At 41.4% G+C, this 72,089-nt stretch overlaps 1 protein-coding gene across 1 annotated transcript; it reads right to left on the bottom strand.

Annotated features, from left to right (window-relative positions):
- Positions 1 to 24,016: 24,016 nt before the first annotated feature.
- On the bottom strand, positions 24,017 to 34,666 carry LOC124601365 (succinate dehydrogenase [ubiquinone] cytochrome b small subunit, mitochondrial). Its single transcript, XM_047136239.1, has 3 exons — positions 34,512 to 34,666; positions 31,356 to 31,707; positions 24,017 to 24,325 (listed from the first exon to the last, which is right to left on the bottom strand). Exons 1-3 carry the CDS (start codon positions 34,555 to 34,557, stop codon positions 24,148 to 24,150), a joined length of 576 nt encoding a protein of 191 aa, XP_046992195.1. The 5' UTR covers positions 34,558 to 34,666; the 3' UTR covers positions 24,017 to 24,147.
- Between the last annotated feature and the right edge of the window lie 37,423 nt (positions 34,667 to 72,089).

Genomic DNA, 72,089 nt, shown 5'->3' with positions numbered 1-72,089 from the left:
TCATATCCCCCTGTGAACCCATTTTTTAGCTCTGAAACTTGATTACTAAGTCGGTCCATATGATCTTCTACTTTGTCTAATTTGCTATTGTTGTCTGTCTTTTTTTCCTCTATTTTTTCCAAAATTAACTGTAAAATATCAGTTTTTACTGTTTCTTTATTGGCTGTGATTTCACTCAGTTTGGAAATGTTCTGACTGGAGCCTACAGACTTCATTTCTACGTCACTCCTACCCTCGTCCCTATTCATTTTGTTAACAAGCACACGAGTCCACAAACAAATTAACTTCACAAATATTATATATAAAAACAAAGATGAGGTGACTTACCGAACAAAAGCGCTGGCAGGTCGATAGACACACAAACAAACACAAACATACACACAAAATTCAAGCTTTCGCAACAAACTGTTGCCTCATCAGGAAAGAGGGAAGGAGAGGGGAAGACGAAAGGAAGTGGGTTTTAAGGGAGAGGGTAAGGAGTCATTCCAATCCCGGGAGCGGAAAGACTTACCTTAGGGGGAAAAAAGGACAGGTATACACTCGCACACACGCACATATCCATCCACACATACAGACACAAGCAGACATATTTAAATATGTCTGCTTGTGTCTGTATGTGTGGATGGATATGTGCGTGTGTGCGAGTGTATACCTGTCCTTTTTTTCCCCTAAGGTAAGTCTTTCCGCTCCCGGGATTGGAATGACTCCTTACCCTCTCCCTTAAAACCCACTTCCTTTCGTCTTCCCCTCTCCTTCCCTCTTTCCTGATGAGGCGACAGTTTGTTGCGAAAGCTTGAATTTTGTGTGTATGTTTGTGTTTGTTTGTGTGTCTATCGACCTGCCAGCGCTTTCGTTCGGTAAGTCACCTCATCTTTGTTTTTATATATAATTTTTCCCACGTGGAATGTTTCCTTCTATTATATTAACTTCACAAATACTTGTACTTATGTTTTCTTTTTGATGTCCCTAGTTGTAGTTGTAAAGTCCTCTTTCATACAATCCGGTCTGTCATTACTGATAGTACATTGTCTCTGTTGGTATGATTTACTTTGTTGGAGAGGCTTTGGTTTTTTTGTTTCATGTGATCAGAAATGTATTCATACACAAATTGTCAATTAAATAAATCACTATCTGTTCTTTTCTGCAACAGACAAAAGTTTGTTATTAGTCAATTAATCCTGGACAGCGCCCACGCTTGTAATCCACCCCTCCCTTCTTTGTTGTCACTACTGTCCTCTATGGTAAAGTTTTTTCAGAAGGTTTGAGAGGAGTAAGCTTTACATTAAACTTTTTACTTATCTTTTCTCACATAGTTATCTAGGTGTCTAATTCTTGAAGCTGAAATTCTCACATTTTAGGCTCTCATAGTTCAATTGATCTAAATAATTTCGAAGAATTTCTTTGCAGAATTTTTGTTTTCACAATAATGTATTGTCTCACATTTTACTATATCACACTGTCTTTTGAATTTTCACACTAATATAGCTGATATCACGTTGTTCATCCAAAATACAAAAATAGGTCCGATCACATCAGAGGCATGCTTACTGCTACTGCACTCTGCGGTAATAACAGTATTCCTAAGGGTTTACAGTTTTTCTTGACAAATGAATTTCTGTTAGTTTAGATTATTATTTTATAAATTAATCCAGAAATAAACATAATAAACAGTACTACACTGTGTAATTAAAAATTTAAGTGTGCCAAATATTTTGTAATTTAAAATATTTCTAAAGAAAAAAAATTAACTGTACATTCAGAGCTAGTACATATTGATTGTAACAATAAAAATAAAGTAACTCATTTTCATAAATTGCAGTTTGAAATATAACATATTCTGAATAAAATTATATGAAATTTTTCAGAAGAACAGCTGAGATAATACTGACCTGTCCAAAATTTGAAAAATATTTGATTACTACTGTGAAGAAAAGTAATGCTAGATGAGGATGCCCCTTAACATAGGCTTGAACACTCTGTATGAATGTTATACTGTGCACTCTTACCTAGTGAAATGGGGTGCATAAGGAAAGTGGATACATCTACAAATCAGCGACGTGTAAATAATCTTGAAAAACAGGGAAATTTATACTCAAATCTCCTTGGAAGAGCTGTGGGGTTGCTGGCAAAAGAGTATCACTGTGTGTACAACAAGACTGGTCTGGACTGACACAAAGGCATGTGACGTGAAGTTGTTTCTGGGGAAATCTGAAGCAACAGTGTGTCGGACAGAAGTGCTCACGCTGTATCCACATTTTCAGAGAAAGGGTGCACATTGGGTTTATTAGGGATTCACTCTGTAGGCTACAATTCTGAATTGTTACAAGAAGGGGAAGCTGCAGTGAATGATTAAAATGGAGCTAAGGGAGAGTGGCATCCTTCCAGCTGCAATTATTTGTATGACAATGTCTGAATTGACACACCCTTTGCCAGTTTGGCTAGAGAAGCTGATGGAGATATTTCCAGTTCAGAACTTGACCCTTTGGACAATATCTTACATCTGATGCAGCAGTTCTGATTGCTATTTGTGTAATTTGCATTTTTTGTAAGCAAAAGACTAAACAGCGCCCAGAATTACCTGTGCATCAGTTACCTGTTGCCTGGTTTAGTAATGTGACAGGAAGTAATACTGAATAAGCAAGTTGAATCAAAGGTCTATGCGTTAGTAAATAAAGGGCAAAAAGTCATCTGGGAATTCGTCTAATAGATTAAGGAATTATGTGTAAGAGATTATGCTTTGTGGAATTAACTTTAATTAGAGGAAAGAGATACCCAACAATGGGCAAATTAATTATAAAGATGCGAAAATGTGCATTAGTTAGTAAGAGGGAGGATCTGAGTGCAAAAATTCAGAATGAATTTTATAAAGAATGTGGGAATGCTGCACACCAAAATACACACATCAAAAAAAGTAGATCCCTCAGAGTGGTAGCTGGGCCAGTCGTCCACGAACAGCTCTTTTCAGTCCATCCCAGGCATGTTCGATGGGGTTCATGTCCGGATAAGACACTGGCTAGTCTAGTTGAGTGATGTCGTTATCCTGAAGGAAATCATTCACAAGATGTGCATGAGGGGGGCGCGAATTGTCATCCCTAAAGACAAATGTCGCCAATATGCTGCCGATATGGTTGCACTATCGGTCGGAGGATGGCATTCACATATTGTACAGCCATTATGGTTCCTTCCATGACAACCAGCGGCATATGTTGGCACCACATAATGCCACCCCAAAACATCAGGGAGCCTCCACCTTGCTGCACTCGCTGGACAGCGTGTCTAAGGTGTTCAGCCTGACTGGGTTGCCTCCAAACACATTTCCGAAGATTGTCTTTTTGAAGGCGTTATGTGACACTCATTGGTGAAGAGAGCATGATGCCAATCCTGATCGGTCCATTCGGCATGTTGTTAGGCCCATCTGTACCGTGCTGCATGGTATCATGTCATTGCAAAGATGGACCTCGCCATGGACGTCGGGAGTGAAGTTGCACATCATGCAGCCTATTGTGCACAGTTTGAGTCGTAACACGACGTCCTGTGGCTGCATGAAAAGCATTATTCAACATGATGGCATTGCTGTCAGGGTTACTCTGAGCCATAGTTTGTAGGTAGCGGTCATCCACTGCAGTAGTAGCCCTTGGGCAGCTTGAGCGAGGCATGTCATCAACAGTTCCTGTCTCTCTGTATCTCCACCACGTCCAAACAACATTGCTTTGGTTCACTCTGGGACGCGTGAACACTTGCCTTGTTGAGAGCCCTTCCTGGCACAAAGTAACAATGCACACACTATCAAACCACAGAACTGACTGTCTAGGCATGGTTGGATTACCTCCTTCCTGGTGGAATGACTGGAACTGATCAGCTGTCGGACCCCTTCCATCTAATAGGCGCTGCTCATGCATGGTTGTTTCCATCTTTGGGCAGGTTTAGTGACTTCTCTGAACAGTCAAAGGGACTGTGTCTGTGATACAATATCCACAGTCAATGTCTATCTTCGGGATTTCTGGGAACCGGGCTGATGCAAAAATTTTTTTTATGTGTGTAGTATTAGAGTGAAGAATGAAATTTTTGGGCTGTCTGGAAAGATGTCCAGGTGTAGTGTGCTTGTCTAGTACACAGCAGTTGCATAATGAGTATAAACACTTAGGGGTACCAGAACACAAACAAGCAAGGAGCGCATTGCCTCAGACTGTGTGTGTTTGTGTGTGTGTGTGTGTGTGTGTGTGTGTGTGTGTGTGTGAGAGTGTGTGTGTGTGAGTGAGAAAGAAAGAAAGAGAGAGAGAGAGAGAGAGAGAGAGAGAGAGCATCAGGAACAATGATTCAGCCTGCTTGGTGCCTGAGTGTCGTGTTCTCATCACCACTAATGCACAAGTTGCCAAAGTGGAATCAAATAAAAAGCCTTGTATTAGGCATGAACAATCCCAGATGGTTCTGCCACCCCAATAATGCCATTTCATTGGAGCACCATGACATCGTTGCAAAGGAGACATAACAATGTTCTGTAAATGCGGCGGCATGGAGTAACTACACCTAAAGACTATGCAAGAACACCTTTCAGGCTGCAAACCATGCATGAAAACCACTCTGAAGCTCTGAAACGGAACATCAGTCCAATGGAGAATATTGTGACAGGCTCGAATATTGGAGCACATTTGGTCAACCATACAGGGGGTGTGGGGGGGGGAGGGGGAGGGGAGGGAGAACACATAATTGGCTATTATAAACCATCCCTTTCCTTCCACTCAATGTTCAGAATCTTGTCATTCCATCTGCGCCACTGAGACAAATGGAAGGCCAGCTCCAAAGTTGCTGAATGACATGTTGACATACGACAAAGTGTTGGCAGCTGCTATCAGTCTGGGTCTACTTCTACGAGTTTGCATCCTTCCATCTGTGGCAGAGAAACTTCAGTTCTGTGAGCTGCCGTTCCTGGCAATCACAATAGTGACTTCGTGAAGGTGAGGGGTGGGCAGATCTTCTGTGGATGAAGAAGTGATTTGTTCAAATGCAAGCTACTCGACTTGGGAGCAGGGTGCCTTGTGCCACCACTCCTTGGCTGTGTGTGTACCAACTTACTAGCTGAACAATGGGACTGCCCCTTAAGCTATTCTCTACCTCACTGGTAGGACTTCGCCTTCCCACCATCATGACAACTGCATCAGGGGTCAGATTTCTGAAGGCAAGCCTAAGCACAACTGCACTCATTGAGTGTGCTGAGGCTTTGGCAGACGTCCGTAGTCATGGTAGGCTGTGGGGACAAGTCAACCACCATTCCAAAGACTGCAGATTCCACTATGAGCAGTGATGTGCCACTCAGCACATTCCTGTAAAGTGGATGCAGAATGGCTGCAACGAGGCCATGCTGAGGAGTAGACTGAACCACTGTAAAACTTTCAGCAATAAAAATATATATATTGTAGAACCAGTTGCTGGTACCTCCAAAAATGCTGTTAAACCTGGTAAAACCATTTTTATCAACAAAAGTATAGTTTCACAGAGAACACTTGGGTTTTGACAATATATTTCAGGCAAGTGCCATAAGAATGGCTGGTGTGGGGAGGAATGGAAGGAGAGGTAGACAAAGGCCCACAATATTCACAGTTTTTTTTTTTTTTTTTTTTTTTTTTTTGAGACATTGTGATCAGTGAGAGACATTGTGTTGTTACCTATAACCGAACTAAATTGCAGTTCTGTCTGATTATTAATTACAGAGAAATTAAAAATTGAGCAAAGAAAATTGAAGGGTTTTATCCCAAAAAAGGGGGTAAAGCCCCATAGTGTGGGTCAGTGCCCCATTTGATAGAAATGTAGATGAAAAAGGATGACTGGATAATAAAAATACTTGAAGTAACCATTTGCAACATTGTATTGTTGCTGTTGTTGTCTTCAGTCCTGAGACTGGTTTGATGCAGCTCTCCATGCTACTCTATCCTGTGCAAGCTTCTTCATCTCCCAGTACCTACTGCAACCTACATCCTTCTGAATCTGCTTAGTGTATTCATCTCTTGGTCTCCCTCTACGATTTTTACCCTCCATGCTGCCCTCCAATGCTAAATTTGTGATCCCTTGATGCCTCAAAACATGTCCTACCAACCGATCCCTTCTTCTAGTCAAGTTGTGCCACAAACTTCTCTTCTCCCCAATCCTATTCAATACCTCCTCATTAGTTACGTGATCTACCCACCTTATCTTCAGCATTCTTCTGTAGCACCATATTTCGAAAGCTTCTATTCTCTTCTTGTCCAAACTAGTTATCGTCCATGTTTCACTTCCATACATGGCTACACTCCATACAAATACTTTCAGAGACGACTTCCTTACACTTAAATCTATACTCGATGTTAACAAATTTCCCTTCCTCAGAAACGATTTCCTTGCCATTGCCAGTCTACATATTATATCCTCTCTACTTCGACCATCATCAGTTATTTTACACCCTAAATAGCAAAACTCCTTTACTACTTTAAGTGTCTCATTTCCTAATCTAATTCCCTCAGCATCACCCGATTTAATTTGACTACATTCCATTATCCTCGTTTTGCTTTTGTTGATGTTCATCTTATATCCTCCTTTCAAGACACTGTCCATTCTGTTCAACTGCTCTTCCAAGTCCTTTGCTGACTCTGACAGAATTACAATGACATCGGCGAACCTCAAAGTTTTTACTTCTTTTCCATGAATTTTAATACCTACACCGAATTTTTCTTTTGTTTCCTTTACTGCTCGCGCAATATACTGATTGAATAACATCGGGGAGAGGCTACAACCCTGTCTCACTCCTTTCCCAACCACTGCTTCCCTTTCATGCCCCTCGACTCTTATAACTGCCATCTGGTTTCTGTACAAATTGTAAATAGCCTTTCGCTCCCTGTATTTTACCCCTGCCACTTTAAGAATTTGAAAGAGAGTATTCCAGTTAACATTGTCAAAAGCTTTCTCTAAGTCTACAAATGCTAGAAACGTAGGTTTGCCTTTTCTTAATCTAGCTTCTAAGATAAGTCGTAAGGTTAGTATTGCCTCACGTGTTCCAACATTTCTACGGAATCCAAACTGATCTTCCCCGAGGTCTGTTTCTACCAGTTTTTCCATTCGTCTGTAAAGAATTCGCGTTAGTATTTTGCAGCTGTGACTTATTAAACTGATAGTTCGGTAATTTTCACATCTGTCAACACCTGCTTTCTTTGGGATTGGAATTATTATATTCTTCTTGAAGTCTGAGGGTATTTCGCCTGTTTCATACATCTTGCTCACCAGATGGTAGAGTTTTGTCATGACTGGCTCTCCCAAGGCCATCAGTAGTTCTAATGGAATGTTGTCTACTCCCGGGGCCTTGTATCGACTCAGGTCTTTCAGTGCTCTGTCAAACTCTTCACGCAGTATCTTATCTCCCATTTCGTCTTCATCTACATCCTCTTCCATTTCCGTAATATTGTCCTCAAGTACATCGCCCTTGTATAAACCCTCTATATACTCCTTCCACCTTTCTGCCTTCCCTTCTTTGCTTAGAACTGGGTTGCCATCTGAGCTCTTGATATTCATACAAGTGGTTCTCTTCTCTCCAAAGGTCTCTTTAATTTTCCTGTAGGCAGTATCTATCCTACCCCTAGTGAGACAAGCTTCTACATCCTTACATTTGTCCTCTAGCCATCCCTGCTTAGCCATTTTACACTTCCTGTCGATCTCATTTTTGAGATGTTTGTATTCCTTTTTGCCTGCTTCATTTACTGCATTTTTATATTTTCTCCTTTCATCAATTAAATTCAATATTTCTTCTGTTACCCAAGGATTTCTATTAGCCTTCGTCTTTTTACCTACTTGATTGTCTGCTGCCTTCACTACTTCATCCCTCAGAGCTACCCATTCTTCTTCTACTGTATTTCTTTCCCCCATTCCTGTCAATTGTTCCCTTATGCTCTGCCTGAAACACTCTACAACCTCTGGTTCTTTCAGTTTATCCAGGTCCCATCTCCTTAAATTCCCACCTTTTTGCAGTTTCTTCAGTTTCAATCTGCAGTTCATAACCAATAGATTGTGGTCAGAGTCCACATCTGCCCCTGGAAATGTCTTACAATTTAAAACCTGGTTCCTAAATCTCTGTCTTACCATTATATAATCTATCTGATACCTTTTAGTATTGTATTATTGTAGCCAAATTAACCAACACAATATTTAACTTAAGTATCTCATGCATTTGAACATTAGCCTTAAAAATACTTGTACAAAAATAATACTTTCTTCTGCAAGAGAGGACTAGTAGGTTAATCTGAAAGACAATAGATAGCCTAACTATAAAGAAAGAGTTCAATGAATGAGGCCAAGCTATGAACTAGTAAATAGCGTTCTTTATTGGGTCATCTGTGGAAGTTTTTTAACATGCCTTCACAGGCTGCTTCTTGGTATAGAGAAATTATCTTGACCACAGAGAGCTGGAATGAGTTTTTGGTGTTTCCCTGCACTTTTACTACAGCAAAATCATTGACTGATATGGGCACCTGATTCTTCCTTGAAGTCCCAGGCTCTTTTTCCTTGTCTTTGGGTACTTCTTCACTGAATGGTAAGTCCATATCTATATCTGAGCTACTGTCATGAACTGAGAAATCTGAATCTGACTGGCTGTTTTCTTCCTTTTTTTGATATTGATGCAGTGAAATCTAGCATACATCATTTTGTTTCTATGGCACACACTTTTTTTCTTTCTTTGGCATGCCTTTCCATCTCAGTAACAAGCTTTTCTTTTCTCTTCGATTCTTCTTCCGTTTGTTCTTTATTGGATATCAACATTAGAAGCACAAATTTCAATGCTTTGTCAGAATTTTCCCTCTTAGTCTTCATTTTAGGTAGTGAAATTATATCTTCAGGTGAGATATTCTCATACAGTTGAATGTCATTTTTTGTGTGGGTTATCACTGAAGAACTGTTATTGCACTGTTGTAATTTGTTCTCTTGTGCTGTTATGATAACAGGAGAAGTGGCTGGTCCCAGATCAGGAGAAATTTCCTCCAAAACTGCTCACTCAGTCACATTGTTTTCAGCATCAGGATCATATGCGTTATCAAATATGGTTATTAGATCATTTCTGTTGCAACCATCTTCTAGCAGCTCTGGTCAGTAACCTCTGTACAGATTTTTGGGGGTCAAAGGGGATAGTGCCTGTGATTTGAAACCTTGAGCATCATTTGGAATGGCCCTGGCTTTTTCTAAAGCAATTTTGGAAGTTGCGACAGTTCTGTAAATGTCAAAGGTCTGACCTGGATTAGAAACATCCCACGAATAAATAGCAGCATCATAATAGTCCTGGGAGTGGATCTAGTTGTTTTTTGTGACTGTTGTGATGTGACAACATGAGTAGATAGACATACTTTGATTTTGGTAAAGCAATTACCTCTAGGCTTTTATGGGAAACATGATGGTCAAGAATAAGTAGGACTGAGTTTTCAGTATTTGGGCTGGCGAGCATGATGAAATGTTCCAACTATTTGATGATGAAGTAGGATAGAATGTAGTGTCCAAATGGACCTACAGTACACATGTTGATGACAGTTTGGCCCTGCTCAGCTGCAACAATTTTGGCCATTTATCCTCTTGCTTTGGGAGCAACGTGTAAAGGAAGTTTGTTCGGAACCATCTGGATACCAGGTTTGTCCATATTATATATTCACTTGGAGTGAACTTAATTTTTTTCAAATAAGACCCCAACTTGTCAAAATAAGCTGAGCCCTATTGAAACCCCTGGTTCTGGTGATGCTGGCTTTTCATGGGACTTGCAGAGACAACCTGTTCCTCTTCATAAATTTATGGGTAAAATCCTTGCGAGAGAGTTGGGATTGAAAACAAATTTGAGAATTTATTTTGCTTTTCTCTAGACATTTAAAAAGAAGAAACCTTAGAGATTTCAAAGCGAGGCCATCAAAATCTCTGGTCGAGTGCAACACTATGACTCATTAACTCTTCTCTTGACCTGTAGTAAAAATTGGTCAGAATCGGCCGAGTTTGACATCTCTCCTTTCTTCAGTCTGTCCCTCAGTGTGCTCTTGTGGAAATCAGTTTGAAAGGCTGCCTTATGAATTGAAGAGCCTATTGTAATTACGTTGCGAACCTCATTGAGCTTGAGCTCCATCGTAGTTCTAAATTCTGTTTCTCTTTTGTAGATCCTAAACCATAAAATTAAATATAAATGTATAAAAATTATAATTATTATAAATTAAAAGTTTTTAATTGAAATAATTATAAAATATAAATAAAAAATATAAAATTCTTCCCGGAATTAAAACTTCATGAGTAGGTAACCACTACCAAATAACTTTTAAAAGAGAGTAAACTGCATGAAGTACACTTTAAATGTAAATGTTAATAAAACAGTGAAAAATGACAATTTTAGGATGAGTGGGGGAAATCTTTGCAGCTCCATTAATTCATGCAGGGATTTGCACCATTTCATCATATTCGGAAAAATGAGCCATGCTGATTTTGGCGACCAACTGGAACAATTATTTCCAGGCGGAAGTGAAACTTAAATGCACTAGTGTCAATGAGTAACTTGTGTTTTCTTTATGTCAAATCTTACATTATACAGTGTTCAAGTGAAATATCAGGAGAGTTATACATAAATAGAGTAAAACATATTTACCTTGTTTTCCCACCTGTGGAGCGACCTGTCAGGTTGAACTTCCATGGAACAATAAGTTACAATAAGACGAACTGCCACCTGGTGTTGCTTGACCCCCAGCTACCTTATGCTTTACAAATACATAAACTCTGTCTTCATGAACATCATGCTTACAATATTGACACTTATACTGGAAAAATACAACAACAATTGGGAAAACACATTTGCGTGATGCAATGAGATTAGTTAAAGGATTAATATTTGAGGGCTGTAGATTATATCTATATCTCAGTTACATGGATATCTCTTGGTGCCCAAAGAATTTTTGCAAAAACATTGTGATACTTTCAAAATAAATAACAAATTTCTACCTCCACAAGCAAAACAAAATGGAGAAACAAGATACTTGAAAATCACAGTGGCATTAAATTCTTGAAATTGACTGACGAAGGACCAATGCAGCAAACTACTTTCGAGAGTCACATGTGTGTAACTATTTAAGGGACAAAATATAAACTGAAGCCTGATGCTGCTTTTGTTTATAATAAGGGTAAATGGGGTGTTGATATCTCCAATCAACTGATCTACATCTACATCTACATTTATACTCCGCAAGCCACCCAACGGTGTGTGGCGGAGGGCACTTTACGTGCCACTGTCATTACCTCCCTCTCCTGTTCCAGTCGCGTATGGTTCGCGGGAAGAACGACTGTCTGAAAGCCTCCGTGCGCGCTCTAATCGCTCTAATTTTACATTCGTGATCTCCTCAGGAGGTATAAGTAGGGGGAAGCAATATATTCGATACCTCATCGAGAAACACACCCTCTCGAAACCTGGCGAGCAAGCTACACCGCGATGCAGAGCGCCTCTCTTGCAGAGTCTGCCACTTGAGTTTGTTAAACATCTCCGTAACGCTATCACAGTTACCAAATAACCCTGTGACGAAACGCGCCGCTCTTCTTTGGATCTTCTCTATCTCCTCCATCAACCCGATCTGGTACGGATCCCACACTGATGAGCAATATTCAAGTATAGGTCGAATGAGTGTTTTGTAAGCCACCTCCTTTGTTGATGGACTACATTTTCTAAGGACTCTCCCAATGAATCTCAACCTGGTACCCGCCTTACCAACAATTAATTTTATATGATCATTCCACTTCAAATCGTTCTGCACGCATACTCCCAGATATTTTACAGAAGTAACTGCTACCAGTGTTTGTTCCGCTATCATATAATCATACAATAAAGGATCCTTCTTTTTGTGTATTCGCAAATACATTACATTTGTCTATGTTAAGGGTCAGTTGCCACTCCCTGCACCAAGTGCCTATCCGCTGCAGACCTTCCTGCATTTTGCTACAATTTTCTAATGCTGCAACTTCTCTGTATACTACAGCATCATCCGCGAAAAGCCGCATGGAACTTCCAACACTATCTACTAGGTCATTTATATATATTGTGAAAAGCAATGGTCCCATAACACTCCCCTGTGGCACGCCAGAGGTTACTTTAACGTCTGTAGACGTCTCTCCATTGATAACAACATGCTGTGTTCTGTTTGCTAAAAACTCTTCAATCCAGCCACACAGCTGGTCTGATATTCCGTAGGCTCTTACTTTGTTTATAAGGCGACATTGCGGAACTGTATCAAACGCCTTCCGGAAGTCAAGGAAAATAGCATCTACCTGGGAGCCTGTATCTAATATTTTCTGGGTCTCATGGACAAATAAAGCGAGTTAGGTCTCACATGATCGCTGTTTCCGGAATCCATGTTGATTCCTACATAGTAGATTCTGGGTTTCCAAAAACGACATGATACTCGAGCAAAAAACATGTTCTAAAATTCTACATCAGATCGACGTCAGAGATATAGGTCTATAGTTTTGCGCATCTGCTCGATGACCCTTCTTGAAGACTGGGACTACCTGTGCTCTTTTCCAATCATTTGGAACCTTCCGTTCCTCTAGAGACTTGCGGTACACGGCCGTTAGAAGGGGGGCAAGTTCTTTCGTGTACTCTGTGTAGAATCGAATTGGTATCCCGTCAGGTCCAGTGAACTTCCCTCTGTTGAGTGATTCCAGTTGCTTTTCTATTCCTTGGACACTTATTTCAATGTCAGCCATTTTTTCGTTTGTGCGAGGATTTAGAGAAGGAACTGCAGTGCGGTCTTCCTCTGTGAAACAGCTTTGGAAAAAGGTGTTTAGTATTTCAGCTTTACGCGTGTCATCCTCTGTTTCAATGCCTTCATCATCCCGGAGTGTCTGGATATGCTGTTTCGAGCCACTTACTGATTTAACGTAAGACCAGAACTTCCTAGGATTTTCTGTCAAGTCGGTACATAGAATTTTACTTTCGAATTCAATGAACGCTTCACGCATAGCCCTCCTTACGCTAACTTTGACATCGTTTAGCTTCTGTTTGTCTGAGAGATTTTGGCTGCGTTTAAACTTGGAGTGAAGCTCTCTTTGCTTTCGCAGTAGTTTCCTAACTTTGTTGTTGTACCATGGCGGGTTTTTCCCGTCCCTCACAGTTTTACTTGGCACGTACCTGTCTAAAATGCATTTTACGATTGCCTTGAACTTTTTCCATAAACACTCAACATTGTCAGTGTCGGAACAGAAAGTTTCATTTTGATCTGTTAGGTAGTCTGAAATCTGCCTTCTATTACTCTTGCTAAACAGATAAACCTTCCTCCCTTTTTTTATATTCCTATTAACTTCCATATTCAGGGATGCTGCAACGGCCTTATGATCACTGATTCCCTGTTCTGCACATACAGAGTCGAAAAGTTCGGGTCTGTTTGTTATCAGTAGGTCCAAGATGTTATCTCCACGAGTCGGTTCTCTGTTTAATTGCTCGAGGTAATTTTCGGATAGTGCACTCAGTATAATGTCACTCGATACTCTGTCCCTACCACACGTCCTAAACATCTGAGTGTCCCAGTCTATATCTGGTAAATAGAAATCTCCACCTAAGACTATAACATGCAGAGAAAATTTATGTGAAATGTATTCCAAATTTTCTCTCAGTTGTTCTGCCACTAATGCTGCTGAGTCGGGAGGTCGGTAAAAGGAGCCGAGCCTAGCTCGGTTGGTCAGTGTAACCTCCACCCATAATAATTCACAGGAACTATCCACTTCTACTTCACTACAGGATAAACTACTACTAACAGCGACGAACACTCCACCACCGGTTGCATGCAATCTATCCTTTCTAAACACCGTCTGTACCTTTGTAAAAATTTCGGCAGAATTTATCTCTGGCTTCAGCCAGCTTTCTGTACCTATAACGATTTCAGCTTCGGTGCTTTCTATCAGCGCTTGAAGTTCCGGTACTTTACCAACGCAGCTTCGACAGTTTACAATTACAATACCGATTGCTGCTTGGTCCCCACATGTCCTGACTTTGCCCCGCACCCGTTGAGGCTGTTGCCCTTTCTGTACTTGCCCAAGGCCATCTAACCTAAAAAACCGCCCAGCCCACGCCACACAACCCCTGCTACCCGTGTAGCCGCTTGTTGCGTGTAGTGGACTCCTGACCTATCCAGCGGAACCTGAAACCCCACCACCCTATGGCGCAAGTTCAGGAATCTGCAGCCCACACGGTCGCAGAACCGTCTCAGCCTCTGATTCAGACCCTCCACTCGGCTCTGTACCAAAGGTCCGCAGTCAGTCCTGTCGACGATGCTGCAGATGGTGAGCTCTGCTTTCATCCCGCTAGCGAGACTGGCAGTCTTCACCAAATCAGATAGCCGCCGGAAGCCAGAGAGGATTTCCTCCGATCCATAGCGACACACATCATTGGTGCCGACATGAGCGACCACCTGCAGATGGGTGCACCCTGTACCCTTCATGGCATCCGGAAGGACCCTTTCCACATCTGGAATGACTCCCCCGGTATGCACACGCACATTGGTTTTCTTCCCCTCTCTTGCTGCCATATCCCTAAGGGGCCCCATTACGCGCCTGATGTTGGAGCTCCCAACTACCAGTAAGCCCACCCTCTGTGACCGCCCGGATCTTGCAGACTGAGGGGCAACCTCTGGAACAGGACAAGCAACCATGTCAGGCCGAAGATCAGTATCAGCCTGAGACAGAGCCTTAAACTGGTTCGTCAGACAAACTGGAGAGGCCTTCCGTTCAGCCCTCCGGAATGTCTTTCGCCCCCTGCCACACCTTGAGACGACCTCCCACTCTACCACAGGTGAGGGATCAGCCTCAATGCGGGCAGTATCCCGGGCAACCACAGTCGTAGTCCGATCGGGGGATGCGTGGGACGAGCTGGCCGTCCCCGACAAACCCCCATCCGGACCCCCACAGTGATGCCCATTGGCAACAGCCTCAAGCTGTGTGACCGAAGCCAACACTGCCTGAAGCTGGGAGGGAAGGGATGCCAACTCAGCCTGCATCCGAACACAGCAGTTGCAGTCCCTATCCATGCTAAAAACTGTTGTGCAAAGAACATCTGAACTAATCTACAGAGAGCGCAAACAAATCGTCACAAAATTTAAATGGTTATTAAAATACAAGATTGCCTAGTAAATGCAGCAATGCTGCTACTTGCGCACTGCTGACACACTGCTCGGCGGCGGAAAGAGACTACGTGATTTTACACTATTCAGGTACTAAAACGCGACGCTACAACTCTCAAATACTATAATACGCCCGAAATTTATGAATTAAACAATGCAAGTACCAAAAACACGCAAAGAAATTAAGAATTAAACTGTGTAACACATGAGTGAGCTAGGAGTATACGACTTGCTGCTGCAGCTGCTTATCCAACGGCGGCAGGGAGCACACTGGTATCTTACTTCAGTTGATAACAGAAAATCGTTAAGTGCCACAGAAAAATTATTACACACTTAATATGTCGTACCTGATTAATAAATGCTTGGTATATAAATCAAAGATGAGGGTAATAAATAAATGTATTAGTTTAAAATTTTGAGGACAAATTATTAATCACCTTTTGACCAATGTTCACTACACAGAACAAGGGGATGCACAAAAATAAATACCCTCAAAAAAAAGTTTTACATGATCCTGAATCACATAAATAGCCTGCATGAAAATCAAGAACAAGATGAAAGGAGTGTTACAAATGATTATATATATATATATATATTTTTTAAAAAAAGTAGAAAAAGTAGATATTATGCTACAAGTAAAGTGAAAAATGATGTATTGCAATCATTTGAAATGCTTTCAGAAATTGAATAGCAAACATTTACAATAAGTTAAGCTTGTAATATTGAATTATTACGTTTTTACAATCAATTTTTGTTAGTTCCATTTAGAATGTTACACTTAAGTTATGTTTATAATATACAGGTGAAATGAAATAACTCTTACTTTTTCAATTTATATATGTTAAAATTCCATTACTCAAATTCTCAATTATATTGCAATTTCTTATAGTTTGGTTTTTCCAATGTTTGATGGAACATTCAAATGTGAGCTACCACTGGTACAAGCTGCCAGGTGGGAGACTTCTGTGTGGTCACTAGTGGTAAGTGCAGCCTGATGGGGTACATCTCAGCAACATAATCAATATTACTGTAAACTGGGGTGATTTGAGACTCAGGTGTGAATAGGGGCAGCAGTTCAGGAAAAAGTTTTATGTGTTACTAACGCAACGAAAAATCATTTGTCTGTAGTGAGATCTGATGTCCGAAACACCTTATGAGTTTGTTTCTCTGAAATACTTGGTTACTATCATCTTTGACTTATTTCAGAAGTTGGCAGCCTTGTTCAAACTCGTCATCTGTTTGTGTTGTGTGGTTTCTATTCTTTTTTTTTTTTTTTTTTTTTTTTTTGCGGTAAAACTTCAGTTGTATGTGCTTCATACTTTTGAGGAATCTTTTCAAAAGTTTCCAGGTAAATACAGTATTATCACTATACACAAGAGACATGCTCAGAGATTTATGATACAATCATGTTTTTGTAGAAACTGTAATATATTTTCTCTTATGCTGCAACTTTTTTTAACTTTCAGGGGTGAATAGTGACAGAATGGTTAGGAAATATTAGCATGATCCTAGAGGTCATCACCACAAACATGTTACACAAGAGGACCTGGAAAGGGCTATAGAAGCCATTAGAAAAGGATGTCACTCCGAAAAGCTTCAGAAAATTTTAAAATTGCGAAATATACATTGCGAAGGTACAGCAAAATGTCTAAGCAGGAAATTGAAAACAGAAATAAGAAGGGAGGACAAACAGATCTTGGTGTGCCAACTGAAGTGAAGATTGTGGAAAGTGTTTTTACTTGTGGAAGATGGGGATATCCACTAAGCATGTTTGACATACAATGTTTTGTAAAGTACTATTTGGACACAGAAGGAAGAATAATGAAGCAATTTAAAAACAATCTTCCAGGTCCAAATTGGGCACAATCTTTAATCGAGACACACAAAGTTATTTCTCCATGAATATATCAAAATATTTACCAAAGCATGGCTAAAGTTACCTCACAGGATATTGTTTATTGTTTCGAAGAGTTGAAAATAACTCTTAATGGTGTTCCCCCAGACCAAATATTAAATTATGATGAGACAAACCTGGCGGACAACCCTGGAAGGAAAAAACTTCTGTGCAAAAGAGGCTGCAAATATATAGACAGGGTTATGAATCAAACAAAATCCAATGTAAGCGTGGTGTTTGCTGCTACAGGCGATGGCACACTGTTGCCACCTTACGTGATATATAAAGCTGAACACCTATACGATCTGTGGAGTTAAGGTGGTCCTGCTGAGGCAAGGTATAACAGAAGTAAATCAAGCTGGATGGACAGCAGTTGTTTCTTAGATTGGTTTAAGCCTATAGTGATGCGTTATTTTCGTTGTTTTGAGGGAAGAAAAGTCATTATTGGTGACAACTTGAGCTCTCATCTGTCTCCAGCTGTCATTGATTTGTGTGAAAAACATGACACTAAGTGTGTTTTCTTACCATCGAACTCAACTCATCTTACACAACCTCTAGATGTCGCAATGTTTAGGCCATTGAAACAGACTTGGCGAAAGGTTCTGGACAACTGGGAAAGCAGAACTAACAACAAGTGTTCAGGAATTGATAAGAAGTACTTTCCTTGACTTTTGAAAGAAACCCTTGACATGTTATCACCAACCATAGAAAGAAACATTTGTTCAGGTTTCAAGAAGACTGGTATTTATCCTTTTAATGAAGACCAAGTTCTTGGAATGTTGCCATCTGAAGAAAGTGGAGAAGGCAGCAATGGCACTGTTAATGGCAGCCTGGTTGAATTCTTAAAGCATCAAAGGTGGCCTCATGATAATTTGCCAAAACCAGATAGAAAAAGGAAACTGAACTGAAGGAAACCTGGCAGGAGTGTTCATGCACAAGACATGTCGAATTCAGTGAATGAATCAGAAGAAGATAGTGATGGTGACAACAGTGATCACAGTTATGAAGAGAGAGAAGACTCCAGACCTATATCTACATCTACGTCTACATCTACACCAAACGGTGCGTGGTGGAGTGTATCTCGTACCACAACTAGCATCTTCTCTCCCTGTTCCACTCCCAAACAAAATGAGGGAAAAATGACTGCCTATATGCCTCTGTATGAGCCCTAATCTCTCTTATCTTATCTTTGTGGTCTTTCTGCGAAATGTAAGTTGGCGGCAGTAAAATTGTACTGCAGTCAGCGTCAAATGCTGGTTCTCTAAATTTCCTCAGTAGCGATTCGTGAAAAGAACACCTCCTTTCCTCTAGAGACTCCCACCCGAGTTCCTGAAGCATTTCCGTAACACTCGCATGATGTTCAAACCTACCAGTAACAAATCTAGCAGCCCCCCCTCTGAATTGCTTCTATATCCTCCCTCAATCCGACCTGATAGGGATCCCAAATGCTCGAGCAGTACTCAAGAATAGGTCGTATTAGTGTTTTATAAATGGTCTCCTTTGCAGATGAACCACATCTTCCCAAAATTCTACCAATGAACCGAAGACGACTATCCGCCTTCCCTACAACTGCCATTACATGCTTGTCCCACTTCACATCGCTCTGCAATGTTACGCCCAAATATTTAATCGATGTGACTGTGTCAAGCACTACACTACTAATGGAATATTCAAACATTACAGGATTCTTTTTCCTATTCCTCTGCATTAGTTTACATTTATCTATATTTAGAGTTAGCTGCCATTCTTTACACCAATCACAAATCCTGTCCAAGTCATCTTGTATCCTCCTACAGTCACTCACTCAACGATGACACCTTCCTGTACACCACAGCATCATCAACAAACAGCCGCACATTGCTATCCACCCTATCCAAAATAACATTCATGTAGATAGAAAACAACAGTGGACCTACCACACTTCCCTGAGATGATACCCTCACCTCCAATGAACACTCACCATCGAGGACAACGCACTGGGTTCTATTACTTAAGAAATCTTCGAGCCACTCACATACTTGGAAACCAATCCCATATGGTCGTTCCTTAGTTAGGAGTCTGCAGTGGGACACCGAGTCAAATGCTTTCCAGAAGTCAAGGAATAAGGCATCCGTCTGATACCTTTCATCCATGGTTCGCAAGATATCATGCGAAAAAAGGGGCGAGTTGCGTTTCTCAGGAGCGATGCTTTCTAAAGCCATGCTGATGCATGGACAGCAACTTCTCTGTCTCAAGGAAATTCATTATATTCGAACTGAGAATATGTTTGAGAATCCTGCAACAAACCGATGTTAAGGATATTGGTCTTTAACTTTGAGGATCCGTCCTTCTACCCTTCTTATATACAGGCGTCACCTGCACTTTTTTTCCAGTCACTCGGGACTTTATGTTGTGCTAGAGATTCGCGATAAACGCAAGCTAAGTAAGGAGCCACTGCAGTAGAGTACTCCCTGTAAAACCGAATTGGAATCCCATCAAGACCTGGCAATTTATTTATTTTCAATCAGTTCAGCTGCTTCACAACCCCAGTGATGTCTTTTTAACTTTCGTAACCATAGTAGTAATGAAATCATGTTCACTAATCCCTGTCTCAACACTGACACCGTCTGAGGTCTGGTCCGTTCGTGGCAATCAGATCTAAAATATTTCCATTACGCGTTGGATATCGATTTAGCTGCTCAAGACAGTTTTCAGATAATGTGTTCAAAAGTAATTCACACAACAGCTTGTCTGTACCACCTGTAATGAATCCATAGACATCCCAGTCTATACTAGATAGGTTTAAGTCGCTCCCGACTAATATAGCATGATACGGGTACTTCTGCGATACAGAATGTAGACTCCCTTTGAACGATTCTAGATCTGTCACGGTGGAACCTGGTGGCCGGTAATAACACCCCACAATTAACTTTATTTCCCCTAGCCCTGTTAAATGTGTCCAGATAACTTCACAATCACACGCTACTTCGACCTCAGTAGACACAATATTTTTGTCAACTGCAACGAAGACACCACCTCCTTCGGTGTCTAATCTGTCTTTCTGATACACGTTCCAACCCTCACTAAATATTTCAGAACTTCCTATCTCAGGGTTCAGCTAGGTCTCAGTCCCGAGAATAAATTGCGCGCCACACGCTTCCTGGACGGCAGTAAATTCAGGAACTTTATTCTGAACACTCTGAAAATTTACTGCAAATATCTTGATAGCTGAAGTGTCTTTACACTGAGCGCGTCCTGATTTCCCTGCCTGCACGTTGACTGGTGAGTGTTCATCAGGACACCTCGCATTACTGCCTAGCCTAAAAAACCCCCATGTGCACGCCACGAGTACTCTGCTACCTGAGTAGCCACTTCCTTTGTGTAGAGCACCCCTGACCTATCTAGGGGCATCCTACAATTCCCCACCCAATAGTGCAAGTCTAGAAATCTGCAGCACAAGACCGTCACAGAGTAGACGAAGCCTCTGGTTCAGACCCTCCACTCGGCTCAAAAACCAAAGGACCCTGATCCACTCTGGGAATGATGCTGCAAATAGAGAGCTCTGCTTGCACCCCGCGTGCGAGGACAGCGGTCTTCACCAAATCCGCCAGCCACCTGTACGAACTAAGGATCCCCTCAGAACCCAAGCGACAGGCATCATTTGTGCCGACGTGAGCAACTACTTGCAGACGACTGCACCCCGTACACTCGATAGCCGCAGGCAAGGCCGCCTCCACATCTTGGATGATGCCCCCCTGGCAGACAAACCGAGTGCACGCTGGATTTCTTTCCAGCCCTGTACGCTATGTCCCTAAGGGACTCCATCACCCGCCTAACGTTGGAGCTCCCAATAACCAGCAAGCCTTTGCCCCCGTGTGCCTGCTCGGGTCCTGCTGAAGGAGCAGCCACCTGCCCACTGACATAATGAAAGAGCGAGGCCAGCCAGCCAGCCTCCACATTGGCCCTCCGCCTCGAGCGTCGCGAACGCGTTGCAGTCCACCACTCACCCTGAGGTGAGTGCGGCCCCAACGTGCCAGGTACACCAGAAGGTGCCTCAGCGGCTGAGTCAGCGTATGCAGCAAGAGACACCTGGGGTGTCTCAAGTGACGCGCCAGACTCTCCGCCATCGCTGCACTTCGAGGCAGCAGCCTGAAGGCGGCTGACCGTGGCCAACAGCATGCTCAGCCACACGGACCGTGACAAGGCACCTCAGACCGCTCAGATACCCCGCGCGGCCTTTATGCTTACGTTCAAAGTATCTGTGATTACATGGCTGATACAAACTATACGGCAGAGTTTATCAAGTTGCCTAAGTGCCATTTTATACGTATATTTCACATTTAATTGATCATATTGTACTAACATTATCTCCTTTATATGTACTCTATATAGCAACTACTGAAATGCGAAAAATCACTAACATTAATATCTATGACTGCTAATGACCAGTGTGTACATGTAGTCTTTCTTCAGGTTATATCTGTCATCAATAATCAGTGTTCTGTTTTTAAATTTAATCTTCATTGTCATGAGCAGCCAGCAAAAAGTGTCAACTGACATAAATGCAAAGTTGTGGACTAAAGCTATGGAAAATTGGAGCTGCAACACAGTGTTAAGTACAGCACGACTTCCACAGATTTCACATTTATATATAAATTGAGGCACTTAAAGTTCTTCCTTTCTTTGGTCATTTTGCTTGCATTGTCAAAAAGGGTACACATACATGCAAAATAATCCTCTCTGAATATCCAGGTTTGGATTAGGGCTAACTATGTAGTTTATTAGTGCCAAAAAACGATAATGCAGTGTTCAAAGGCTATGTTCATTATCTCGTGTTCTGTTCTCTTCCCTTCAGTTTCCTCTGGTTTGAATGCTTGTTCACGCATACAAGTAAAGGGTAGCAAGCCCTAATATACTGACTGAATCAACTGTTGTTAGTGTATGCTTACATTCCCTCTGTTGAAAGGGAACTTAAGGACACCTCTCTAAATGTTAGTTGCTTGCTTGCCAGTCAGTCTCCCAAGACAATGAATGCTGTTTTGCTTCAATAGCTTCAATCAGACTTGGTGCCATGTACAAACAAAAGAATTTAAAATTCAACAATTTGTTTGCATTACACAAGAAACAAAGGGAATCCGAAACTGAAAAAAGAGAACCGTTGAGATAACAAAATGTTGCAAAATCTGAGAAAAAGAAAAAAAGGATAAAACAATGGACCCAGCCAACATTATTTTCACGCACAAACTGACTGACATGCAATCTGTTGCTGCTAGTGCCAAAAATACCTCAAACTTACCTGACTGGTAGATTTTATTTTCACAAGGTGGTTCTTTGGGAAAGATGCGGCACAGCTGTAACGTTTTTTTTATTGTTATGAATTTTCTAACTATAAAATTTGTTATGAAAGTTAGCTAATAATTTGAAATGATTAAAATACGCACATTAGAGCACACTGCAACACTTTTGAGACAATAATACAGAATTACAAACAAAAACATTTTTGATTTTGCAATCAGCCTCAATTTTGTCAGACTGTCACTGAAATACTGCATTCTCATCAATGTATTAAAAATGGGAATGCCAAAAAGATTTGTTTCTACTTAAGATGATCCAAGCATATATTAAACTTGTTACTGTAAATACCCTCATGTGTAAAAGTAAAAGACTGGTGATGCGATCGAGTTTAAGCTTGTTCTGTGAACATACGCCATGCATACTCCGACAGCCAATGAGCATTCAGCAGTGTTCTGAGCACTCTGTTGTGAGTCAGTGCAAACATAAAATGTGATCGTGGTGAGTTATTTAGTGAATTTTTACTCCATTTGTTGCTTGTTGCCTTCAATGATGATAACCAAACCTCATCAGTCCTTTTCCTTCCCTCCTCTTCCTTCCCCTTCTGCCAGAAGAAGGACCCACTGGTTCCAGAAGGTTGCGAACTTTAATACCTTTACATGTGTGTTGTGCCACTGCTTGGAAAGTAGATTTTTTATCCATCCAATTACATTATATAATCTAATGATCTGTAACACTTGTTTTTTACCAACGGGGAGATCCGAAATAATTCTCTCTCTCTCTCTCTCTCTCTCTCTCTCTCTCTCTCTGTCTGTCTGTGTGTGTGTGTGTGTGTGTGTGTGTGTGTGTGTGTGTGTGTGTGTGTGTGTGTGTGTGTGCACGCGCGCGCTCTCTTTCTTACCCTGGTTTACAAAGAGTGACATCTTATATTGGAGCATTGCACTTCTTGAATTCTGGAATATCATTATCCATTTCCCTTTAAATTTAGTTTCAGTAAGCTCAGTTGTAACATCAACTTTTGTAGCCATGTCTTCCTCCATTGTGTGTAATATTACAGTATATTGGTAATTTTTACTTTTGGACTGTCCAACTACAACTGAATGAAACAATTTTCATGCCATACTCGTTTCACCTTTACTATCTGCAAGGCATCTTCAGTGGCAGGTTGTGTGAATGATTTTGTACATGTTATCTTTCTGTTCCATTTTGGTGCTGTTCCTCTTCTTATAATTGCCACTTTGGGTTTTTATTTCCCACATTTCACAGCACTAGGAACTGAAAACTTGTTTTGATGCAATGTTTTGGTTTGTGTTGCTGACTGTCAGATGAAAACAAGTGTTCAGTTCCTAGTGTTGTGAAATGTGGAAAACAAAAACCTCAAGTGGCAATTGTAAGAAGAGGAGCAATACAAAAAAATGGAAACAGAAACATAACATGTAGAAAATTGTCCACACAAACTGCCACTGAAGATGCCTTGCAGAGAGTAAAGGCGAAATGTTTATGGCATGAAAATTGTGTTTCATTCAGTTGTAGTTACACAGTCCAAAAGTAAAAATTATCAATATACCATAAAAGCTCTGTTTTATCTTCTACTGTGGTTTAGTTTTCACTTTGATTTCTAACTTCATCTTCCTAAGGAAACGTCTCTGACAATATTAATGTTTCACAATTACAGTGTATCGCCATTTGTTGAATTCACCAAAGTAATAAGAATGGCTTTTAGTTACCAAGACCATTTAATAAATAATTACTTTACATGATTGTATTGCAGTCAAATTTTATGTACATAATGTTACTTAATTTAAGTACACACTTCATATACTAATTAGTTCTGAAACTGTTTCACAATTACAGTTTCCACAGTAAGTGAATGGCATTGGCAAAGCCACAATCATTGAAAATCAAAAACAGTAAGCCTGTCAATGTTGATATTGAAAGCACATAAACCAAAGCATGTGCAATTACTGGAAAAGTTTTTCCAAAAATTATAGGCCGCACATAGTCCACAACAATTGCTTCAATACCCCTGGAACAAATATGAGATGCATTTTTAGTTCCACAATTACAAGTAATAAATTAACAAAGCAATTTGTTAACTTCTGCAGAAATTTCATACATCGGTAACAAAACCATTATGCGAACAATACATCTCAGCAACATTGTTTCAAATCTGGATATGAAACTATTTCTAGTTTTGTTAACTTACTTATAATAAAAAGTATGAGGATACAAAATGAAGGGGAAAAATGCTAAGTTACATACTTGGCAAGCACATTGTTTGATAACTAAAACCAGAGATGCTTCAATCTTGAGATTTTTACAAAGACTTCTACGTCTACACGCCCATTCCGTGATTCACACTACACTCATGCGTATGGCAGAGGGTTCATAGATTCTATGCACTTTTTTGATATGTCTTCTGTCAACACTATCTGGTAAGGATCCCATACCTTATAGCACTAGCCTAGAAGAAGACTGACAAGTGTAGTGTAGGCAGTCTCTTTAGCAGATTTGTTGCATCCTCTACTTGTTCTGCCTTCCTCACAATATTAGCAATTTAAGTTCATGTTATAAATACAACCATTCTGCCTTGAGCAGAACATATATTTCCTCTTTCTCACTTTTAAAAATTAAAACTACACTGTATGACCAGGCACATTGACAATGAGGTGCCAACAGGCTGCCGTATCATCCTCTGCCACATGGCATCAATTAGATGCATTATTGAGGGTCATGGTGTCAGCACACCAGTCTCCTAGCCACTGTCAGCTTACTGGTTCTGGAAGCTGCTGCTCCTCATTCAAGTAGCTCCTCAGTTGGTATCATAAGGTTGAGTGAGCCCCATTCTAGTCCTCCCACAAAAGAAATATTCCAGACTGTACCAGGAATAGAACCCAGGTTCTGTGCATGGTAGTACGACATGCTGGGCACTCAGTTATGGGGGCAAACTTTTCTCACTTTTATCCATACAATTTCTGAGCCACTACACCATAATCAATGGGTTTCTTTTTTATTTTAATCAAGAAAAGTATATTTCATTGTTTTTAGCCTTGTGCAACACAAGTGAAATTTTTATGCATTTTGTCATCAACATCACTGTCAAACTGCTATTATTATGACTTTTATTATGTTTAGTATTTAATACTAATATAGTAAGAAAGGTTAGTGTTGTTTATACCTGTAAGTAGTTCTGATAATGGGAAAATCAATGCACATTTGTAAATGATTGGAAGACATATGACAAAAAGTAAGCATAACAATAGCTCTTATTTCCCTTTCCATTTTATTACAGAAGTTCAGCAAAAATGTTTCACATGACTGACTTTCCAATCACCTGTACTAAAGCAAGCAACAGCCAAATGAACAGCTAAGGAAAAGAAAATGACATCCACTTACACTGTTGTAATAGCAACAGGACATTTGGGTAAAAATGAGATGAGGCTCTTGCTTTCCATACTTTGGAAAGGCTGTGACTATTACCAATGTGGTCAAATTCTTAAGCGCTGCAAAGTTCTACCAATTCTACTGTCCCCTTCAATACAACTGAAAATATGTATTTTCTGACAATTCTATCTAACACCTATCTGTGAAAACAACGCAAATACGACAAAATCTGTTTTCAGTAATGCTAATGCACTTTATCACGCAAAAAACATTAGAAGGGACTTATTAGCACCTAAAAGTAATGACACAGTTTTGTCCCTCTATGAAATGACTCTTCTCATGAAATTATCGCTGTGTGATGATGCTTATTTTACTGTAATCTAGCGGACTGAAGAGAGACATTGACAAACCTGGCATAGCTTTACTAAGTGGACAGAATTTTCAATGGCAGAAACAAGAAAGTATCTTTAAAACTATCAAAACAAAAATAGTGAATGTTGATTGATGGCCCTTCAGAGCACAAAAGAGAAGTTCAGAGAGACAGAGTTGAGAGTGACGATACAGTCACACTGATTCCCATTTGTTGTAAGCAATGGAAATTGAAACTAATGTGGAGATTGGTAAGACTGCTTTACGCACAGCTAGTTTAAGCCTTCTAGAAGCCCATAAGAGCTGTATTCCATACAAGAAAACCACCATTTCAAGTCACTGCATCCACACTAGCTGACGCCTATTTGAAATACACCAGTCATATCCATGATTCTAAAAACGTTGACTGTAGTCATTTAAATCCGCATGGAAGAATTCCAAATACCTCCAGATGATTCAAATTTGGTAATATATTAATAAAAAATAATTTAATATATCTTTTGGAGTAGCTCTGCCCCTGAGTAATAGTCAGAAAGAAGGAATCGTTCTTGCTGAAAGTACAACTCTCAAAAATATTTCTAAAGTTGCAATCAGTATAGCTGCAACCAAAGTTTTATGTAAACAAATGTGTATTATTGTTGCAACAAACCAGTGTGAAGATTCTCTCACTAACCTCCCCCCCCCCCTCTGCCCTTCCCTTTCAATGCACCACGGACTCACTGCACTGCAAGGTTGCTTTTCAGTCACTAACTATATAAAATTGCTCGTCCAACTGCCAACCTGGATTCGTAGGATGCTGCAACAAAGCATATTCACCCAGTTTTTGTCACAATTTCGTGAATGAAAGTAATACAAATGTCCTGAGAAAAGAATGAGATTTTCACTCTGCAGTGGAGTGTGCACTGGTATGAAACTTCCTGGCAGATTAAAACTGTGTGCCAGGTTGAGACTCAAACTCAGGGACCTTTGCCTTTCGCTGGCAAGTGCTCTACTGACTGAGCTACCCAAGCACGACTCACAACCCATCCTCACAGCTTCAATTCTGCCAGTACCTCATCTTCTACCTTCCGAACTTCACAGAAGCTCTTCTGCGAACCTTGCAGAACAAGCACTCCCTGGAAGAAAGGATATGCGGAGACGTGGCTTAGCCATAGCCTGCAGGATATTTCCAGAATGAGATTTTCACTCTGCAGCAAAGTGGAAGGTAGAAGACGAGGTACTGACAGTACTGAAGCTGTGAGGACAGGTTGTGAGTCATGTATGGATAGCTCAGTCGGTAGAGCACTTTCCCGCGAAAGGCAAAGGTCCCGAGTTCGAGTCTCAACTCGGTCCACAGTTTTAATCTGCCAGGAATTTTCATCCTGAAACAAATTCCACATATAATGCACATTCTTCTGTTTCTGCAGAACAACTCTACCAAGAGGAAATTTGTGAATGTTCTTTACAAATAGACTACTGTCAAGAATTTTGTTCAAGAGTATCTCACTGGTGGTACATGTATGTATCCTGGAAATATCCCTACTGGAGCAAAACAATGATTTAAAAAAAGCCCCTTTTACTACAATAATGATAGCAAAGTCTACATATATCATAATATAAGTATGCAGCAGCAACAACAACAATAATAATAATAACAGCAACAATTTGTCTCACCTCACTCGTTTTGAAGAGGACAAGAAAACATCATATTGTAAAAAAAAAAGTATGGGATGATAGAATTAGAATTTTTTTAAATTTAAAGTAAAATTATTTGTTGTAAGGAGCTTCCATGAGCTTGATGATCAGTTGAAGACTGCATTTAGCAGTACCACAATGAGTTGTTGTTAATGCAGCAGTGTATATTCAGCTAAGAATGTTCCTCTCCTGCTAAATATTCTTGGACAATTGAATGATAATCAGCAGCAGGAAGAAATCAGTTTATGAACTGGTGAATCCCAAGTTTGCATTTGGTGTCAATTTGCTATTTGTGGAAGACTCTTTGAGATTGATAGATGGCTCAGAGGTATGTCGACAAAACTGTTAAGTGAGCAACAGTTATGAAAAATCAGGTTATTATTTATGACTTACAGCACTACTGGAGTAATGACTTATAGCATTACTGGAGTAATTCAGTCAGTCATTAATGGTGATGAATGAAAGTGTAACACTTGCTTTAAGTTCGAACAGCAGGCTCCAAATATGGGAACATGCAGATGTGGTCAAGTAAATATGTATCTGAATACTATCAATGAAACATCTGATGGACTGACTAAGTAACTGTAGCATGTAACTTTGGTAGCATAAGCCACATACGTAGGAAGAATCAACATGATAAAGATGGTGATGCCAATTGCAGTTAGGCCACTATTTCTGTTTTAAACTGGCCCATTTTTGTATTGAATATCATACAAAAAATTAAATCATTCGCCTGTGATAACATGTTTCCGAGGGGTGTTGCACGTTAAGTGGGACCAGGTTGGTTCTAGAATATTTACTGATAATGCCACAACTCAATTCTACAATTTTTTCTTTCATTTATATACTATTCTGAAATTATGAACAACAGAATGTGGGTATCCACATCACATAGAGGAGATACTGAGTTGCTGACAGGCACTACGAAAGACTGCTATACATTTTAGCTTTCAGCCAAAATGCCTCCTCCTGAAGCTGAAAATACATTCACATAAGCACAACTCACACATACAACCACTGTCTCTGGGTGCTGTGGCTGGACTGAGTCGTAACTGCGCAATCAGGTGTGGGTGATGGCCTGGGAGGTGGAGATACCAGGGAGAGGTTGGGAAAGGTGTAGTGCTGCTTGTGGGCGCAAGCACTGACATGGTGGTGACAGGATAAGGCTTCCACAAGCAATTTGAAACTTTTTTTTTTTTGGGGGGGGGGGGGGGGGGGGGTTGGGAAGGGAGCACAAAAGGAGAGAAGGGGGAAAAAGACTAGAGGTTGTGTAAGCAAACTAGAAAGCTGTGTACTGTGTTGTGTTGGATTGGGAGCAGGAAAGGGTATAGTAAGTGGATGACAGGAACTAGCGAAGGCTGACACAAGGGGGTTACGGGGACATAGAAGATATTGCAAGGGGAGTTTCCACCTGTCCAATTCAAAAAAGCTAGTGTTGGCAGGAAGGATCCAGATGATGCAGGCTGTGAAACAGTCATGACGTGAAGCACATTGTGTTGAGCAGTATGTTTGACAACTGGATAGTCCAGCTACCTCTTGGCCACAGTTTCAGTGGCCATTCATGAAGACAGGTACCTTGTTCCCAAAACTGAGATTTTCACTCTGCAACGGAATGTGCGCTGATATGAAACTTCCTGGCAGAGACGAGGTACTGGCAGAAGTAAAGCTGTGAGGATGGGGCGTGAGTCGTGCTTGGGTAGCTCAGTTAGTAGAGCACTTGCCCACGAAAGGCACAGGTCCCGAGTCCGAGTCTTGGTCCGGCACACAGTTTTAATCTGACAGGAAGTTTCAGATACCTTGTTAGTTGCCATGCCCATATCAAAAGCAAAGTAGTTGCAGCTTAGTTTGTAGATCACATGACTGCTTTCACAAATAGCCCTGCCTTTGATGGGATAGGAGATGACCATGATCAGACTGGAGTAGGTGGGAGGATGTATGGGAGATCTTGCATCTAGGCCTATTGCAGGAATATGAGCCACGAGGCAAGGGGTAGGGAGCAGAGGTGGAGTAGAAATGGACAAGGGTATTGCATAGATCTGGAGGGCAGTGGAATACCACTGTGGGAAAATTTGGAAAGATAGTGGGCACGCTGTTTCTCATTTTAGGGCACAGCAGGTAGTCAAATCCTAGGTGGAGAATGTGCTTCGCTTGCTCCAGTCCTGGGTGGTACTGAGTTATGAGGAGAGTGCTACTTCTTGTGGCTAGACTGTGGGTATTTGGGAGGTTAGGTGACTGAAGAAACAAGGCAAGGGAGATTGTTTCTGTACAAAGTTGGGAGGATAATTTCGGCCTCTGAAGGCATCAGTGAGACCCTTGGTATATTTGGAGAGGGAATGCTTTTCACTGCAGATGTGATGTCCACAAGTTACTAGGCTGTATAGAAGGGTCTTCTAGGTATGGAATGGGTGGCAACTGTCGAATTGGAGGTATTGCTGGTGGTTGGTAGGTTCGATTTGAACAGAAGTACTGCTGTACTCACCCTTGAGGTAGAGGTCAACACTGAAAAATGTGGCTTGTTGAGTTGAGGCCAAACAGATGAATTGAATGGGGTAGAAAGTGATTTGATTCTGGTGGAATGTAGTCTCACTGAGGCCTTCACAGACCGAAATTAACCTCCCTATCTTGTACAGAAACAGATTGAGTCTTGTCCTTCCAATCACCTACCAACCCCAAAGATTCACTGCCCAGCCACGAAGGAGGAGTCCCCTCTCGACTCAGTACCACCCAGTAACAGAACAACTGGTTTCACATTCTCTGCGAGGGTTTCAACTACCTCTTGCCATCATGCCCTGAAATGTAGACTATGCCATCCACTAACCTTCCCACCCTTTGGACAGTGGTATTCTGTTGCCCCCAAACCTATGTGATATCCTTCTATATCCCTACTCCAAACCCCTTGCCGCATGGCATTACTGCAATATGACCTAGATGCACGACCTGTCCCATACATCTTCCCACCATCCCACCCCACCCCATGCCACCTCCTTACCCCCAGCAACCACACCTGATTGCTGCTCCCAACATGCACAGCTGCGACTCAGCCTGGCCACAGCAGCCACAGGCAGTGCATATGTGTACACGAGTTGTGCTTGTATGAATGTGTACGTGACTTCTGCTTCAGAAGAATGCCTTTTGACCGAAAGCTGACACATATAGCAGCATTTTTCTTGTATCTGTCAGTGACTCAACGTCCTACATAATGTTGTTGTTATTCCGTCCTAGATTTTCCATTGTTAGAATATTGGTACGCTATTATCACTGTGCCACCACAACCAAGGTGGCAGTTGGTCAAGTGGTTGTTACATACCCACTGATTAGAGAGCCTACATTCAACAAACCCAAAGTGTGGTGAAACGAGGAGTTTCCGAAACTGGCTAGCTGTACATGTGAAACACTCTGAGAAGTTTTAAGCAAATCATATTAATTAAAATATTATGCTTTCTGTAATTCTGTTCATTGCCTTTAAACTTTTTTTTTTTAGAACAAGTGCTGAATAATCCTGAACTACAGGAGGGAAACAGGGGCAGCTGGTTTGTCAGAATCATTTTTCTTTCACATTATAATCTAAAATTTATAAGAAAAAGATACAATAAGGATTACATATCACATTAAAAATAAAATATTCTTACCAGTGACTATGCATCACAAGAGACAAGGCAAGAAGACAGTCCAGTGGTTGCGATGGAAAAATTAATGCTACAGGGACCACACCGAGCAGTCCAGCAGCAAGTATGCGTTCCGCACTCCACAACTTAGTATGGTCCCCTCCATGTGATTTTTCTGCTTCATTTTTCACACTGCTAACAGCAAAATTTCTGGCACAGACCAAATATGTTGCCTGTGTTCTGTTGCTATAGAGATTCGTATAATCACTCCTGCTTGCCTTTGAAAGATTGACAAGCGAAGGATGAAAATCCATCTTTCTCACTGCTGACCCTAATCTGTACAAGGGGCTGCTGCTTGTAGACAACTTCTTACATACTGGAAAATGACAAGGGAGCATTAAGTGATACAATGTAATCTGATGGCACTGTTTATGATATACAAATCTTAAGATTTGATAATTTAATATTTTGATGAACATGCTAATAGTCAGACCCCATTAAATAAAAGCACTTTACCCAGCAAAAAAAATATTACAAAATTATTATCACTTAAATGATGCATCCAACATAACTGTCATAAATCACCACCGTTTCTTGGTAAGAGTCAAGATCAGGGACAACACATTCACTTACTTGTTATACAGAGAAATGTTGGTGGTGTTCACTGTGAGTCCTGACATAAGAGCAAAGCAGTCTGTCAACAGCATGTTCAAAGCAGTAAGCACACATGTTGATCAGCAATGAATTGAAGTAACTCTGCCAAATCCCAACTTGACTATGACCACGGAATGTGTAATCACTTTAGGAAAACTGGTTATAATCCCTGAAGTTCCCAAGACAGTAAGCATAATAAAAATAATAATAATCAGAGGCTCATGATATAAGATGACATCAATACTCTAATTGTTCAGTAACCGTAGTTGAGCCTTTCCTCATAAACCACAACCAAACAATCAGCTTCAGAACACGTTAAGAATATGTTCCAATGATTTCAATTCCAGCACTCAAAACACACGATACTATTCTCGCATTGGCTATGAGAAAGCCAAAATATATACCATAGAGAAAAAGTGCCTTGGTTGATACTACCCCTGTTCTAGTCTTTAGTTGCATACCTTGTGTAATGCTTTATTCGCAGCAACATAAGAATGTGTTCTTGGACAACATTTTGGGAAAATAATATCATCACTATGAAAAATGACTTGAAATTAACCGTGAAAATGAAATATTATGGAGTACGGTGCAGAGCAATAATTACGACAATTAGAGCAACAGTTACCAATCTTTTAATCATAGTTTATTATCTTAAAAAATACACTTCGCTCAATTAGAAATCTTCATTTGTCTGTCATGTTTACATTTTTTAAAGGACAGAGAATAATTCATGTGTAGTACCAGGCAAACTGCAATCAATGGCATTTCTCAGATTAGATCCGAAGTAATGTGCATCTGAAGTAGTACTGCTGTTGGCATATCAGAAGTTTAGACATGCATAGTTAATAAATCCATGGAAAACAGCAAATATGAAAGCTGAGCAACAGATAGCAACAAATTTTATTTTCTATCTTTCAACTCAACACGTCAAGAAAAGGACAGAACATAACAAACAAAAAATGAAATGAGGAAGACTTAGCAGTGGAGGAAAGAAAGTAACTGTGCAGGAAATGATGAAAATAGGTTACAGTTTCAGCAGAAGGTATGCAAGATAAAGATCTACTCAACAAACAACATACAGCAGCTATCCTCCCCCTCCTAAACATAAAGAGACAAAACCAATTGGTTGAACAGGCAGATGAAAGTTAACAGGAAATGAAAAAGAGCACCAACCTAAATTAAATACTGTAATACACAGTACTTTTGAGCAACACCAAATATCTCTCCCGATAGCAGTGCTAAATGATACTAAAACTCGAGAATGGTCACCTAATTCATGTTTTTCTACAATTCCAATGAATATGACTACATCCTCCATATACCTCTTAATTTCTTTAGCATCTCTCTCCCTCTCTCTCTCTTTTTTTTTTAACCTAACTAACAGACTTTGGAGAACCCACTGTCAACATAACTGTAAAATCTGTGTCAGAATAGTGTACAATTTTCAATTTCAGATCTTTATAATTTCACTGTTTGGATGCAGACTTCAGCTGTTCAGCATGTAATAATTTATCATGGCATGCAAATGACAGAAGTATGAATTTCTGCAAAATGTTCATACAACAATCCTTTGTGTGTTAATGGCAGGAGACTCCTGAACACCACCTGGATCTACCTCTCCTTCCATTACACCTAACACCGTTTTAGCAACAGACTAAAATACTATCTTTGTCATGATAAAAATAATCTGTCATCGGGTCACACATAGTACGCAGAATCACCATTGCTTTGACACTGCATGCAACTCCACATGAGTAAATGGATCCAAGACTATTGTCAATCAAAATTTATGAACTCTACAACTAATTACTGCATTATTCGAAGTTCATTCATGCTCAGAAGTCACTAAACGCATCAACTTACCTACTTATTGAACACTGTACTCATTACATTACGGTGAGTTTAAAATTTGCATTTATTTTGCCAAATGTTTTAAATGAATGTGAAGGAACACAGATAAGAAATGAGAGTATCTTAGTGGCTGCAATGTACACACCTATGTACTATGTATAATCCAATTACCGAAAAACTACAGCTCTATTATTTTCCTAGCAAAGGCTGATATACTGTGAGGTTTAGACACTAATGCAACGTACATAACAAACTTCTGTTTCCATTTAATGTATCTGACAATGATACATTAGTTTAAATAAGCAACACCTCTCAACCACTGCACAGGCCATCTACAGAAAATTTACACAATTCATGCCTACAGCTAACGTGGCTGTAGACGTAATGTAATGTAACATAAGAATAATGACGAGAAATTCATACACAACAGCTATGCATATCACAAGCCAGATTAGCACCACGATCAATGGCTATTGCTAACAACATGAAATATTTTAGAGTGCTTGGATACACGGCAGTTTCAGAAATTCTGTTGAGCTTTGGTAGCACCAGCTAACGGTAATGTCATTACGATTACCCTATGGTATATACACTGCAGGTACAAAAGTATTATGCACACCTCAGTAGCTCATATATTAATATTCAGATCTAGTACTGAAACACATTAATTTATACCTTGCAACGAGTTTGGTACAGATCTTAAAATACAACGGAGTGCCATTTCTTTAGAGGGTTGCCTGTTTCTCACACAAGCAAACACCTATTACTTTAATCCCTTTTTTGCTCCACCCGCAGATAGTTTTCTCCAAAGATAAAATAATCAATTGGTGAACAGAGGGAGCGAACATACGCCACTAATAGTCTGCGCAATCATTAGCGCACATATAATCTGCGCAAAAAGACCTTAGCGTATGGGAAAGAGCTCTGCGCAGATCCAAGACGAACGCAAACACGGAAATATGTTTTGGAAAATTGCTCACATCTTTGGATGCAAATCTAAACTCACACACAAATCACGGCGGGTGGACAGCAGCTGAATGAGAATCTGGGGCATGAAATGTGTTTGAGTCAGTTACACCTTCGCACATGTCAAAACTTCATCATGACACAGAAGCTGGTTTCATTGCAGTGTGTTCCTGATTAGGAGTTATTGTGTGTATTACACTCTTTGAATTACATTGTTAATGTGTTTGTCGTATTCTGCTTTATTTCTTCCCGCATCTGTAGCATTGTGCGGATAGATGATACTATTGTAGGCGACTTGTCTACAACAAATAATTGCATGGCCGTCCGGTGTAATGAGTTAACGAAAAAATATTTATTCGCAAAAACTCACAATGAGAAGAAACTAAAAAAAACAACAGAGAAGAAACAAAAACTACGAGACCCTATAGTCTTACGGTAAAGATAAAAAACAACACATGACCAAAAAAAAAACTCGCGCACTTTCGATATCACTTTGCACCAGACATGAAAAATATCACTGCCACACCATATTTGTTTTAATTTCATATGACACACAAGTAGTTTCGTCGCATAAGAATTTTGTGGACTGATGTACATTTATTCCTCATTACGAATGCGTGTGTGAACTGCTCAGATTTAAATGTGTTGTAAGTATATCATTCATATTCTTATTTTAGTTCTCATCTGGGTTTCATACTTTCTCGCATTTAATGCAGAACTCCATGTTAGCAATTTTTGACAGAACTGGTATTCAACTTTATTACATCTTGTCACAGAATCTGTATCTATTTCTCCTTTGAATGGTATTACTTCTTACCACTTAGATAGCTTAGTGAGCAAGTGTTCTCCCTTGCAAATGCTAAAAATGTTCACATGTAATTAAAAGGTCCTACAAACAATACATTATAGTAAAAATTAGTGTACTACAATTAATCTCACACTCAAATAAAAATTTAAAAACAATTAATACACACTCTCATGCTTTTAACATTGGATCTACTAGTGAATTCTATATAACTGGAATTTAATAAATGCAGTAGCAATCGTTCATACTACATCACACAATCCCAAGTTCAACTGAATATTTTTTCTGCATATTAGTACCTGTCACAATAACTACATACTCAGTCACTAACACTACAAAGCATATTCAGTGGTAAGAAGCAACATCACTCAAAGCAGAAATACACATTCAGTCAGAACGTGACATACTGAAACTGAATACCAATTCTGTCAAAAGTTGCTAAACGCGTTTTTCCAACAGAAACTACGAAAAACGGATGTGAACAAATAGGGAGTGTGTCAGGGGAATGCTCATTATTAAGGAATATGACAGGAACGACTATTTGAAGCAAAAAATTCATAAGGACATGTGCACTATCCCAAATGATTTTCGAGACAGAACACATTTAATGTACAGGGCGACAATTATTGAACTACATGAAAAAAACGTAAATTAGTTGCAAACTACGGCGTGCAAACACTTTAGTCAACATATAAACGTCACGACAGATATTCGGGTTTAGGTTATGACATGTTCGATATGCTTGCCATCATTGGCGATGATGTGGCACAGACGAATAGCGAAATTTTTCATGACTCGCTCAATTGTCGGAACATCGATGCTGTCGATGACCTCCTGAATGGCTGTTTTCAGGTCAGCAATGATTTTGGGGTTATTGCTGTACACTTTGTCTTTAACATAGCCCCACAAAAAGGAGTCACATGTCTTCAGATCTGGAGAATATGGAGGTCAATTGAGGCCCACGATAGTGTCCTCTGGGTTCCCCAGAGACATAATGCATCCCCAGATAATGCTCCTCCAGGACATCAAACTTTCTCCTGTTTCTATGGGGTCGAGCTCCATCGTGCATGAGCCACATTTTGTCGGAATCAGGTCACTTTGGATAATGTGGATGAAATCATCTTCCAAAACCTTCACATACTGTTTGTTAGTCGCTGTGCCACCAATTATTCAGTGACTGGACATTGCACACCACACAGTTACCTGTTGAGGGTGAAGAGACTTCTCGACTGTGAAATGCGGATTCTCAATCGGCCAAATGCGCCTGTTTAGCTTATTGACGAACCCATCCAAATGAAATTGGGCTTCATCGCTAAACCAAACCCTATTCAGATCAAAGTCTTGTTTGTAATTTCTGTGGACAATAGTGTTAGCGAACCACAACCACTGTTCCTTGGCCCTATGACTTAATGGGTGTTGGGTTTGTATTTTTTATGGGAAGAGCCGCAGGTCTTCAAAAACAACTTGTCGCAGTGTCTGCTGGTTGGTTCCCACCTGTTGTCCAGCTTGTTTGATCGACTTCCTGGGTCTGGTTTGAAACACAGCGCGTGTGTTCTCGATGTTTTCATACACTCTCATCCTTTTTGGGCGACTGACATTCCCAACACTGTCATCATGAACAGTACCCATTCTCTCAAACTTGCAAATCAAATTCTTGATTGTTAATACACTTGGACAGGTTGTCTTCAGCTTGAACTCGGTCGCAAACTTCCTCTGAGCCGAAGATGGGCTGTTATTGCTCGCATAGTAGGCCTTCACACATAATTATGTGCTCCTGTGAATGTGAATCCATTATGCAGGTCTTGGAGTCACTCATGTCCATCTAGAAAGTATTTACCGAGGTTAACGAAGGCGATGTTGGCCTGATGCACTCGACGATGCCCTTTAACTACACTGTCTAAAGGATCGTCCTAAGAATTACCAAATTCTTATCAGCCTGAAGATATCTAAATAAGGTGTAACGTGTAGTTTATAAATAAAAAAACTAAAACTGCAACCAAGACTGTTTTCAGCTAATACTATTAAACACTGGTTTGCTGATTCATGCCACAGATGGATTGGAAGAATATCACGTTTCCGCACTTCATTTGAAAATAGAATCTCAAATTTCAGAAGCCGAATAAGCATTTACACACTTCTGAGTGAATTGTTGCTGCTTATCTTTTGACTATCAGCATCGCACTCGGAATGTGTTGTCAGTAATCATATTAGCCGCAGTCTCTAACCAGTGTGAAGTAGGAGCGTATTGCAGGACGACCCAGGCATCACCATCCCCCCCCCTTCCCCCAATAGCTTTGCGCTCCCACCACTCTCACCAACCGGCTGTTAAGCTGCGTCTACTAGCTCACTGCTCCCCACCACTCTCAGAGATCGGATCATAAGGTAGCTTATTAGCTCGCTACTCCTCACCATTCTCAGGGAACAGATCACAAGATAGCTCACTAGCTGACTTCTCCCCACCACTCTTACAGATTGGATTGCATGGTAGCTCGCTGCTCTCCAGCACTGTTATGAATGGGATCGCATGGAGCAGAGCACATGGAGAATTGAGGTGTCACTTCATTCTCTGCGCTCTTGACACAGTGATACACTATGTAGTCCAAATTCGGACATCACACTATTCAAACTTTTTATCTTTCAGCAGTGAAATCCTCAATTATTGTCATACTTGACTTCGCGCGCGAATTCTTGTTCACTATGACTGTTTCAGATCTTTTCGAATATGATACATGCTTCATGATTGTTGGTCTAGGTTTCACACATCATAACGTCCTGCATCTTACGCTATGACCTGTGATTATACACTCCTGGAAATTGAAATAAGAACACCATGAATTCATTGTCCCAGGAAGGGGAAACTTTATTGACACATTCCTGGGGTCAGATACATCACATGATCACACTGACAGAACCATAGGCACATAGACACAGGCAACAGAGCATGCACAATGTCGGCACTAGTACAGTGTATATCCACCTTTCGCAGCAATGCAGGCTGCTATTCTCCCATGGAGACGATCTTAGAGATGCTGGATGTAGTCCTGTGGAACGGCTTGCCATGCCATTTCCACCTGGCGCCTCAGTTGGACCAGCGTTCGTGCTGGACGTGCAGACCGCGTGAGACGACGCTTCATCCAGTCCCAAACATGCTCAATGGGGGACAGATCCGGAGATCTTGCTGGCCAGGGTAGTTGACTTACACCTTCTAGAGCACGTTGGGTGGCACGGGATACATGCGGACGTGCATTGTCCTGTTGGAACAGCAAGTTCCCTTGCCGGTCTAGGAATGGTAGAACGATGGGTTCGATGACGGTTTGGATGTACCGTGCACTATTCAGTGTCCCCTCGACGATCACCAGTGGTGTACGGCCAGTGTAGGAGATCGCTCCCCGCACCATGATGCCGGGTGTTGGCCCTGTGTGCCTCGGTCGTATGCAGTCCTGATTGTGGCGCTCACCTGCACGGCGCCAAACATGCATACGACCATCATTGGCACCAAGGCAGAAGCGACTCTCATCGCTGAAGACGACACGTCTCCATTCGTCCTTCCATTCACGCCTGTCGCGACACCAGTGGAGGCGGGCTGCACGATGTTGGGGCGTGAGTGGAAGACGGCCTAACGGTGTGCGGGACCGTAGCCCAGCTTCATGGAGACGGTTGCGAATGGTCCTCGCCGATACCCCAGGAGCAACAGTGTCCCTAATTAGCTGGGAAGTGGCGGTGCGGTCCCCTACAGCACTGCGTAGGATCCTACGGTCTTGGCGTGCATCCGTGCGTCGCTGCGGTCTGGTCCCAGGTCGACGGGCACGTGCACCTTCCGCCGACCACTGGCGACAACATCGATGTACTGTGGAGACCTCACGCCCCACGTGTTGAGCAATTCGGCGGTACGTCCACCCGGCCTCCCGCATGCCCACTATACGCCCTCGCTCAAAGTCCGTCAACTGCACATACGGTTCACGCCCACGCTGTCGCGGCATGCTACCAGTGTTAAAGACTGCGATGGAGCTCCGTATGCCACGGCAAACTGGCTGACACTGACGGCGGCGGTGCACAAATGCTGCGCAGCTAGCGCCATTCGACGGCCAACACCGCGGTTCCTGGTGTGTCCGCTGTGCCGTGCGTGTGATCATTGCTTGTACAGCCCTCTCGCAGTGTCCGGAGCAAGTATGGTGGGTCTGACACACCGGTGTCAATGTGTTCTTTTTTCCATTTCCAGGAGTGTAGAATGTAGTGCATGTGTATTTGTTTTCACTTTAAGCTTTTACAATTTAAAAAGTCTATGTTACCAGCAAATATATTAATTTTTCGAGCATGCTTTTCAGTGATGCATAACAATATGTCAACCACATTGTTTTTGGCTAGAAGAATGACGATCAATGTACGGTACCATTTTACCAAAATGAGAGAAAAACGAAAATGCGCTACTTTCAGCAGATAATTTCCATGGCTTCTTGCTCATCGTCAGACCTGAAGGGATACCTGAAATTGAAACACCCTACAGTATCCCTGGAACGATGTGGGTCAGGAAGCTGATCAAGATTGCCAGCAATCAATACAGAAATTCGAGAAATCATTTCTCATGACCTGTCCTCACTAACATCTGCATCCACCTTGGCTGAAGGTAACTTCTCAGAAAAGTAGATTGGGTTTCAAGCTATATCCAGACTGTGAGTGTTGTCAGGTGCTGGACCAAGTCCTTTTGTGGTGAAGTCACACCCAACTCCTTTTCATTTAGAACAACCAACAATTAAATGTTTTAATGTCATAAAGTTGCCCAATTAAATAAAAATATGTCAAGAGATGTACAGCTTTAAAAATGTTTAAATCATCAAGTCGAAAAACGCCATCAAACTCTCTAATTCCTAGTTTGCATCATGAGTTGTGGTTATCACATATCATAGGGCAGTAATAACACACTTTAGATATTGTTTATACGTTTATTTAGCACTGAAGTACGCAAGAACAACATGGCAGTACAAAAGTTGCACACCGAAAAGAATAGAACAAAAGGTAGACCGAAGATGCTAGAGTCTAAAGATATGGCGCTTTACGCCATAGGCGCCACAGAGCCCTCCACCGCCTCCCCCCCCCCCCAACCCCAGCAGTGGAGAGCATGGGCACAGTGGAGGGAAGCTTTCTCACTCGAACTCGTAATCGTTGTGCCAGTGCGGCGGTTGAAGATGGCGTCCAGCGCGAGAAGTGGGCCTCTCGGAAACCGCACTGCCAGGGTCTCATGTGTTGAACAGCCGCATAGGCGGCTGAATGTCACTTGAAGCGTCTGCGGCGTCGGGAGGCAGAGCTGCAGCAATGGCATGCAGACCGGAAAGCAGGTAAGAGAAGGACCACTCCGGTTTTAAGCAGTTAACGGAAACTGTTTGGGGCCGTCCATTTAGATCAATTACGAACGTATTCACTCTCGGACACAAGACGCGGTGCGGGCCCGAATAAGGTGGTTGCACGAAGTCGTCGCACAGCACCACGAATTCACATGATGCAAGGTCTTTGTGCGGGAACACCGGCGGCGCGGAATGAGAGCAAGGCAGGGGGATGTGCAGGCAAGAGACGTGGCCATATACCCGTTTCACGAGGGTCAGAAGATCGATGGTGGCAGCTGGCGGTGCGTCCTCCACAAACTCTGCTGGAAGGAAGAGGGGCTCTTTGTAAAGAATCTCTGCCAGCGATGCATTCAGGTCTTCCTTATGGGTGGAACGGATATCGAGTAAGACCCAAGGAAGGGTCTCAGACCATAACCCACTATGGCACATGAGCATGGTTTTGAGGGTTCAGTGCCACCGTTCGACCACGCCATTCGCCTGCAGGTGATACGCCATTGTGTGGAATTTGGCTTATGCCGCACAGCTTGCACAGTCGAGCAAAAAGTGTGGATTCGGACTGTCGTCCTTGATCAGTAGTGAGGGAAAGAGGGCAGCTGAACCTTCCGACCCATGCGGATATGAAAGAGTGAGCGATGGTCTCTGCTGTTATGTCGACAAGAGGGACTGCCTCGACCCAACGTGTCACGCGATCGATCATAGGTAACACGTATTTGTACCCCTTGGAAGGGTGCAGTGGCCCAACCACGTCAATGTCGACATGCCAAAGGCGACCCCTTGGGATATCGAACTTGCCTAGTGGAGGCTGCGCGTGTCTGCCGACTTTACTACGCTTGAATGGGACACAAGTGTGGCTCCAAGTGCGGCAGTCATGCCACACGCCGGGCCAGACGAAGCATTCAGCGACTAGCCTCGTCACGGCCCGCATTCTGGTGTGGGCCAAGTTGTGTAAAGCATTGAAGATTCCACGTCGAAGAGCAGGTGGTACCAAGGGCGAGGAGTGCCCATAGAAACGTCGCAAAGGACTGAGGTTGTCGACCTGTGGAGGGCTAGAGGTTGGATAGGACTAGAGGTCTGGAGTCGGGCAAGGTCATCTAAGTTGAAGGGTGTGATAAGCACCAAGATACAAGATAGATAGTCAGCTACAACATTCTCTGTGCCACAGATGTAGCAAGCATCCGAGGGATGTTGAAAAATATAGTTCATATGGCAGAGATGTCGTGGAGGTAGGTTCTTAGCCGTGTTGCGTATCTCGTCCACGAGAGGCTTGTGATCCGAGTAGATCGTGAAAGGTCGCCCCTCGAGGTCACTCCAAAAGTGTTTGATTGCCTCATAAACCATGAGGAGTTCGCGGTCTAAAGCTGACCACTTACACTGGCTCTTTGCTAGTTTCTTCGAAAAGAAGCAGAGCAGCTGGGTGGTGTCGGCAGTGCGCTGTTGTAAAACAGCGCCCACAGCTGAGTCACTAGCGCCATGGGCCTCAGGATTGGGGTGGGCGATTGTGATGGCTTTGGTGAGTGCAGTTTTGAGATTATCAAATGCATCGAGCATGGATTTAGTCCAGTCCAACTTCCGTTTCCCCATGGTATTTTTTCCGGAGAGGGCGTCAGTGAGGGCTGATTGGACAGAGGCAGGCTGAGGGATATGGCGTCGGTAAAAGTTTACCATACCCAGAAAACGACGGAGTTGAGCATAATCTTTATGAAGAGACAGGGCGAGAATGGTTTCGATACGAGAATCCAATGGCCGGAGGCTGTCGACTGAGTCAGTATGGCCTAAGAATGTAACTGATGTAGAACAGAAATGAGATTTATCGTGGTTGATCACCACGCCATTGACTGTGAGGGTCGAATGGACAGCATCGAGGTGAACCTGGTGCTCCTTGGCAGAGGAGGAAAAAATCAGAATCTCATCAAAATAAGCAAAAGCAAAAGGTAGAGGAAGCAAAATGGAACCAATCAACCATTGCCATGTCTGCGCAGCATTTTTCAAGCTGTAAGGTGTGTAACATTATTCAAATAGGCCAAAGAGTGTGATGATGGTCGTTTTCGGAATATCCAGCGGGTGCATAGGGATTTGGTGATACACTTTCGAACAATCTAAGACAGAGAAGAACTTGGAGCCATTTAGTAATTGTGTGAAATCCTGGATATGAGGAATGGGGTAGTTATCGATAACTGTCCAGGCATTAAGGGACCTGTGGTCCCTGCACATCCATAAGGAGTCATCCTACTTAGGGACAAGTTGGATAGGTGAAGACCGGTTGCTGTCAGATGGTCGGAGCATGCCTGAAGCCAATAAATCCTGAACGATATCTTTCACACGCAGAGGATTGGAAGCATTAAGACGCCTAGCTTTATAATGTACGGGTGGGCTGTCCATGGTATGGACTCTATGACAGGTGCCATTGCTGATACCCGTGAAGGGAGGCAGGCAGGCAGGGGGGGGGAGAGGGGGCCGATGCAACGACGGTTCACTGATCTTGCCAGGCTGGAATGGCGTGAGTGGGGCGTCGACTGTAGACGATGAGCTAGGGCGTGGCACAGCAGCCACGCGATGCAAGGAATCCCGTGAAGTGAGAATATCATCAGCGTCTTGTAGAGTCGTCTGCAGCGACACCGAAATGGCAGCAGGTGGTGGAAAGCTCGACACAGGAGCAATGTAGTGTGAAGACGCAGTAGACATGAGTGTTGGTTCCTCTTGTTGGGGCGCTGCAGACAGGCTGCGAATTGTACGCCATGCGTGTGACAATTCAGCAGAGGCAGAGGCAATGTGGGTGTGTAACTCAACGTTTTGGGTGCAGAGTTCGTCGATTTGTGTGAGCACAGCTGACAAATCAGAGAGCCGTGTAATAAAACGCTCGAGCAGAGATGCACAAGTAGAAAGCGTAGCCAAGGAGGTGGAGAGTGAAGTCAGGCTGAACTTGTTCAACCACAGAATAGTAGAACCAGATGCATGGCAGAGTGCAGTGGCCTGCAAGTCTGGTGAAAGTTTGTAATGATGTAGAAAGTCCAACCCAATCACAGGTTCATCCAAATCGGCGATGTGGAAAGTCCAAGGGAAGGCCTGAACAGGTGATAGGCGAAGTGACATCTTGATAGAGACAAGGACCACAATAGGAGAATGATTTGCAGCGATCAAAGCGAGGTTAGCAGGTGAAAGCATGCTGTCTGCATGCTTGGCCAGGATAATGCTGACATCGGCGCTGGTGTCGACGATAAAGCGAGTGCCTGATGACAAGCCATTGATGTAGAGGCGTCGCACTGCAGGTGCGGGTGGTGCAGCATCGGACAGTAGGCGTCTTGAAGGAGTGTGGTGGAATGTGGCACCAAAACGCTATCACTGGTCTCGTTTGGGTAGGCGCAAGGCGCACAGCGATTGCGGGAGGCATCCCCGTAAGTGCGTGGTATCAGCAATGTGGTGTGGAAGGGGGCCACAGCTGACTGCGTCAGAGCTGGTAGCCAATTGGGTTGCTGGTCGGGTGCTGTCGGCGGCCTTCAGAAGTCCACTGGCAGTACCTCCTGTAGGCCGCCAGGTGACAGCTCCTGACTAGCAGCTGAGGAGCTGAGGCAAGGGCGCTGGCCTCTGTCAGCTGGGCACAGAACCGAAGGTGCAGGCATGTGAACTGAGGGTGATGGAGACGTTGTTTGTGAAATGTGGTGACGGTGATGTATGATAGTATAGGCCTGATCCGCCATGTGTAAAAGAACCTCTAGTGGGTTGGCGACATGAGACAGCAAATGAAGTTGTAGATCCGAAGGTAGTTTGAACATCCACAATGTCCAAAGCATGGCGTCAGGCAATGCTTGATTGTCGATTAATGCACGTAGGCACCACCAAAGCTGCGAAGGGGAGCAGTCGTCGAGGTGCTTATCATGAATAATGTGGTGGCTAGCCTCCATAGGAGGGCGAGAAAGGCGCTTGATAAGCAGTGCTCTCGCCATCGAATATTTGGGCCAGGCAGGCGGTGAGAGAAGCAAGTTGCTAATGAAGTTCATATGAGTGTGGTGGTGGCTCACCAGGCAGACAAAATGGGCATTGTCATTCGAAATGTCGTGGACGTCCAGTAGGTGATTCACTAAGGTGAACCAAGTCTCAGGGTTATCTTTTTGCAAAGCAGGTAGCTTGAGAAACCCACTGGGTGACACATGTTCAGGCAGCACCAGCAGGCAGAGATCCGTGCAGGAGGCCGCCGATGCCAGGAGTGCAGTAGCAGTGAACAGTGCGTCACTAGAGGTCTGCATGGTGGGGGCGGTGGCTTGCAGCACATGGTGTGGAGTGTTTGGGTGCAAAATTCAGAATGATGTGTCCAAACTACAAGCCTGACGAGACATAACGGCCAGTGCCGTTGCAACAGTGGGCAGAAGGCAGTCGTGGTACAGCCTCAGGGAGGGAGGGAGGCTGACCTGGAAACTGGCGCGGATGGAATGGCCAGCACTGTAATGAAAGCATGGTGCCTACTGACGCAGAAACCGGCCCGGTCAAGGCGACTGGCATCGCCGAGACAAACGACATGGGGGGGGGGGGGGGGTTGCTGCAACAGTAGGCATACAAGAATGTGCAAACCTGTGCTTAGGAAGGTTCGAATCACAGTTCTGGAACTTCGTCAGCGCATCAAATCAACCAAAGGAGACTGCATAGCTGAGGGGCAAACCACGACGTTCTTGACTTGATGATCGTCCACGATGTCATTAGGCAGCGTGCACTGTCCATGTTGTGGCCATTGTTGAGCTTCCGCACTTGATGGTGGCCATGCTAAAGACGATAAGCAGGACAGTCGAACGACGCTGACAAGTATTTGCCTGAAGAGCCACAGATGCTGTGTGAGAGGACACGGAGTAATTAAATGCTATTCTTTCCTGTGTTGGTGAATGTGATTGTTGAAAAAAAAGAAAAACGAACATTTGACTATAGACTTTTAACTTACTTCATGTCTTGGCTCTGAATGAAGCAAGACGCATAGGTCATCTATAAATTATTTGGTTATTAAAATCAGGCAATTGTGATTATATTTAACTGTATCTAATGGGTATCAGTGTAGTCGACTTGCAAGAGTTTGTATGCTTATATGAAACTTGTGGGAAGGAAAATACACCTGAGCTGAACTGAAAGTATGAGAGTACCGAGTTATTTCAAGTGATAGAGATAGTATTTTTTGGTTCCTCTAACCAGCATTATTTCTTCAGAGAAGAAGTTATGGAGATCGACGCCGCTGCATCTCCAGAGAAGAGGAGCAGCTAAATGTTTCGAGTATGTCAACTGTAATAAGAGAAGTGTGAAGTTTGCAATGCAGTTTCGCACCACTTCTCTTGTCGACGAAACCATTAGATAATACGTAACACTGCAGGTTACACACTGATGACGGGATTCTAAGAGCATAACATGCTGATGACACTCTGTTTGAAATACCTTTGTGTGTTCACACCATTTCAACTGAGAATCAACATTCATTCCCAGAAATGTTGCATTTGATACACAGTCTATAGAGGTGCGATCTACATTTAATTAAACATTGTCATTTTTGCTCTTCACACTGAAATTCATGGTATTAGTTTCCTTTATGTTCAATGTCACTTTATTGATTATTGACCAGTCATAAACTCCCTTGAGAGTTTCTTTTGCTTTCTCAGCAAGGAGTTCTCTTGATTTCTCAGTGACTATAGCACTGATTTCATCAGTGAAGATAATTTTTTCACCATGAGTAACACTACTGGGGAAGTCATTGATGTATATCGGGAATAGTATTGGTCCCAATATAGTACCTTGTGGAATCCCCAGATTAATGTATTTTGATTCTTATAAGTGTTTTACTAAATGTCTAGATCTATTTGAAGTATGTGTTATCTCTACTCTTTGTACCCTATCTGCTAGGTATGATCAAAACCAGTCATTAGCTACCCCTGTTATTCCTAATGCTTCTAATTTATTTAATAGAATCTTGTGGTCGACTGTATCAAACGCCTAAGAAAGATCCTAAAATATGCCTATGAACCACTCGTATTTATCAAGACCATCAAGTACATTTATTGTGAATTCTACTATGGCTGACACCATATTTTTGCCACTTCAGAAACCAAACTATGATTCGCTTAAAAGATTGTATTTATTCAGGTAATTCATTAATCTTTCATAACTGCTTCTATTATTTTTGAGAATGGTGACAGCAGGGAAGTGGGCCGGTAATTTTCTATGTCTTCTGCATTACATTTCTTAAGCAAAGGTACAACTCCTGCGTGTTTTAACTGTTCTGGAAATGTCTCTGATGTGAAGGATTCATTTATTATATTTGTTAAGGGGCCTTGTATAATCCCTATGCATTGTTTCAGTACACACATTGGTACTTCATCTAAGCCTACTGACATTTTATTTTTTTTAGTTTTTGAACAGTTTTATCGACTTCATTCTCTGTGGTTGGACACAACATAATTGTATTTAGTGCAACATTATTTACAAGTGTTATATTTGTTTCAGGGAATTTTTGCTGTAACTTCTCTGCAATACTTGAAAAGTGGTCGTTTGCATAGTTTGCTAAGTGCTGTAGATCATTTATTACCTTATCCCCCTCCCTTAGCAGTAAGTTATTCTGCGTTTGTTTGCCTCTCCCCATTTCCTTTTTTATAACAGTCCAGACTGCTTTGCTTTTATTCTCTGCATTGCATATTATTTTGTCATTAAATGACTTTTTTGCAGCAATCAGCACTTTCCTATAGATCTCTTTGTATCTATGATAGAAATTTAAGTATTCTGGATCATTGCAAATCTTTTTCATGGAACTGATATGTTTAAGTGTTTGGGAGGACTTCTTAATACCTGTTGTTATCCATCTGTTTTTGTGAGATGTTTATACAGACGTGCATAGTATTGGAAATGCCTCTTCAAAGTTCAATTTAAGCAATGTGGAGAATTTAGAGAATTTCATATTCACATTGGTTTTCTTATACACTTCATCCCAGCTTTGTTTTTCTAGTTCTTTTGAAAAATCTTTTATTTTGATTTCTGATAGATGTCGTTTTTAGGCTTGTAGTTTAGGGAATGACTCGATGCCTGATTTTACTGATGTTATTTGGCAGAGATGGTTTGATATTCCGAGATCTTTTACAGCTACATCACATTTTTCCCTGTCCATATTTGTGGTCACATGGTCAATTACTGGTGCAGTCATTGTAGTAACCCTTGTTGCACTATTGACCAATAGGGACACGCCAAAACTTTGAAGGATGTTTATGAAGGTGCTACTGGATTCATTTATGATATTAGTGTTGATGTTACTGTCCCCACACAGAATTATGTTAACCTTTGTACTTGAGACATTATCTAGAACTTCTGTTAATTTGTTGCAAAAAGTGTCCACACTACCATTGGAAGATCTATTTACACAGAAAATGATTCATTTCTTGGCGATATCAAGCCCTGTTAATTCACTAACTGACATTTCAAAGTGTTTGTCTTCACTTACTGTACTGAGGTCATGTCTTGATTTAAATTGTGTTCCTTCTTTGATACAAATGCATGATCCTTCACCCCTTGAAGTAGTTCTGCAGGAAGAGTCTGCCCTTTCATACAATGATAATACTACATGTTGGATTTCTGTGTCTCTACACCCGTGCTCAGTAATACAAACTACTGTGCAATTCAAAGATTGGAGCTCAACTTCTAATAATTGTATTTTATTTTTTATTGATTGCATGTTTTGATGGAGAATTGTTAAGTTTGTGAAATGCCCCATGTTACTCTTTCCAATGGTTTGTTTTTCTTTGTAACATCAGGTATGTGTGACATTTGAAGTGTTAAAATCTTGTTGATAGTCCCAAAAGGCACCAGAGAAACATGGGCAAAGCTGGCTGTGCTCAGAGCCATCCCTGACACCACATTGATTCGCCTCATAGCTCCATCAAGGAGTAGTCGATCATGAGGCCAGAACAGCTCAACAAAGTGTACATTGGTGCCATGAATCAGGTAAGCTATCTTGTCCAGGTCTCCACCTATGCCATATGCCCCATCCCTGTCCAAGCTGTTTCCCACCCCACCCACTATCACTACATGGCCCTCTTTTGTAAAGTCCTTACATATAGACCCTAGGTCCTCTATCACATGACTTAGCCCTGCATTTGGCTTGAAGATGCTGATGGCCTGGTAGGCTGCCCCTAAACGTTCCTGTAACTGAAGGCCTACATCTCGCCCATGGCTGCTACGTAGCAGCAGCACTTTCTTCTTCCTAACACTTTGTACATTCCTAGGCTTCTTGGCCTCGCTTAAAATGTGCTGCACATTTCCAGCTCCTCATTCTACCTGAGGCTCTTCTCTACTTAACTCTCGTGGTGGTAGATACCTGTTTTTGGTGTTGATGATAAAACTGTCAGATCGCGTTCTCTTTCTTCCTATCCTCCAACCAGCTGCCAGTTCCCAACCACCCTCCTCCCCCCTATCTCCCTTGATCCTTATGAGTTTCTTCCTTGCTGCATACTCTGCAGTTCCAGGAGATATCCTCTTCTGTTCTCCCAACATTCTCCCCACTGCATCCCCCACAGTAAAATATTTTCTACAAGATTGGCAACAAATGCCTCTGCTCACTACACTATAACAGCTCCCACATTTTTCACTGTGGGTCAGTTTCTAAAGAATAATTTAGTTTAAAGAATTTTTTAAATTTGTCAAGGACGTGAGATTGGTGTATGTAAACAAAAAACGACACAAAAGTCTATGTGCGGTGGTTGTTGTGTTTGTACTGATTTAGACATACAATGACAGAAGAACGAATTTGTAATTACTTTGCTTTTAGAGAATTTACGTTCTCAGGCGTCTTTGGTCAGGTTTTTAAACGTTTATAACTCGGAATATTTAGGCCTAGATCGCGTCTATCTAACTAGTAAACAATACGAAATGTGTTAGTTAAATACGAATTAGAAACGTTTAATTAAACTTTTATTGCGACAATAGACACTGATGAAACTAGAAACTGTCTTTTTTAAACGAATTTTGCACTATCAAGAAAACTTAAACAGAATTTTTTGTGTTTATGTCACGCAAAATTTCGGGTTATGTTGCGATTATCGGGACTTCAGCTTAAGTGCAAGTTTTTTCAAGAATAAGCTATGCTGGGACGCTAACATTCAGTTGTGTGACAAGAACGGATACTACAGCAAGTATACAAACCAAACCTGTGATCTCACTTGGCCGCCCCCCTTGTACCCAGGGGAAGTATGGTTGAGCCATTCCTGTTCATGTTGTACATTAATGACCTGGCAGACAATATTAACAGCAACATCAGGCTTTTTGCGGGTGATGCAGTTCTCTATAATGAAGCACTAGCTGAAAGAAGCTGCATAAATATTCAGTCAGATCTCAATAAGATTTCAAAGTGGTGCAGAGATTGTCAATTTCTTTAAATGTTCTGAAATATAAAATCTTGCACTTCACAATACGAAAAGGCATCCTATCCTATCGCTATAATGTCAATGAGTCACTGTTGGAATCGGCCAACTTACACAAATACCTGGGTGTATACTTTGTAGTGATATGATATGAAATGATCACGTAGGTTCTGGAGAAGTGCAATCAGTCTACAAAAGAGATTGATTGGAAAATACTCATGCGACTTGTTCTAGTATATTGCTCAAGTGTGTGGAACTGTATCAGAGAGGACTAACGGGGGATATTGAACATATAGAGAGAAGGGTAGCACAAATGGTGGCAGGTGTGTTTAACTTGTGGGAGAGTGCTACAGAGATACTGAAGGAACTGAACTGGACGTCTCTTGAAGAGAGATGTAAACTATTCCGAGAAAGTCTGTTAACAATGTTTCAAGAACCAGCTTTCAATGACTACTTTAGAAATATACTACAGACACCTATGCATCGCTGATGTAAGGATCATGAGGATAAGATTAGAGTCATTACTGCATGCACAGAGGCATTCAAACAATCATTTTTCCTACACTCCACAAGTGAATGGAACAGGAAGAAACTGCAAGAACTAGTACACTGGGATGTATCCCTGCCACACACCTCACGGTGGCTTGCGGAGTATAGATTTAGATGCAGATGTAGAATATTCATAACACTCCTGGATACAGCGGTGGGCCCAGAGTTACTAAATAGACTGTGTACAGATGATCTGTTGATTACCACCATAACACGCAAAGAACACTGGGGATTGGGTGAGTAAAGTATTTGGAAGATTCAAAGAGTATAAAGTCGCAATAAACTTACAAAAGTCCGAGTTTGGACGTCAGAAAATATAGTTTTAAGGTCATATTATTTCCTAAGAAGGGAAAGTACTAGACAAAGAAAAGATCGATGCAATTAAATTTTTCCAACAATCAAAAATAAAAGGCAACTCAAAGAATTCTTAGGATTAACATCATTTTTTAGAAAGTTCATGCTAAATCAATTGCTAAACAATAATGCTCTGTTAAATATGTTGAGAAAGAATAATACATAGTTGTGGAGTGTGCACTTTCAAAAATATTTTGATGCAATTAAAGAGGCCCTACTCAATACTAACCTGTTATGTCACCCGATATGATCCAAGATTTTATCTCAGCATGGATGTATCACTACAGAGAGTTTGGGGATGCTTATTTCAAATCAGAAAAATGGATAGAAAATCTATTGTATGTGTGATTAGTTTCACAAGGAGAATCCTGACAACTGTAAGCCTTAGTAGTCGTTTAACCATTTAGGAAATGTCAGTACTAGTTATGGGGTAAGCACACAGAAGTGTTTTGCAGTCATCAAGCCCTGTCTTTCTACTGACCTGCAGGTAGTTACACAGGTGTATTGTTCACTGGTGACTTTTCTTGCAAGAGTTCAGCTTTGTGATAGTACATATAAAAGGAGAGCAGAATGATATAGCAGACGCACCTTCACACTCGCAACAAGGTTTACACAAGTTCAGTGACTTGGCAGACAAACTTCAAATTTTCGCATTTTTCTTATGTATGGAGGTATCTACCGCCCATACTACACAAAAAAGCGTCGAAATATGAGTAAGTTACAGGAAGAAGATGTAGCTGGCAGTATGTGGAGTGGAGACCACAAGAAGATAACTGTAAAGAACTGGGTAAGTACAATACTCGATGCACCATCGTGTAGACCAGTTTAGTCTATTATAATTGAAGGAGCATTTCACGAATGAAATCTTCAGACCTTTATATATATCTCTGTTGAGGTAGTCCTGCCTTAAGTGTTATGCAACTGCAGTCCTGCAAACTCAGTGATTCAAGTTACTCATTGAAATAGAATGCAGTCTCTGCTGATAAACCCTCATATTCCATTTCACCAAGAATTGATCTGACAGCTGATGTTAAGGGATGATCATCACTCTTGGAATCTAAATTACCTTTTAAATCATTTGGACAGAAATTATGTCAAAACTTGTAATTGTTTCACCCTGTACTCCTTGAACTACAATGTGAAAAGTTGATGCTTGGTTCTGAAGAAATTACAGCCAAGCTTCTGATTTTTTCAGAGGAAGATTTGATAACAAATGGATATTTATTCGGGAACTGGAAATATGATTTCAGAGGAACAAATATTGTCTGAAACTGTTCGACCAGAGGGAGTAAACCAAGTCACCTTGTTTTTGTGTAGCCTTAAATTGTTTGTACTCTTGATCTACAAATTTACAAAATTCTTTAAGATTTTCAAAACTTACAGTACACACATAGAAATAAGAATACATTTTAGAATCAGAGTCTTCAATATCAATAGGTAGGACATCAGCAGCCTTCTGGCTAGCATTGTAGATTGTATGGGCAGAACACCCAACCCCAAGTAAGTAGTGATCTAGATTTCCTTTCAGTTTTGTGGAGATGTTGTTGACACCCCTTCTAGATACATCTCCAAAATTGTAGTTTTAATATCTGCACAAAGTTTCTTTTAAATTGTTATTTTTCAGACATTCACTTAAAAATGTTGCAATGATTTCTGAAGTCTATTCAAGTGAAAATCTCAGATCCAATATTTTAACTTGAATCTCCTCAGTGTGATTAAAGCACATAACAAGCAATGGAAATATTTTTGCGTCCTTATGGTTTGATGGAAGTGTCATTATTGAAATAAAATTATCTTTCTGTAAATCGTATTATAGTTGAGCAAATGGGAAATGAAGTTAAACTATATTTATAATAATTGCCCTAGTTGTTTTGTTACAGCTATGGTTAAATTTTGGTTCCAAAGTAAATTGGATAAGTTATGCAGTAGTGTCCATAAATCTGAAAGATTGGTTGTTATGGAAGATATGGTAAGGAAATGCTATTCCAACATCTTCTAATTTCATATCTTTATTTTTATTATCAAAACTTTGACTGACATAACTTATACGTATTGCACTTTCAGACATTATAGACCAACAAATCGAGACAAAAGGTAGTCTCTAGGATAAATCTGTAGTGCTGTGTCGCGCTGAAACCGTATATTTGCGCAATAAACAAGTGTAAATACGAAATCCACCGAATACGGCACTATTGCTTCGGAAACTGTGAAATAAAGACTGCGCTGTACGATGTGGTTCTGTTAACCTGGGCACAGGTCACGTGATGTCCTCAACCAGTCAGAACATAGACTGAGAGAACATTACACTTTACATAATCAGCTAAACATATCATCACATTTTCAATGCTCGAACACGCAAACGACGAAAATATGTTAAGCATCAAACACGAATAAAGTACATACTCAGAACAATGTACAAAATGTACAGTACCAAGCAAAACAATGCTGTAACATAGCTGTAATCTTGAGTAAACTGACGGCGTCGCTTTCTCCGACAGGAATGAAATTGTATAATCCTTTCATTATAAGAATAAGCCTGATGTAAACAAACACAAACGCGATGATTTGTCAGAAGCCATAGCACACGTACAATCGTGTAGTCACGCTCTTGGAAGTATTAGATATCTTATTACTAAGTCACGTTATATTCAAATGTATTAACAGCATCAATGTTTTTCTTAACAACGATTTAGCTAGATAGTTTTTATTTTTAAGATCGTGTACAGTCACAGAAAGGTTAAAAAGCGCAGAAAAATAAGCTGTTCTTAAAGTTTTGCATAAATACACGGAGATAATCGGCTTTTAAGTTTTCTCAGAGTTGTATATACTCCAGTTGATCAATTACCTCATATTAAACGTGTAGTGCAGTTGGTAGTGTGAGAGAGTATAAACCAAATGCGATTATTTGTCCGTTGATTCAAATCTCCCCACTATCATTTTCTTTTTCTCATTCAACTTCAAATACCTACATCTCGTCATTATAAAACTCATATTCATTTTTTGTGAATAATGCACGTCTTCTTGTTTCTAATTACATACTGGACGCGAAATTCCTGTTTCCAATTCAAATACAAATTCTGGTAATTTCCAAGAATGATTGCCTATCGACGTCGCGGGGACCAAACGATACATAGCGAACGTGCGATCGTAAATCGATCATGCGACTCTGGTGGCGGAAGTTGTGATCAGTTATTTGTGATCATCATTTGTATCTGTTTTCCGTCGTTCCCTTCGTTGCTCTACATTACATACCTCCGCGAATTATTTGTGAGTTGCTACGGAATCCCAGACGATTTATGTCATTAGCGGGATGTCTGGTTTTCTTGACGTTTCTTAGGCGGATTCTCTCACATGGAAACACCTAATGACGTGTTTATCAGGTGTAGTAAATTGTTCGACTTTTTGTCGCAAATATGGAGTACTACCGGACGAGGAAGGAAGGGACTGTGTAGACTGTTGCGGTGCGAAGTGTGTGAAACGTCGTAAGAACAGTTTCGATGCTTCAATACCGTTTACAATTTCATTGCGGACAGTGCGGAAATCGAAAGCGTATCAGAAAGAATACATGGTTCGACTCTTCCAAATTATCCATCCAGACCACCGTAATGGACTTTCACGTGATAACAACAAGGTAAGTCGTCTCCTTTGCAGTTACAAGTATTTTTGTAACGCTCTTCTTTTGTCGTTGCGGTAGAGACCACCGTAAACATAACTCCCGCCACCAGAGTCGCATGATCGATTTACATCGCATGTTCGATGTGTATCATTTGGTCCCCGCGACTTCGATAGGCAATCATTCTTGGAAATTACCCAAATTCTTAATTGACGATGTTTTATGAAAGACTGTTCATAAAAGTTGTTAAAATTAAGAAAATATAAGTTTAATTTTTTAAGGAAAAAATGAAAAACCAAATCCTCTTTATTTGGAGTATTTCCATCGTTTTATGCCACAGAGGTAGACAAGTATCGAAGAAACATGAGAAACAATCATTTTCACAGCATCTAGCACATCGTACAAATGCTGTGTTTTTACATTTGCTACTGTACCATTAGAATATGAACCCAACAGAACTGATCTGGAGGCAAGCGGCGGGATTTGGCCCGAGAAGAAACAAGACTATTAAGCAGCCAGACGTACCGGAACTAACGCACACAGCTTTTTCACACGTCACTGCCGAACGCTGGCGGGATATAGAACGGCTCGTCACGTCTCGTTATAAAACAAGACGAGAAAATGCTGCGTTGGTTGGCTTCGTGGATTCTGTTTTTGATAGGCTCGTTGTCAACGTAGCAGGTGACACTTTCAGAACTGAAATGTATTTCTCGGATTCGGATAAGGAAAGAGCTAAGAGATTACCAGACGACTGACTGGAAGTAATACCTTCAGTGGCTTCAGTATTTAACTATACGGTAAAATCCTTCGATACTCTCTTACGTTACACACAGCTTATGCAGAAAAACTAGCCTGTAGTTAAGTCAGGAATTTTTATAATTCTTGTTTTTAATTACAATTTTACGTTAGCTAAAAACGATAACGTGTTTCGGGTTTCGTCTAGTCGTCTAAGAAGCGTGTCATGGGAGATTTGCAGTGTGTTATTTTATTCTGCTTAAAAATTAAATAACATTCGAAGCTGTATTGGTCCTCTGCTTGTCTCTTTTTTCGTGTGAGCTGCAGCCGGCCACGTCACTGCAGGCTAGCTGACCGGCCAGTGCTGTCCAAGTTAAATGGGCTGGTAAAGCTTTTCTCCCGTATTATCGCTAAGTAAATGTGCGCGTAACACACAGCACAAAACGTACCCTTATTATCGAACTTGACAGTACTCAAGAAAGCTTGGGTGCAGTTCTGCGTGGAACGGAAATCCAATGAGGTTCCAGCAAATGCGGTAGAACACTTAGTGCAATGTTTATATCATGTTTATTCTTTACGATGAACGGATTATAGTCCCTAGTTGTGCTTGCAACATTCTTCGAAAGAATTATTGCATCACATTCGGCCGGGTTTGTAAAGTTTACCCACTTCAAGAAAATAGTTTTGTCGATGTGCCCGATGCAAAATGTACCCAGCTGGGTAAGTCGATAAATATTTGGTCTTTCTGCCATATCATAGAGTGGCACCTCTGACGTCCCACCACATTCTCTCCACCTCCTGTGTTGAATGGAACGATCTTTCGGACCTACTAAATTCAGGCTATGCTGAAAACCTTCAGTACCTACAGCGTTATATGAACAGAGGCAGTCACTAACGATAGTCGTCCCTGGGAGGATCTTTTCTTCTATTATTCTGAATAACATTTCCTTGGTCGAAAACTCAATGGGCTCAAGGTAGCATTTTTTCGAGCGTCGCTGACTTCCATCCAACACCAAACTTCCCATGATTTCACGGCTGTTGTTGTGTTTCCTTTTCCCAGATTTCGCTTCGCGAACTCACAACCAAACTGTTGTAATCCTACTCAACCTATATAGACCTCTAGCTATGCTGCAGATCAGTCTGTCACCACAACCAGGTTATTTGCTTTTACAGTCGTTTGCTTCAACATCTCACAATCAAAATTTTGCATTCCAACATAACCTACACCTCTGGTACGCTACAGATCAGTCCGTCATCACAACCAGATTTTTTTTCCTGCCAATTCAAGCTATGCTCTTGTGTCCCATCATAACAATTCGCGAGATATTCTGGAAATACAGCCGAGAGCAACTTAACCACACTCCTGGAAATCGCAACCTATTCTTAGAGCAACAGCCAAGTAATTATAACAACAAAGAATATAAAAGTCGCTGCCCCACTCGCAGCAAATTAATCCTAAATTAGTAAATACTCTTAGAGTTTACGATTGCATTTGGCACCAATAGGGGGTTGCTGCCAACATTTTGAGTAGTGCAATTGTCAGTGTAAGGTGTCCAAAAGGACTTTCGTACTTATTTTGTATGTGACATACCACTGGAGACTTTGTAACTGTAGTTACCTAGTGCATAAACTGTAAATTATGACTTCCTTTGAGTAAAGCATAGAGTGTAAAATTTAGGATGGTTTAGTAACAATGTGGCAGTGTCTTCCCCTCTAATGTTCTACGATTAAGTTCTGTTTTTACGTCCAAGCCATACCATATCCTCGGAAATCGTGACATGGAAACTATGACATATTCGAAATAAATGAAACATGTATTTCTCGCAAACAAGGGTCATTCCTTCATTCACATCAATTTAAGATTGCCTGAATAATTCACGTTTGCTAAGCTCACTGTAATTGGCAAATTAGGTAATGTGTACTGTGCTCAGACAAAAGCACATCATACAGTGCAATCTCGATTTCACAGTTTCCCAAGCTACCTACATCTACATGTATTACACTCTGTAAACCACCGTGAGCTGCATGGCAGCGGGTATGGCCCACTGTACCAGTTATTAGGGTTTCTTACCGTTACACTCACGTATGGAGTATGGGAGAATATGCGATCACTGTCAGTTATATCGCAGTCCAGTAGGCTGATTGGGAAGGGGGAGGTTACAGAGTGTCACAGAGATACTAAAGGAACTGAACTGGAAGACTCTTGAAAATAGACGTAATAGCATGACCATACTGTGTCATTATAACTTAAATCATCATAGTGTATCATAACATATTTTAAACAACAAGTAACCATTACATTTTAAATGAAATTTTCATGTCAGTACTGTACAAGAAAACGTAAGTAACTTAGTTAACGGTATACAAAAAAATGAGTAAAAGTGTAAGAAGCGAGATAAGAAATCACTAGTTGCAATGTTTACTTTAGATAGTTCTTTTTTATAAATATCGTAATCATTAACAGATTGCATTTATCGTTATGAGGGTTTGCGTATTTCAGGCAAACATCCATATAAAACTCAGATGTATGTAACAAAGCTTTACAGTGGTTGTGCTGAAAAGAAAAACGCCGTGTTCCACACGGGTATTTGCAAAGGAAGCCGCAGCGTTCTAAGATCCGGCAGCAGCTCAATCCAGGCATTCTACTGTTTGGTGTGCCATAGCGGCACGCTTGTTCTCTCTATTTGTGCAGTTTCAATCCAGAGCGTCCACCTGTCTTACATGCTTTGAACACTCACTCCCGAGTAATCTCAAATATTTCTATCACAGTGGGCAACTCAACACTGTCCATATTCAAATGCGTACACAGACCTGAAACTTGCACATTGTGTTAGTGCATCGGTATTCACTTACACAATACATGGTATAAAAGAATTTTTACAACATATTATTTATAAAATTACAAATATACATATTAATGAAATTGATCGTGAGAGTCACTTTGCATGACGAGTAATTATTTTTTCAGCAGCCGGATTTCACTCACTAGGTAGCTCAAATGGAAATTATTGGCGGGAAGATGATGTTCTTTTCGAGGAACACTTTTGAGAACCGACATTTAAAGCTGACAGCAGAAGGATTCTAATGTCAGAACATACAATTCGCGTAAGGACCGCGTTATTAAAAATAGGATCATAACCACTATTTTACTCCAGTATCAGCCTGAATAAAAAGCGGTCACGGTTGTAGAGGCACTGACGAGAGTCTCTGGTCGTGTTACGCTTTCTGGTAGAAATGCTGCCTGAGATTTGGAATGAAGTCTAACCGCTCAACCACATACACCAATCAACAAAATATATCTTATGCTAACATCTTTTAATGATTACAGCCACCATTGAGTCATATTCGTGCTCCTCTCATATCTTTAAACGAGTCACGTTTTTCGAACCTATATGCTAAGGAGCCTACACAGCAGAACTCTAGTGTGGTTTTCTAGACAGCCTCCACACATCTTGTAACTGCTCCTCAGTCTCTGTCCCGCACTCTCTGCAGCTTTGTCCATGTGATCGTTCCGGTTCAAGTCGGAACCGAACAGAAGTCTAAGACTTTCTGCACCACATGGACACACAGTGAGCTGCGTTAATGCGATAGGACGGTGTTTTGACCACTCAGTGGAATGGGAACATGTCACAGCTCAACCAACCATCCATAAGGCCAGCGCCAAACGAAGCTTTCTTCTGCAACACGAGCTAGTAGAAATTAAAGTATGAACAGTTACGGGAACTATAAGAAGGACAAGGATTTTGCTACTGCAGCGTGGTGCGTCTCCAAACTACATATACGACGGTCACTCCAAAAGAAATGCACACTATTTTTTTTAAATCCATCTTTTATTCTACATGTTTGAAAGTTTTACAGTGTGTAGATACACCCTTTAGGAACAATATTTTCATTTCTCCACATAATTTCCATCCCTCTCAACAGTCTTACGCCATCTTGGAACCAGCGCCTGTATACCCGCACGGTAAAATTCTGGACCAACCTGTTGGAACCACTGTTTGGCAGCATGCACAAGGGAATCATCATCTTCAAACCCTGTTCCACGAAGAGAGTCTTTCAGTTTCCCAAAGAGATGATAGTCACATGGAGTCACAGGACTGTAAGGCGGATGTTTCAGTGTTGTCCATCCGAGTTTTGTGATCGCTTTCAGTATTCTGCAAACACTTCCTTCCCCTATCCCAGCGCAGCGTGACAATTCGTTCACTGTGATGCGTCTGTCAGCAGTCACCAATTCGTTAACCATCTGCACATTGTCTGGAGTGTGTGCAGTACGAGGCCAGCCGCTGCCAGGACAATCCTCAATATTGCCGTGCCTGCTTTCATCATGTAACCCGCTTGCCCACCGAATAACTGAACTGCGATCGACAGCAGCATCTCCATACACCTTTTTCAACCTCTTGTGGATGTTTCCCACTGTCTCGTTTTCACAGCACAGGCATTCTATGACAGCACGTTGCTTCTGACGAACATTAAGTGTAGCAGCCATCTTGAAGACATGCTGTGATGGCGCCACTCATGGGAACAGGTTGAACTAAGTTTGAAAACAAGCGGGAAGAATGTATCTACACACTCTAAAACTTTCAGACATGCACAATGAAAACTGTATTTTTAGAAAAATAGTGTGCATTTCTTTTGGAGTGACCCTCGTAGGTACTATAGACTGAATGAGATCTGCGTCACTCAATGTGCATTCATGTATGTCACAAAAACATAACCTCTATCATAGTTATTTTGCACCATCCAACTGAGAAAAACTATGAACTATAAAAAACTCCGTAGACAGAATCTGATAGAGAACTCAATTAGATTTCACTGCATCTCTGTTCCGATATATTGCTAAACAAATACAGTCTGTGTGCTGGGCTCGAGGATATGTGGCTTTCTTATTGAATGTACAGGTATTGGTCCATTGGAGCAAGCGGGCAGTGATCGAAGTCACTTGCACAGACCAGTGTAAAGTTTCATCGCCTGTGCTGTAGGAAGACCATATTGACTACCACTCGCAAGATAGGGTTCTTGTGTCATTGTCTGATACTTTGTTTCTTTTCCGCTATAATACTTCAAAGCAGTGTGTGACTGCAGCTGTGTACACAGCCATACATTTTGTATTTCTACAATGACATCAACGTCTGTGTCAGATTTTAAACTGACATTAACACGTTTCGATCCATTGGCTCTGACTGAAAGCTGAGCATCACATGGAGCAAATTATGCTGCTGGTGCTCTCACAACACACGGGATGATTGAAATAAAAAAAAAAACGAGCCTGTGTTTCTTATTGACAAAAAACAGGTGGAAGACATTGCAACATACGAAAACTGAAAGAGAGTGCGGCATTGGGGGCGATTCCAAACAGCTGTCTGAAAGTGAATTATGACCTCTACATTTAAACTCATCTTTCACAGTGACAGAGTGGCAGATGTCTCAGCTTTCCGTTTCGATTGATTCCGCATATTGTAGTCAAGTACGCGCGATCACTGTTTTCAATGTACGCCTGTCCTGGAAGGTGCTGCTCCCACCAACTCTCTCCATCTCAAACAAGTGATGTCACTCAATCACTACATAGTAATCAACAGCGTACCTATGGGAGGAGAAAGACACCGTCGATGGGGGGGCGATGTACTGTAATAAGAACCTCAGTTGATAGTTTGATCGATTTTAGCAGTTTTACCAGGTTTTTCATTATGCGACAGCAACCAATGACACGACAGCATGCTTCCAAATGTCTTTATTATCGCTAAACCATTCTCAAGTACTTTTCGAGTATCATATATTACGTTGCGATTGTAGATAAATGCCATGTTAATTCTAGTACATATACTCCAAGGTATACCAGATAGCTTTCTACACCGATCTACACATTTCCAGCACTTCGATCATAGGGCGTAAATTACGATTACGATTGCTCATCTTTCCCTATGCGGATGGGAGTCACAGATGCACTCTCCGCGGTTCTGCACTTAAACACGCTATAACGCTAGAGCGGTGCTATTTCTGACCTATTAGTCGTGTGGAATGCAACGCTGTTAAAATTCTAATGTAAGGAACACTTAAGAACCAAAGAAACTGTTACCCCTGCCTAATATCGTGTAGGGCCCACATGAGCACGCAGAAATGCCGCAACACGACGTGACGTGGCATGGACTCGACTAACATCTGAAATAGTGCTGGAGGGAACTGGCACCATGAATCTTGGAAGGCTGTCCATCAATCTGTAAGAATACGAGGGCGTGGAGATCTCGTCTGAACAGCAAGTTGCAAGGCATCCCAGATATGATCAATAATGCTTATGTCTGGGGAGTTCGGTAGCTAGTGGATGCGTTTAAAATCAGAAGAGTGTTCCTGGGGCCACTCTAAAGCAATTCTGGACGTTTGGGGTGTCGCATTGTCTTGCTGGAATTGCCGAAGTCTGTCGGAATGCACAATGGACATGACGGCATGCAGGTGATCAGACAGGATGCTTATGTACGTGTCACCTGTCAGAGGCACATCTAGACGTATCAGAGGCACCATATCATTCCAACGCACGTGCCCCACACCGTTACAGCACCTCCACCAGCTTGAACAGTGCCCTCCTGACATGCAGAGTCCATGGATTCATGAGGTTGTCCCCATACCCGTACGAATCCATGCACTTGATACAATTTGAAACGAGACTCGTGTGACCAGGCAACATGTTTCCAGTCATCAACAGTCCAATGTCGGTGTTGAGGTTCCCAGGCTAGGCGTAAAGCTTTGTACTTGGGGTCATCAAGGGTACACGAGTGGCCCTTCAGCTCGAAAAGCTCATATGATGATGTTTCGTTGAATGGTCCGCACGCTGACATTTGTTGATGGCCCAGCATCGAAAGCTGCAACAGTTTACAGAAGCGTTGCACTTCTGTCACGTTGAACGATTCTCTTCAGTCGTCGTTGGTCCTGTTCTTGCAGGATCTTTTTCCGGACGCAGCGATGTCGGAGATTTGATGTTTTACCGGATTCCTGATAATCACAGTACACTCGTAAAGTCGTCGTATGGGGAAATCCACACTTCATCGCTACCTTGGAGATACTGTGTCCCTTCGTCCGTGAGCCGTCTATAACATCACCTTCAAACTCACTTAAATCTTAATAACCTGCCATTGTATCAGCAGTAACAGATCAAACAACTGCATCAGACACTTGTCTTATGTAGGCGTTGCCGACCGCAGCGCCTATTCTGTCCTTTTACATATCTCTGTATTCGAATAAGCATGCCTACCTGGTTTCTTTGGTGCTTCAGTGTATATTTCCGGCCCAAGACATACATTCTCCCTGCGAGTTTCTCTGCGATAAACTACGGTGACAAACGGTAAAGTAATAAAAATCCAGGGTTATTACAAATGATTGAAGCGATTTCACAGCTCTACAATAACTGTATTATTTGAGATATTTTCACAATGCTTTGCACACACACACAAAAACTCAAAAAGTTTTTTTAGGCATTCACAAATGTTCGATATGTGCCCCTTTAGTGATTCGGCTGACAACAAGCCAATAATCAAGTTCCTCCCACACTCGGCGCAGCATGTCCCCATCAATGAGTTCGAAAGCATCGTTGATGCGAGCTCGCAGTTCTGGCACGTTTCTTGGTAGAGGAGGTTTAAACACTGAATCTTTCACATAACCCCACAGAAAGAAATTGCATGGGGTTAAGTCGGCAGAGTGTGGAGGCCATGACATGAAATGCTGATCATGATCTCCAACACGACCGATCCATCGGTTTTCCAATCTCCTGTTTAAGAAATGCCGAACATCATGATGGAAGTGCGGTGGAGCACCATCCTGTGGTACGTTTAGCTCCCTGCTTGCTTTATTCGTCGACTTGTGCGGGCTACGTGTGAAACTTGCCTGCACGCGTTCAACCGTTTCTTCGCTCACTGTAGGCCGACCCGGTGATTTCCCCTTACAGAGGCATCCAGAAGCTTTAAACTGCGCATACCATCGCCGAATGGAGTTAGCAGTTGGTGGATCTTTGTTGAACTTCGTCCTGAAGTGTCGTTGCACTGTTATGACTGACTGATGTGAGTGCATTTCAAGCACGACATACGCTTTCTCGCCTCCTGTCGCCATTTTGTCTCACTGCGCTCTCGAGCGCTCTGGCGGCAGAAACCTGAAGTGCGGCTTCAGCCAAACAAAACTTTATGAGTTTTTCTACGTATCTGTAGTGTGTCGTGACCATATGTCAATGAATGGAGCTACAGTGAATTTATGAAATCGCTTCAATCATTTGTAATAGCCCTGTATCTTGCATACAGAAGAAAACGTCAACTCTTAGTAACACAAACACTACACAGCTTTCCAGAGGTATATGACGCCTCCTGTTTACGAAGTTTCACCCCCATTACAGTTCGGAAATTATGATACGTTCGCAAGAGTCCTGTAAGATCATCAGCAGTCGAGAATACATATGAAGAAACAGTGACGTCTCACAAGGAAATAAACAGCACGATCAGTATCCAGAGGAGATGTAAAAGTCTTATTGCAGTTTACGACTGTTCCTGGTAATCTTCCTTTTGCACACACAAGTCATGGTCAGATGTTAGGTTGTACTGCTCATTTGCGGGATAATATTGACGTTTCGCCTTGATGCAACGTCTCCAGGATGCATCCTCTCTCCGCCGTTAAGGTATGTATATGTAGTATCAGTCTGCTCTCCTCCTCCAGAAGACACAGTTTCATCAATTTGGCTCAGTATTCATTTCATGGTATTTTTCTCTAATTTTATATAGTCTCAGTCAGTTTCTGTAATTTTACGATGTTTTCACGACTTTATAAATTTCATCGCACTTCCCTCAATTTTTACATATCTTAAATGAATTTTTCATGATTGTACCAGTTTGTCCTCGAATTTTACCCATATTATATAATTTTTCATATTTTTTTTCCAGTTTTCCATATGCATATGGTCATGTTGTTGACATGCCCATGTGCCGTTTGATTTTCTACGAGACTATTTGCGCATTTTACATACTGACCTACAAAGAAATCCTAAGAGTTGTTTCCCCAGTGGTTCACCTGCATGCATTTTGGATAGTACGAACATGAAAAGTGTAGTAAGAGTCACTTCCTCCCTTTATAAAACTGAAGACTCGATTTATGTCCAGGATGTGACAGACAAATGGAGTACTTCGTATACATCTTTGCTTGTCTATACGAGGGTACCAGAGCAGGTTTTCCATCGATGGACCTGTTTCATCACTCATGACTTGGAAGGCCTCTGATAACGGTGATATGGAGGGGTTTGCTGTCAACGATCGCAGGTAGATAGTGCTCTAAGTCACACAAAGAACACGCAATTGTATACGAGTCGATCGTAAGTTAAACCACACAACTGATACACCCCTACAGAATAACGGGCAAAAATGGATAAATGCGTGATTAATAACCTGCAGCAACATCTCCCGCTCTCTAGAATGCACCACCATCTACCACTAAACCATATCTCGTTGCAACTCCTCTATAACAAACGCTTCATCTACTTTCTATCTTCCTTTATCGCAGATCCACGTCAGTTTAGAGGCAGATCGCTCTCTTTTCGTGACAAGCATCAAAGGCAGCAGTCACCTTGCATGTATCACTATTACCTTAATAGACATACAGCAGAATGTTGTTAAAAAGCTACGCGACAACTATTTGTAAGGTATTTGTTAGCTGATACTGCAGTTCCAACATAGCGTCCACCGCTAACTGACCGCTTTCCACGAAGTGGGGCAGGGGCTGTTCCTCAGCTAAGTATGTTTGACCATGTCTTATTCTGACACGTGTTAGTTTATTTTATGCTTCTGAAGAAGGCTAGGTTACTTTAGTTGAAACCTGGGTGAAGACCAGTAACATTTCGCAACTGAGGCGGATTTTTGACGTGTTAATGACACAAAAACCCTATCTTGCGGCCTATTGTCAACATGTTCTTCCTACAGCACACGCGATGAAACTCTACACTGGTCTGTGCAAATGGCTTCGATCACTGCCCACTTGCTTCAGTGGATCAATACCTGTACATTTAATAAGATAACCACATATGCTCGAGCCCAGCACACAGACGGTATTTGTCTCCCAATATATCGGAATAGTGATGCGGTAAAGTCTTATTGAGTTCTCTTTCAGATGGTATCTACAGAGTTTTTTATAGTTCATAGTTTTTCTCTGTTGGATGGCAGAGGTTATTTTTTGTGACATACATGAATGCACCCTGAGTGACGCAGATCTCCTTCGACCCAAAGTACGTGCCTGTAGTTTGGAGACGCACCGCAATGCAGTAGCAAAATTCTTGTCCTTCCAGTTCCCGTAACTGCTCGTACTGTCTTTTCTACACTACTGGCCATTAAAATTGCTACACCAAGAAGAAATGCAGATGATAAACGGGTATTCATTGGACAAATATATTATACTAGAACTGATATGTGATTAGATTTTCACGCAATTTGGGTGCATAGATCCTGAGAAATCAGTACCCAGAACAACCACCTCTGGCCGTAATAACGGCCTTGATACGCCTCGGCATTGAGTCAAACAGTGCTTGGATCGCGTGTACAGGTACAGCTGCCCATGCAGCTTCAACACGATACCACAGTTCATCAAGAGCAGCAACTGGCGTATTGAGACGAGCCAGTTGCTCGGCCACCATTGACCAGTCGTTTTCAATTGGTGAGAGATCTGGAGAATGTGCTGGCCAGGGCAGCAGTCGAACATTTTCTGTATCCAGAGAGGCCCGTACATGACCTGCAACATGCGGTCATGCGTTATCCTGCTGAAATGTAGGCTTTCACAGGAATCGAATGAAAGGTAGAGCTACGGGTCGTAACACATCTGAAATGTAACGTCCACTGTTCAAAGTGCCGTCAATGCGAACAAGAGGTGACCGAGACGTGTAACCAATGGCACCCCATACCATCACGCCGGGTGATACGCCAGTATGGCGATGACGAATCCACGCTTCCAATGTGCGTTCACCGCGATGTTGCCAAACACGGATGCGACCATCATGATGCTGTAAACAGAACCTGGATTCACACGAAAAAATGACGTTTTGCCATTCGTGCACCCAGGTTCGTTGTTGAGTACACTATCGCAGGCGCTCCTGTCTGTGATGCAGCGTCAAGGGTAACCGCAGCCATGGTCTCCGAGCTGGTAGTCCATGCTGCTGCAAACGTCGTCGAACTGTTCGTGCAGATGGTTGTTGTCTTGCAAGCGTTCCTATCTGTTGACTCAGGGGTCGAGACGTGGCTGCACGATCCGTTACAGCCACGCGGATAAGATGCCTGTCATCTCGTCTGCTAGTGATACGAGGCCGTTGGGATCCAGCAAGGCGTTCCCTATTACCCCCCTGAACCCACCGATTCCATATTCTGCTAACTGTCATTGGATGTCGACCAACGCGAGCAGCAATGTCGTGATACGATAAACCGCAATCGCGATAGTCTACAATCCAACCTTTATCGAAGTCGGAAACGTGATGGTACGCATTTCTCCTCCTTACACGAGACATCACAACAACGTTTCACCAGGCAACACCGGCCAACTGCTATTTGCGTATGAGAAATCGGTTAGAAACTTTCCTCATGTCAGCACGTTGTAGGTGTCGCCACTGGCGCCAACCTTGTGTGAATGCTCTGAAAAGCTAATCATTTGCATATCACAGCATCTTCTTCCTGTCGGTTTAATTTCGCGTCTGTAGCACGTCATCTTCGTGGTGTACAATTTTAATGGCAAGTAGTGTACTAGCTCGTGTTGCAGAAGAAAGCTTCGTTTGGCCCTGGCCTTACACATTATATATGATTGGCTGAACTGTGGCAACATATTGCGATTTCCACCGAGTAGTCAAGAAATGGTTCTGTCGCATTAACTCAGGTCAGCCTGGTTTCTCCATGGGATGCAGAAAGTCTTAGACATAGCGCTCTCCGATTTCCGTTCGGTTCCGAATTAAATTGGAAGGATCACATGGGCAAAGATGCAGTGAGGGCGGTGCAGCGACTGAGAAACAGTTACAAGATGTGTAAGGACTGTCTACAAAACCAGGCTGTAATTTTGCTGTATAGGTTCCTTAGCAGATAGGTTCGAAAAAGCTGGCAAGTTTAAAGGTACGAGAGGGGTACGAATGTGATTCAGTGTGATCATTAATAGACGTCTGTAAGGATTGTATATGGTAAAAGGAGTATGTGGTTGAATGGATAGACTTAATTCCAAGTGGTAGATAGCATTTCTATCAGAAAGCATAACACAATCAGCGACTCTTGTTTTTGCCTATAGAACCATGACCGTTTTTTATGCAGGCTGATAGTAACACATTTGTTGTGATCGTATTTTTAATAGCGCGGTCCTACCACGAAATGTATGTTCTGGCATTAGAATCCTTCTGCAATCAGCTTTAAATGTCGGGTCTCAGTAGCGTTTCTTGAAATGAACATCGTTTTCCCGCCAGCAATTCCCATTTGATGTACCTGGTGAGTGTAATCCGACTGCTGAAAAAAAAAATACTCGTCATGCGAAGTGACTATCACGATAAATTTAATTAACTAAGCTATCAATTTGATATCAATGGCGTGCCGCTTGGCGGGTGGAAGCGATGGCCGTCGTACCATGGATATGACTCTTCATTAGAGGCGGTAATCAGGCATTCATATTCTTTATTTATTTTTTTTTCATGGGAACGATATCTTCTAACGAAACTTCAATCTCCCATTTTCAAACTTCAATCTCCCACTTTCACTGGGAGACGTCCATCGTAATGAAATCGAATGTATTACCTAATTTATTAAGTGATACGTAGTATAAACCAGATATTTATAACTTCTCTATTCTGTTGCAATACGAGACTTCGTGTGCAGGGAGGCATATGGTTACTTTAAGAGAGTTCGAATGTGAGGAGGCGTCCTATGACAGAGGCGTATCGTAGCACTCTTTCATGAACAAAAATGAGTTTAATATTCTAGCCCTGTGATGCAGCTTGTAACAGATAAGAACGGATTTTTTTCTATCTAATGAGAAAATGCATAGAGGAAACGTAGCATATGCCGTACTGCTACAGGATTTTCGCGGCAAGTAAGGATAGCTTAGCGATGTGAAAAAGCACGTATGCCCTGATTTCATCTGTCTTCGAAAATAACTTATATAAAAGGGAGAAATCTTCATTGCGTCATAAATTCGAGGTGTATGGTCATCAACACGGTCCCTCGGATTGGGTAAAGTGGGTTTTCTAAACTGGGGGGTGGGGGGGGGGGGTGGTTGAGGGTGTTTTTGTTGGTGTGGAATTGGTTGGAACTGCTGTACACATACATGCTGAAGCTGCAAGTATACTTATTCTAGACGTAACAGTCGTCAGAGTGAGTCTTCAGTGTGTTGCTTGTTAAATGACTCTATGATAGGGCGTCCATTTCATTTTCATTGAAAATGGGGACATATAAAATAAATTAGAGAAAAACCTGGGACAATGAAGAAAAAAACGGGACATAAATATTTTATAGACTAATTTAATACACATACAAGTTTACCTTTACAACGTGCACTCAGATGACCCCAAATCACTTTTTACAATTATTCTGCCACACTATCACCGTACTTTTCACTTTTATGTACTTTATCAAGAAGTGCATTTTCGTTTGAAATTGTATAATAAAAGTCAGTACACGATACACCATTAAAGTGTGTTTTGACAATGAGCAAGGCCCTCACTGTTTCAACTTTCATTCTGGTTTTTTCATCTGACCACAAAGAGTTCACTAACGAAAACACAGGTTCCACAGCAGCATTTGATCCAGGAAATGCCAGACAAAACTCCACCAAATGAATCATGTTTTTCATGTTAATGTTTTTACTTTTGAAATAAGCAAATATTTTACACCACGTTGCATTAACACTTTCTTTGTCTCCTTCTTCACTTTTTATGAAGTTCTGTGCACATAAAAATTCATCAAACAGTTCGTCTTCATCAACAGGAAAATTTGGTACAATACTTTTAACAAAAACACAACAGTCCTGAATACCTTTCCACTGTAGCTGCTCCTTTTCAGTATTAACCCAGTCAAATGCTTTAAAAGGCGTGAGAAATGGTAAACACCATTCTTTAATACACTCAATGCAAAAATCGTAGAAGATGTCAGCATAAATATGTAATTGTTCTACAGTAATTTCACCCTCTTCTTCCAGCTTTCTTAGAGTCTCATGTACAAAGGATGTGAGAAATCTTTCAGATTTTCTACATTGTATTTGCCCAATTATTTGTTTATTTCTTGATAAACTTCCACTATTGTGATTTCTTGTTTCTCAATACATTTAATTGTTGTGGAGAATGGTTTTAGCTGGCTAACAAGAAAATGTAGAAGAACAATAGACACAAGGTTATCAAAGAATTGTTTAAGGATAACAGGACACTTATCAAGGGAAATGAAATATGATTTCAAAGCAGGATATATCTCTACAATTCTTTCCAATGTTCGCAGCAGAGATAGCCACCTTGTCTTACTGCGCCCAAGTACAGTTTTGTATTCAGTTTCAGTAAACTTACAGAATTACTTCAGAGATTCGACCCTCACTGTATATATGTGGAAATGCTGATAGATTTTGTTTACAATCAATTGGCAGTCGATGGGTAGGCAATCTGAGCCACCTGGTAAGAAATTGTGCACCACATGTGCTGGTCAGCCAACATCTACTATGTTATTTAATGTGTTCTGTTGCAGTTTATAGAGCAAATTGTTTTTTTTCCTTTCCTCTGTTTACCACCAAAATTGGTGTTAGTGTTGTCTGCAGAAAGTACAATCACCTCTCCCTCAAGATCATATTTCTTTAAAACCTCCAGCACATAATTCTGAAGTAAATCTGAAGTTTCTCCAGCTAAATTACCCAATTCGAGCACTTTTACCGTGATGCCATTTTCAGGGTGAAAATACCTGATAAGGAAAGGAACCAACATCAAACCCAGATGATTCGGTGTATCAATCATTACACAAATGAATCGAGCACTTTTCAGTTCATTTCAAACCTGCTGAGCTGCATACTGTGCAATAACATTTGAAATGATTGCATTACATTTTGTGTGTCCACATGTGAATTTAGGATTGAAAAGTTTTTATCAACTGCTGTAATACAGTTCATTGACTTACAGCTGTGGTTATGCATTGCTCTGTGGTATGCAAACATAGCTTCTTGTGCTGCCAACTGCCTATCCATTTCTGCTACTGATTTTAAGATTACTTAGTAGTCACTCACGCATTTTTTTGCACTCATACGAAGTTTCTTGGTCTCAATGTGATTCACAATGTCAGACCTTCCACCATGACCGATAGCAAATTTTGATCTGCACAACGTACATTCTACAGTTTCTCCACTACCAGTGATAAAAGGAAACTTGCTTTTTATATTGCTGTTAAAATAGTGTGACCAAATTATTTTCGGTGAAAACCGGGACACATTCACCCATGTGCCAATGGACACCTCATTCCACATGTACCCAGGTTTCTTAGTTTTAAATTTAATGTTTTGTTGATACATTTTGTGAACCCAATTATTATAACTAATAAGAGGATACAAAAGATTGATATAATCTAGATTATCTGTATAATTAATGACATTTAATAAACGTATACAGTAATAAAGAAATGTATTACGATTTTACAAAAATTTACAGCCATTCAACTTTTAATCAATTAATATTAACATGAGCTTTAATATTACAGAGCACTTGTAGATGGAATTGACTGTCCTTGGAGAAAAGGGTATTTTGCACTGCCTCCAGCCTTCTTGATCATGTCTTTGTTCTTTAAGACACAGTGAAAAAACTCGTCACAATCCATTTTGTAGTTGTACAGGATCTGCAGGATTGCTTCAAGAGAGTCCACCTCCATTCTGTTTCTTTCATCAGTCCACTAGATATTCATGAACGAAAATATTCTTTCCACATTGGCATTATGGGCTGGGATTGCAAATAAATATCTTGCAATAATTACCAACTCAGAGTAACGCTGAAGACAGTCACAGCTTTTAAAAAAACTCATCCACTTCTCATGACATTCCAATGGTTTTTTTTTTTTTCATTATTCCACTTGTGAAGACTTTCTTGAACAAAATTTGTCAGTATGCCAAAATGATCAAAGAGAATGGAATCGATTTCAATCTCTTTACTCTTCAAATAAGAAACTGTCTCTTCAACACTTTCCAATTTTGACACTCTCTTCAGTAACATCCAATCAAACACCGGCGATGAGGGTAAATATGAGGCACTGCACTTGCTGAGATATTCTACACGAGTGTCATAAAACTTGTTAACTTCTTCTCTAAAACTCCTTTCCGCTGCTTCTGATACTTCTGCTCTTTTAAGGACAGATTTAACATTAAAAGAAATGAACTACTGTTCTCTCCTCTTAGTAACAGTTTCCAGAGTGTTTTTCAAAACATCATTTACCTCTATTACACTTTTCGTGCTTCCCTCAATTTCCTTTATCCCATGCTGCAAAGTGCTAAGCTGACTGTGAATAAACCTTAAGTAGGCTTCACTTAAAGGGCTACCGA

The sequence above is a fragment of the Schistocerca americana genome, chromosome 1 (genome assembly GCF_021461395.2).
Source record: "Schistocerca americana isolate TAMUIC-IGC-003095 chromosome 1, iqSchAmer2.1, whole genome shotgun sequence".
NCBI classification, from domain to species: Eukaryota; Metazoa; Arthropoda; class Insecta; order Orthoptera; family Acrididae; genus Schistocerca; species Schistocerca americana.
Note: the sequence above shows the minus strand (reverse complement) of the source record. Positions and strands in the feature narration are given on the sequence as shown.

Coding starts and splice junctions, on each gene's coding strand:
- LOC124601365 (XM_047136239.1), bottom strand. CDS start 34,557: ATGGCACTCCGTTGTATTTTAAGATCTGTACCAAACTCGTTGCAAG. Junction 31,708..34,511: donor TGTACCAAACTCGTTGCAAG/GTATAAATTAAT, acceptor GTCATTTTCCAG/TATGTAAGAAGTTGTCTACA. Junction 24,326..31,355: donor CTTGTGATGCATAGTCACTG/GTAAGAATATTT, acceptor TATTTGTTCCAG/GGGTATTGAAGCAATTGTTG.